The sequence below is a fragment of the Vigna radiata genome, chromosome 10 (genome assembly GCF_000741045.1).
Source record: "Vigna radiata var. radiata cultivar VC1973A chromosome 10, Vradiata_ver6, whole genome shotgun sequence".
Taxonomy (NCBI): domain Eukaryota; kingdom Viridiplantae; phylum Streptophyta; class Magnoliopsida; order Fabales; family Fabaceae; genus Vigna; species Vigna radiata.
The window spans coordinates 12295955-12365090 of record NC_028360.1 but is presented as its reverse complement, the minus strand read 5'-3'; the positions used below and the strand labels follow the sequence as shown (position 1 = coordinate 12365090).

The window sequence follows — 69136 nt, the reverse complement described above, 5'->3', positions numbered from 1 at the left end:
GACGTTCCGGCGTTCCTCCCGATCGGTAGGATAAGGAAGGGAGACGCTCCGGCGTGCTAATGAAGAAGTCAGGAAAATGACTTCCTCCAACTTAGGAAAATTTGGGAAAGTCAGGATAGTGACTTCCCGTTCGGCGGATAAGGTGCGGGTTACCCTCGATCGGTAGGCTTGGAAGGGGGGACACTCCGGCGTTTCAATGATGNAATCGCGCGCAGATGTGGGGGCGTTCGGGAGTAAGTAAATGCATCGGTCGGAAAATTACAGATTGCAGAAGTACGATAATCACAAGTTATAGGTGCGGAATGAGAAGTTGTAAATGCGAAATGAGTAAAGATACATGACAAGTTCGGTACAAACGGAAAGTGGATCAAAATTACAAAAAAAAGCAACACAACAAAAAAGAGAAGAATATCTAGTCCTTGGCGACTTCATTGGAGGGGGGGGCAGGATGGGAGCCGGTCGGGTCCGCCTGATCGGTCACGCCAGCAGGTTCGGCCGGGAGCTGGGAAGAAAGGTCAACGAGTTGGCCATCCACTAAAATCTTCATGATGTCGAAACCTTCATGTTCTAAAGGTGTCTGGAAGAAATAGTGGCATTGAGCAATTCCCTGCTCAAAACCCCGTTGGCGTTCCTCACAGAATTCGTCCTCCAAGGCGGCGTACTCGGCCAATGACCTGTCCCGATCGGCAATGGCGGTGGCTTTTTCGGAGGTTAACTGCTTAATCTGATCGGAAGATTGTTGAAGATTGACAGTGAGAGAGTCCACTGATTGCCGAAGACGCTTCACCTCATTTTGGGACTCTAGGAGAGAGGCAGCAGCTTTCAACCGATCATCCTCTGCCTGCTTGTTCGCCGTCTCGAACCGTTCGGTGAGTAGAGCGAAGTCCTTCTGGGCCTTCTCCAACTTGGAGTTGGAAATTTCAAGTTCTGACACTAGAAGGGGCTTGGTGGTCCCTACGGCGTAGTTCAGGCAGACACCGGCTCGGGAGAGCAGCTCATAGGCCATGTCATAGGCCTCCGAGGTCGTTAGCTTCTTGAAGGGCTCTCGTTCTTCTGGAGACAGATTAAATGTAAGACGGTCGGATATGTGGAGGTTTGGGTCAAAAGGACCGGACGGGAGGGGGCCGAAGTTTCTTTTCCTTTTTGTTGGAGAGGGTGTTTTCTCTTGAGAAGACCGCTTTCGGCTCTTGCCCTTCGGGCCAGAGGAGATCACGATCGGTTTGGACTCATCAGCCTTCGGGACGGTGAGAGTTGCGGGGGAAGCAGAGCTGGAAGGGGCAGCAGTTGAAGAGGAGGGAACGGTAACGTGGCCGCTGCGCTGGTTCTTGCGGGCCAAGGCTCGGGCAAAGGCTTGATGTTTCTCCATGCCTCCAAAGAAATCTGCAAGGAAAGCGCAAACTTAGCAAGTTAATAGTGACNGGTCAATAGTCCCAAAATACAAAAGAACTTACCGAACACTCTAGTACGTAGAGTGTCAGAATCGGATCCGATGAGTTCAATGAGTTTGCGAGAAGAGGTCTTGCGAGNTAGCTGATCGATTTGGCGTATCACCTCTAACTCATCGTCGGTCNTATCGGATTTCTTCCAGGAGATGACTTGTTTTGGGTGTTCGGTCCAGTAGAGGGGAAATTTAGGCCGGCCCTCAGAAAAATATTTGGGCCGGCCGGGTTCGCGGATCGCGACCTTGAAGAAGTTTGATTTGAAATCTTTATATGAGGAATTGAAGGGGGCGAATAGCTGTTTATCCTTGACAGGATTGAGAGAAACCCAACTCTTGTTGGGGTGCGGCAAGGCACGGAAGAAGAAAAGAAAAGACGCTGGAGTAGGGGTTAACAGCAACCCAGTGCATAAGACAGAGAAGGCCTGCATACACGCCCAACCGTTCGGGTGGAGTTGAGCAGGGCAGATGTTCAGTTCGCGAAGCACGCCACACTGNAAGTCCGAAAAAGGAAGCCTCACCCCCAAATCCCGAAAAAGGGTTAGATATGCGTAAAAGAAATCTAGGGCATATCCCTCCCGACCGTGACACACCCGCTCGTTCGAACGACATACCACCAGGGATATGTCAGCCGCATCCCGGCGGAGGTTGGACATTAGATCCACCGATTCAAGCAAGCGAATGATGGAGGAGGTAGAAATGAAGTAGGAGGGGTGACCCCGAACCTCATGGGGAGCCCATTCGTAACCGGNAATGGTAGGAGGAGGAGCCACCCCGGTCCACTCTAGGGAATTATCGACGTTGAATTCAACGTCGTCAGTGGGGACCTCTTCCCGGACGGGGCAACCGGACAGGGTGGACGATGAAGAGGGAGAGGAGGTTGACGCAGCCGCATCATCCGCATACCCTCGACCTTCGTTCTCGAACTCATCGGAGGACCACGATGATGTAGACATTTACCTGATCAACCAGAGAAAGGAAAGGAAGGACGGGAAGAGCGTAGAGTAGGAACGGGAACCCGGGGACGGATGGGAGAGAATGGTGAAAATGGGGAGGGGGCCCTCCACCTTTTATAGCCGAAAAAGGGGCTCCAAGGGAACATCTCAACCGTCCATTAATGGCAGATCTGACGGAGGAAAATTTGTGACTCTTCGGTGAACAATTATGATTGATGGGAGGGAAAATCGTAGCCATTGCTGGGTACGAGATCGAATGGCTAGGGTAACACGACGTTCCATTACCCAAAAGCGTTCTGAGAGCTTAAACCCCTTCGCTAACCTGAGACGCTCGGGGCTTGGGGGGCTTGTGTAGTGGGGAAGGGTCGGCTGGGTCGACCGGATCGAGAACGCAGAGTCAGCCTAGAACCGGCCGGGTTGCCAAAGCCACAAGACGCAATGGTGGCCTAAATACCGGACGGTATGGACTAAGTGGATGTGGGGTCGAGAAGGCATTAAAAGGTTTTGATGAAGATGTAACGGAAGGCATAGCGAATCAATGAAATTAATGGTCAGTTATGGATGCATCGTCTATAAATAGGAACAGCAGGACAGGTAAAGTAATCTCGAATCTAATCCAAAGAATTGATCCCGTTAACTGATCCACTGACTTGGGCGTCGGAGTGTTCTTATTGCAGGACATCCCGGGTGATTCATAAGGGCATCTGGAAGACGACCGGGTTGGGCGATCGGGACAGGGTCAAGGAGCTGGTTCGGTCTCGGGCTCTAAATACCAAAACAGTTTCTAAACCGTTTAATCAGTACGATACCATCTAGTGATAATTTGAAATAGATGCACTCACTAAACCATCTAGTCTCTTAACATCTACTGAGTCATGGATCGCCTAATCGTATAATGATTGTAATTAGAAGCACTCTTCATATATCTTCGGTTATAACGATATTTGTACTATAAGTATGACCTTGTAGCTTCAGTAACTACTGACTGAAAGTTGTAACATTTGAGTTACATTAAGGGAAAGTTTATTGCAAGAGAAACTTCTAAATTATTTATAATGAATTGTTCAAGTGAACGTAGATTGAATTATGTTAATTCTTCGTTTGTACCACATTTCTCAGTTTACATTTTACCATCTAATACTTGCAATTTTCCCTGGAATCATTTCTATGTGTGGGTAAGATATTCTGATCAAATTAAGAGTTATTCATCCGAGAACAATTCTCAAAGACCACTCGCTTCTATCCAATATGAAGATTGTGTAATTATGCTAAACATGCGTTTTCGAAAGGAAAGCAGGGCCTACAATTTTTTTTACGTGGCCAATTAATATAATTTTTTAAAGAATTACTAAATTCGGAAACTTAGTGTACATAATAAATAATAATAAAAGAAGGGTATAAATATAAGCAGATATATTATTTATTTAATAGGATAAGCATTATTGGAGGTGTTTGTTTTTATTAAAATGAAATGTGTTTTTTTTTTTAAGGATAAGGGGAGAAATGGTGAAATTGGTAGGTGAACGAATGGGGGAGGTTGGAAAGGGAATATCCATTCGATCCAACATTTTGTGTTGTTGAAAGCAATGAAACCAAAAGACATAATAAAGTGAGAAAAAAAGAAAGAAACCTGGGTGTAGTGTGGTGTGTCACTCACTGTGGCTAATCTTCTACAAAACAAGGCCCACTTTTCTCATCTTCTTCACTTCTTCAATGGCCTCCTTATCCCTCTCCTCACCTCCTTCTCTCTCCTCCGTGCACCACACCGCCACCACGCGCCTTATCCTGCGCACTCCTACCTCTCTTAAACTGCGCACCCGTCCTCACTGCTTCCCCGCCGTCCGCGCCATCACCCTCACCCAGGACGACCTCAAGAGACTCGCTGCAGACAAGGCCGTCGAGGCCGTCAAGAGCGGCATGGTCCTCGGCCTCGGCACCGGATCCACCGCAGCCTTCGTCGTCGCCAAGCTCGGCGAGCTCCTCGCCTCCGGCGAACTCACTAACATCGTCGGCGTCCCCACCTCCAAGCGCACAGAGGAGCAAGCCCGCTCCCTAGGCATTCCCCTCTCCGTCCTCGACGACAATCCCCGCCTCGATCTCGCCATCGACGGCGCCGACGAGGTCGATCCCGACCTCAATCTCGTCAAAGGCCGCGGCGGCGCCCTCCTCCGCGAGAAGATGGTGGAGGCCGCCTCCGACAAGTTCATAGTCGTCGTCGACGACACGAAGCTCGTCGACGGCCTCGGTGGCAGCGGCCTCGCCATGCCGGTGGAGGTGGTTCAGTTCTGCTGGAAGTACAATCTGGATCGGCTCCAGCAACTGTTCAAGGAAGAAGGATGCGACGCCAAATTGAGATTGGATGAATCTGGCAAACCCTACGTGACCGATAACTCTAATTACATCGTTGATTTGTATTTCAAGACTCCAATTAGGGATTCCCTCGCTGCTGGCGCTGAAATCTCCGCTCTCGAAGGCGTGGTCGAGCATGGACTGTTCTTAAACATGGCCACCTCTGTCATCATTGCCGGCAAATCTGGCGTTGAAGTCAAGACCAAGTGAGAGATACGCTTCGCCGATTCCTAATTTTTTTTTCGTGTATTGTTTTGTTTTCCGAGGAATATTAATAACAATAATAGCCTACATTCGATTGCTCCTATCTCTATTGATTATCCGCAAATGATTTAATTTAACTTGTGCATTGTAAACATTGATTTTGGTTGATAGTTTGAAAATAATTTTTGGTTCGGAAATCCAAAAGGCCGGAGCAAGAAATTCATTGGGCATGAAGAAAAATTGGAGTCTTCACTAAAACAAAATTGTTAGAAGTTTCAGAAAAAAGATTACCAATGTGTGGCTGCTGGGATTCGAGCCCAGGTCTCCACGGCCACAACGTGGAATTCTCACCACTAAACTACAGCCACATTATATCTAAAAAATATTTAATTAATAGATAATATTTTTAAAAAGTTGCTTACAAATAACTGTGACTGCTGGGATTCGAGCCCAGGTCTCCACGGCCACAACGTGGAATTCTCACCACTAAACTACAGCCACTATTGTTGTGAAGGAAATAATAATTAAATTTGAAATTAAGATATACAAAATCGGATGACATTCTCACAAATACTGGAAAATACTAGTTTAACTAAAAAAAAGGCACTTAGTCTAGAATACGTTTTAATAATATAATAACGCATATTAGAATTTTAAATAAATAAAATCTTATCATTTTAAGTTATTAAGTGGATTTTTATTTTCAAAATATTACCAGTCCAAATATTTTCCATTACCAGATCTGATAGGAATGAAGTTATGATGAACCTAATATATCTTAGTTTATTTCCTGTTTGGGCTTTGCTGGACCCATGGTTAACTTGATGGCCTATTCGGCCCATATTGGACCTAAAGTTGTTGTAAGAGAGCATAATATTAAATGTAATTTTTCCTAAAAGAAAACTTCAAGACATTGTAAATAACATAGCTATTAAGTGAGATTTTATTAATTTGAAAAAAAAAAATCGATGTGATTATAAGACGGAAATTCATCACAATATTCAAGCAAGAGGTAATGAAAATTAAGCACTGTTGTGTTCTGTTCTTAAAATACATTTCAGAAAATTGAAAAAAAAAAAGTATATTTAAATTCTCTTTCATCTTAACTCTTAAATCAAGTGTGTATTATTGAAAAGGGCATTTACATATTGAATGCTGAACTGATAGGAAATATATATATTATCTATTATTATTGATGTGCATTTTCGATGGAGAAACAGGATGCAGAAGTAAAATAGCATACTAATTACTAATTTACTGTATATAACTAAATATTAAGTCTATTTCTTATAGTTGGTTGAAGTGAAAGGCCATAAAAATCTTCTTAACTATGTAGATTATTGACTATATCAGAACCCAACCCAAAAGAATACAACAGCATAGAGACAAATTCCAAGTCAACACATATAATCAAGTAAATTATGTTGATTTCTTTTTTTATCTTCGACNCTAACTTCTGATGTTGAGTTGCAGTAAACATTTAGAGACAATGGTTTATCACTTTGTTTATTGTCCAGCACTTGATCATGAATAGTATAAACCTTGTAACAATTTGGTGACATAATTACACCTTTAATAAAATGGGCATTGGGATAACAGTTTTTTTTTGTTTGTCATAAATAGATTTTGAATTTGCATGATTATATATAAAAAAAAAAAAAAAAACTCAGATTGAATGCTCTAATTAAGATTACAATAGATTTTAGAGAAACGATCATATATATATATATCCATGGATAGATATATGGCATTCCAAATTGTTCAGTAATTTTTCCTTGAATAGATTGATATAATAAAGAAATACTATCATATATTAATTGATTTTCTTAAAGACATTTGCAGCCATTACACTTGCGTGCAAGTCATTCATGGCCCTTGAATCCCGGATTAAGCCTCAAAGAAGCTTTAAAATGTTTTAAAACAGTGACTTTTCGACCTTCTTATTTCTGTAGAGAGACACTGTCATTGATTATTGGAATAAAAAAAGAGAGAAAACCCTTTGATTTTTACAGCATGAACCCCTAAATATTACTGAAGTCAGAAAAATTTACAGCTCTTGACGATCAAGCTGAGGCAATGTTGAAGTGGAATGATCCACGAGTGTGGCAAGTGCCAAGTGGCTTTAACAGAGAAAGCTTTGCAGGCCAAAGGCCGCAATATATAGTTAAATAGCAGCACAAACACCCAGAAAGAGTTACAGTGAGCAATTAGTACAGTTGAAAAATGCAGTGTATATATATAATGGATGGATGTGTAACAAGATTAAAACTAACACATGAACTAGAAGACAAGACCCCTTATGTGTATGGACTAATTATGTGGTGTTTCAGGCAATAGGAAGCTCTGTGGCTTGTTCATTTGGCAGGTCTGTTAACTGGTGTTTTGGAAGGTGAGGACAGAAAACAAGAAATGGGAAAAGCCAGCAAATGGATCAGAAACTTCCTTCTGGGGAAAAAAGATGAGAAAATCAAGAAGATCGATGCATTATGCTCTGAGGATATTAAGAGTCCTAACACGGGGAGTCTGATTGTGAGTCCCAAAGTGAAGCGCAGATGGAGCTTTGGAAAACTGACAGGTGGAAGAATAACAAGCAAGATAGTAGGGCATAAACTTTCCAGGTCTTTTGACTCAGGTGAGTCTGCAAAACTGCAAATACAAGCCTTGTTGGAAACAAAGGCTTCAAGGCGTCTTCCAACACCACTGCCAAGAACTTATAAAGATAAAAACAAAGCTGCTACAAAGATTCAGGCTGGTTTTCGCTCATATTTGGTATGAATTTCTTGTAAAAAAAATTATGGCCACATCTAGCTGGGCTTCTCCTTTGATTATGAGAATGTTATATCCTTACTATTTGGTAGTTTTTCTTACATCTTCGAGTAAATTTTCAGGCAAGAAGAGCATTGCATGCTTTAAGGGGATTAGTAAAGTTACAAGCACTAGTGAGGGGTCACCTTGTGAGGAAACAAACAACTGCTACCCTGCGTGGCATGCATGCGCTGATGGCCATACAAGTTAGAGCGCGAATTCACAGAATTCAAATGGCAGAGGAAGTAAACCTCCTTGGAAAACAGCCTCCACAACATAGAGAAGTTGCACACTTCAGAGACCTAATAACAGAAGAAAATAAAGTAAGATTCAGACTCTGCAATGGACCTCAATTTAATCATCTGAAGTTTGACATCATATGATTATTCCAGTAATAAAACTCTTATATTCGATTTAAAACTACATCCTGTTGAAACTTCATCGTAATGATGCTTCTGGCTAATACTCAATTATCTGTTCTGTTATGCTGCATTCTAGATAGATATACCAATAACATGACATTATTTTGTAGGATTCAAAGGATATGAGTGTGGAAGAAATGTTGGAAGCTTTGAAAAGCAGAAGTGGCCCTCTAGATGGTTCATATGTTAAGGCGGCCAGAGAACGTGATTTCATGACATTCTATTCCAACCATGTGCCAGTTGTTTCCAAACGAAAACATCAATACAAGAATACTCAAATAGTGGAACCAAACAGCCCAGAAAACTTCCGGGTCGTGTCTGAATTTAACACAACGGCAATGGCCGCCTTATCGACTTCTCAGCGTCACTCAGTGTCTCACCGTCAGTCACTGTCACCAAATTACATGAACAAGACTGAATCTTCCAGGGCTAAAGCAAGGTCGCAGAGTGAACCCAGACAACGACCCAAAAGGGGAATGAGGAACAAAGGGAAGTCTGTGGAATCCCCATTGAATGGTCCAAGACAAAATCTGTTCTCAAACTCATTACGTTTCGATCATGGAAGCCTGGATCTTTGGTCTATCAATCTTCATGGGGACAGGAAGCGCGATTCCTTTGGCAGCAGCTCGGTCACCACTGATTCCTATTATTGAACTCTCCTGCTTTGTGACAATACTATAAAATGTGTTATAGTTTGGGCAACGCAATTTCATCACCCAACTACCTGTACTTCGCAAGAAAAGCGTGGTATGTGGTAATATGCCAGTACAATAACAAAATCATTTATGAAAGGGAAAACGTAGATATAACAAGTGCACTTTATCCCTAATTTTTGCTATCTTTTACATACGAACAATTATTTTATGGGCTGTCAAAGACAAATAGGAAGTGGAATAAAAGTTTAGAAAATGTTTCTAGATATTTATCATTTTAGGTAATTACTCAGATCGATGTTACCAATTCGTGGAAAGATCTATCGTCTTTTTCATTAATCAGATTGAAAGTGAGTTACATCATTGCAGTAAGTGAAAATGAAAGTGGGTAAATGAAAAAAAGTTGTTACCTATAAAAAATTGCTATCTAAATATGTGAAAGAAACACGGAACTCTACAAACGTGACTATGGGATATTACAGCAGTTTAAGTGGATTGTTCTCGGCTGAAAGTGTTCTCTTTGAAACTCTTGCTCAACCAAATAGCAGTTTCTCTTGGTGAAGCTTTCCCTGGTCCAAACGGTTTTAATAAAACTCCGAGTTCTCCATACCTTTCCTGCTGCAGTAATCTTGCACTAAATTCAAGTAGACCTTCTAATGCCTCCGCCCTTTGTTGGAATGATGATGTATCAAACTGCCGGCAGTGCAAGTCCGAAGAGTTGTGGCTTGACCCTCCAGCTTTTGCATTTTGATCAGATGAGCCACTTTTATCCTCATTGTTTTTCTTGAGCATGCTGCGCTTGATTCCCTGCCAAGCATATGTACACCCTGGCGTAACATAGGATGTGTCACATACCTTGATTGTGCATTTGTCTACCAATGTCGAATCATTGCCACAAGGAGGGGAACCTGAGGAACCCTGTGACGAGTTTGGTGAAGATCTATTGATGGGAAACAATTGGTCTTCATATGATGCTAATGGGAATTCTGCTATCCTATCAATCCGGGGAGAGTTGACTGAAATATTTGGAGAAGTTACATGGCAAAGTAAACCAGTACTGGACCTGCAGGGAGGCAGCTGAATGGCACAACTTCGTGGAAACGGCAATGATGCTCTGCGAGTTGTATGGACAGGTTGTTTCATGTTGTGTGAAACAGGAAGCTACAACCATGGACTTCAGAAAGTCAGGAAAAAGAAATTCTAAATTGAATAATACCATTACACATGCAGGAGCAGTTCCTTGTAAAACAATCCACTCAACAGAGATCACATGCTTAAGTTTGTTCATGATCGACCATAAGGCAAACATTAAAAATAGATTGACTCTGGCTTGCCTTACCGTCTTATAATTCTTTGAGGATAGCATTGATTTCTTGGGGCTGGCAGAAGCTTTTGATGCAGTTAACCGAGGAGTCCTGACATTACTAGAAGTTCTCGAAACAGCCGACTTATGCTGTGACTTCAAATCGTGATTGTCTCCAATAGAAAGTTTAGCAAATCTTTGATTTATATTATCAGGAGTACAGTCTATTTCTAGCGTAGAGCATAGAGACTCTACCTCCGCTCCTGATACATTGGGATTTAAGGTCCTATCATTGCTAATAGAATGCCACTTATTCCCAGAGACAGAAACACGATCATCTTCTGACTTCGGAAATCTAGCTTTCTTCATGTAGTTGGATTCTTGCCAAAGACCTGGCAAAGTACTTCGCCTTGGGCCATTGATTTTGAGATGGACCTTAAGAACATAAGGTTGAAGATGTTGGTTCCCGAGTAGCTCTGCAGCCTGTATCCAAAAATACATGAAGGAAAATAAGCAAGAAAGGTGCTACCTGATTCACAATTCACTAGTCTCCTCTAGTTAAAGCATAGTTAAGTATATATTTTTACAATTATATAATGAGCAAAATAATACAATATAGAAAAACTAGTTTTTGTTTTAATAATAGGAAAAACCAAGTTAGTAAATCAAATTTAAATAAAAATCAGTAACAACTATATCTGTGCTGACCTCGTTTGAGACTAAATAACAACATCAATACGTCATTTGTGACCCTTTATGTTGATAAAAACGTAATTTTAATTAAAATACTTTTAAGATACAAAATAATAAATATTCTTTACTGGTTTTAGATCAATATGACCAGTTCTATGACCATTTGACCTTTCAAGTTGAATGCACTGAAAACCTGACAAATATTTTCACAATTTACTCACTAAATCTGATTCTGGTAATGCAGAATCACATACTTCGAAGTTTAGATTTCTGCAGACATATTTAAAATTTTACAAACGTTTAAGCACTTCCTTACTCATCAAGATACCTATCTGCACATGTAAGTGATAAGTTTATTATTGATTTAATAAAGAAATAAAAAATTATTCTTCTGCACAATGCAAGATATGTTAACATGAATGGAGGATAGGTAATATCCTAGTTATTATATAAAAGAAAATTATCATTAAAGTTTGAATGTGGAAGCCATCATCAGCCCAACCTATCTCCAAAATGATACAAGGCACTAAATCTGCACCATTAAATTGCATAGAATTATTCCATTGTCAGAGGAGAACTCTTATACGTACACTAGGTCTAAGCTCTGGATTTTTCCGCAGCATGCTTTTGACAAGACCACGACTGCCAAAAGTGAAATAAAATATTTGTTAGAACAATCGTACAGTTCATAATATAACTGATTGATTGCAATAAATTTACAAGAAACGTCACTTTCGGTGAGCTTTTCCTTGCCTAAAGCTATTAGTTATGACAATTTTAGGCATTAGGTCAACAATAGTTCCACATTTAACAGCATTAAGACATGGTAGAGCAATTTAATAACTAAAAGTATAAGCCATAGCAACTAAATGACAAAAGAACAAAGACTTACAATGCACCAGAATATTTTGTTGGCAATGGAGCCACTATGGACTTGTTAATTTTGTTAATCAGGGCCTGTATATCCTGTTTGAAACAAATGAAAGACAATTATATATATATATATATATATATATATATATATATATATATATTTAAAAAGGAGCAATGTTTGCCAAAAATATATAAAATCAGTAAATGCAAGTAGTTTTCGAGCTTTTGGAGAGATATATGTAATTATTATGGATAGCCATGCAACTGATAATCAATTAAGAAAGTCATGACAAAATACAAAGAGACAAGTTCAAACTGGGTGAATCATTCAGATTTGAATGTATTAACCAATCCATAGAACACAAAAAGCATGTTGAAACTAGGTAACATAACAGGATTTGGCTGCCTAAAGAGTAGAGCATATTTTAGAGAATAAAATGCAGAGGTATAACCGTTGACTGAAAAATTAATAGAGTACATTTTAACAACTCGATAGTTATAATGTGTATGTATACATGCACATGCATAACAAAACTAATTGTTTATTTAAGTCATCGGTTATAACTCCACAATTTTTCCTATATTTTAGGGTGCACGCCTCACTTTAGGGGATTCAAATTCAATTCAATATCAATCAGATTGCTATCCAGACATTGGCATCTTATTATAGCAAACAGAAAATTGGTCATGTGACACGAAAAAATATAAAGTATTAAATATCTTCAAAGACAATGTACATAAAGAAAATAAAAAAAAAAAAAAAAAAAAAAAAAAAAAAAAAAACTTGTGATTATAGAAGAAAACTTACAAATGCTTTGAATGCAGGCTTAAGCGAGGTCATTTCATATATACAACATCCTGAATAACCGAATTCAGATATCATGAATACACAATGAACTAGATAGTAAAAAAAACTTATCAAATGAGTACGTACCAAGGGACCAAATATCTGATTTAGAGCCATAAGGTATATCAGCAAGGAGTTCAGGACACATATAGCTAGGAGTTCCGACGACCTAAATTACAAGACATTATTTATGATGATCATACAAAAGTTGCAATCAGGAAGGCTAACTCGTTCTTAGATTAATTTTTTCTTACAGAGGAAGTTAGATCATCGGAAGTCAACATTTTGGCAAGTCCAAAATCACCTGATTCATCATTGACCACTTGTAAGCAAACTTTAAACCATCTATGCAATTATGCTGTATTTAAAGAAACAACAGAATAACTTACCAAGGCGTATGTCATGATCTTTTGTCAAAAATATATTTGAACACTGATAGAAATACATAATTCTCATTAATATATTCCTTAAAGGAATTTAGATGGAAACTGGAATATTCTCACTAAGCAAAGAGGATTGTTTAGCTAACCTTGACATCACGATGAAGAATATGGTTCGCATGCAAGTAATCAAGCGCCATAAGAAGTTGAACAAGCCACTTACACAGTTTCTGCATATAGAAGACTGTTTTAGGTTCTAATTGTCCAAATATAAATATTATCTTGTTTACTCAAACATTAATATTCATGTCTAAAGGAAAAGACACAAAAATTCATAATTTCCGCAATAAAAGAAAAAATAATCAGACATAACCTCCTCAGGGAACATAACACCACCAGCTTTCTTTATAGCTTCCGCCCTATGTTTTATCAATAGTATATTTAAAACAATATTAACAACCCAATGTATTAAATAATAACCAAGGGAAAGAAAACATAACCATAACTTGTAAGCTATTAAAAATGAGAAAAGAAACTTACATGTCTCCACCCTCACAATAACCTATAATAATGCATACATAGCAACCCTGAGAAGGAAGTTAGATTACTAAGTCATCCATGAACAATTAACAATAAAGATAAGCAGTGATAATAAAAGAAAATAGCTGAAGTGATTATCCAAACAAGAGAATAAACTTAAATCTTAACTACATAACATAGCTATGTAACCTAGAATTTTAGCCAACATTACCGTTTTTCTTTGAAGATGCAAACTAACCCGTCAATGGTGACACCAATATATTATCAAGGCAAATGAAATAGTATATTATTGTCAGCAATAAGAACCACGTACCTTTTCTACCCATGAATCTTTATACTCCACAATAAATGGGTTTCTTAATTTGGAGAGGAGATCCATCTAAACAGAGCAAAAGAAGGAAAAAAAAATTACTAATATACTGAATCCTATTCACAATAATATACTGACTCATAGTCACATCAAATGTTTGAAGATAATAGGTTGTTAAGTCTACAGCCAAATTCATATAAAAGTTTGAAATTTCTTTCAACCTGATAGAAAATGAAATTCGCCAGAGCAGACACCCTAAAAAAAATCACATCAGGAAGGCAAGAACGATGTAGTAGAACACAGGCACAGAAAGCGAGATTACAGAAAACAGCACATGATGTTAAGTTAGTCCATTTTTCGAAATTCAATTTAAGAACAAACCTCCAGGTGAGCAGACCTACGAGAGCGTTCAGTTTGGCGGGCAAGGCGAATCTTCTTCAGCACATATCTACATAATCGAAAAGACAAACTTGAAATGCACAAATAAATAGATATAGACGCTTAAAGGGAAAAATGAAGATAACATAAGTTCAATTCTCACTTTTTCTTCTCATGCTTATGCTTGACAAGAAGAGCAGAACCGAAAGCGCCTTTTCCAATTTGTTCAAGCACTTCATACTGCTCCATGTTATCAGTTAGCAACAGATTTCCCTCTCCTAGATACAAGCAAAACCGATTCCTTGAAAAAAATTAAAAAGAAAAAAGGGCTAATAGTAAAACAAAACCACAAATCAAATTTCAAAGTCCATCACTGAAATCTAGCATACTCCGGAAGGAATTTAACCAAAATGCCAGAGGAAGTTCCTTAAAAAGCACATAAGCTTGAAGGCAAAACTTTCTCCCTTTCTCATTGTACATGCAATAAGGATACAACATTGTAATACTGTACACAATACCATCCAATAAGTACCGATTACTTTAACTTACGTATGAAGGTTAAACACGTAGTAATTCATAGGGACAAACCTAGAGAAACAGAAATTGTAGAAGGACTAAGACAACTCTGAACCTCTTTTCACTATTAAATTATTTTTATTATTATTATTATTATTATTATTATTATTATTTATTATTATTATTATTATTTTGTATACAGAATTACATTCACGAACTCCGCAGTGAAAAGCGGTTACAGACCAAGAATTTCTCGGAGCGGACTCCAGAAATAACAATACAGAAGTAAGTAAGCTCTGAAAACGCAAACGCAAACGCGGAAAATGGAGAGAAATCCAAAAAATTACGGAAAAAAAAACTGAGAAAACGAAATGAAACATTTGCGGCAAAAATAAAAGGAAAAGGAGAAAAATAAAAGGCAAAGTACCTGAAACGGGATGAGGAGAAGTTGAGAACGGCTATAGAAGGGATTCAAAAGGTAGAGGGAAGAGACGAATCTGAGAATGCGAAGTTCAACATTGGAAAAGGAAGTTCAAAACGACACCGTTGTTGGAGCTGCTGCAGAGGAAGCTGCAGAAGCTCTTTCGTCATCGTGGTTGGTTTGGAAGAAAGAAAATGACGTTTTACATTGCAAATTATGAAAGCTGATTAATTCAAGGGAGGTTTAAGCTCATGATTGTTGATATGAGAGAAGCGAAAATGATAGATGGGTCAACGTTTCAGTGATTAATTAATTAATTAATTAATTGATAAATAACAATTCATTATTAATACAGCTTCATATTTCTCCAGCACTAGTAATTAAAGCTGGTTCATGAAAGCAACAAACAAATTAAAACCTCAGTCAACAACTTTTACTAGTTAATAAAATTTCAAACGTGATTTAAGTTCTAATCAAGGATTTACATCTTAAGAATTATGATGGAGAATATTTTTTTAAAAAATATGTGGAAAGAAAAAAATAAAATAAAGAACAAGATATAACAACATGTCATTATGTTACTCGGATTTATAATCGGTCAACAATGACATTGAAAGAATCGAGTGGTTGTAGTGTAAGAAAGAGTATCACAAATGCTCGGTTTCGACAATGAACAAAATTAATATTATAATCATTAAGATTTGTATTAATAATTATTAAGAAGTAAATTAATCAGTCATATTCTTATAAAATCTATAAATAAAAGTTTAATTTCGAAGTAAACTCATTTTTATTCATAGTTAAATTATTTTAGACTTATGGAAACAAATTCTATTCTTATTTAAACGTAGAAGTGTATTCTAAAAGTCATCTCATACATTGATACAAAACAAGGAACCGAATGAATGTTTGAGGGAGACAAAAATATTACGTAGACATCATCTTCGTCCTATTACAGCATAAATACATTACATTAATGAAAAATTAAAAAATAATATTTAATTGAAAATATAGAAAATATCAAGTATGCAATAAACATAAAAGATTTAATATTAAAAGTATAAAAATAATTATGAATTTGAAATTGCAATAAAGTGATAGAGAAAGGTTAGTAAGAGAAAGATTATTGTAATAAAGTAGTGGAAAAAAGAAATAGGGTAGAGGCTTAGGTGTTATGGTGTGAAAGTATTAAATAATAAGGAATATTGTAGGGTTTGAACATCGAAAGAAAGCATAAGCAATTGAAGAGAATGAATATAATAATGATGAAATTTGATGGCATACTTATTTCTTAACAACCTCTTCTCCTTCTCAATTACCCACCTTATCATCCGCCGCATAACTTCACGTCAATTTATTCTCACATTCAAATTCAAATTATCAGATGCAGATTTACCACTGCCGTGACTCCCGACTAAAAGTTTTACACTTCATTGCTTCTGTTCGAATTCTCACATGCAGTTTTCTTTCAAGCTCAAAACATTGATTCAAAATTAAAACGTCAGTTTAAATTTTACATTAAATAAATATATAAAATTGAACATCTTTATAAAAAAAACATCTATAAAGTTTATGGATAAAAATACTTAGACAATATTTTCTTAACAACATTTGAACATCATCATATGTGTCATTGTGTGATTGGTGCATATCATGAATATAATTATAATTGAGAATAATTTAAAAAAATTAAATGAATTGTAATATTATTTTAATTTTACATAATGTTACTTGGCGAGCCATTTTTTGTTTGTTGGGAAGCGAATCTTGTTAAGCAAAAATCTGTTGATAATTTTTGCTTTATGTTATTTTTATGTGTTTTGGGTTTTGTGTTTAATTTCAGGATTTATAAGTTTTTTAAACTTATATATAGAGATATCAAAAGTTGATATAAACACTTTTGATTCATGTTATATGTATTTACATTATTTGATAGATGATTTTCTTGTTTGATTATAAATCTCATTTTCATCAAAGATTAAATATTTATGATCAATCTTCACTTGTCTTATAGATTGTGGTGTCTTCAAATATTGAACTCAATTCTAACAATGTCTAATGTGAGTATTTGCTTTAAATTAATATTTTTTTGTCCAAATATGTTTCCTTCAATCTTAACTTATTTTTCTCAGTGACAAATACTTCTTATTGGGTTATTTAACACATTCAAAATAGATATTTAAAATAAAACCATGATAAAATAACTAAAACATAAAATAATACAAAAACACAAAAGATTAAACAACATAAAAATTAGGAAAAGTTTATTTTATTCACGAATACCAACACACCACATATAAAAATTAATGTTAAAGTTAGAAATAATGAAAATCTCGTATGTAGGTGTCTTATTTGATATTATGTTTCTTTTTTTTTTCTTCTTTGTTCTTAGCTTAAGGTTTCTTCTTGTTAATTTTGATTATCGTTTCTTTTTTATGATCTCATTTTATTGATTTCGGTTTCAGTTATCAACTTTTTGAAAAATATATTCGCAAAATCTTTTAATGTTTAAATTAATATTTAATTATGAATTCGTGCTTAAGGAAATAAATTTAGTATATAAAAGTTTAAATTTAGTGTTCACTTATTTATATAATATTTTTTTAGTAAGTCAGTAGACGTGTCATTATTCATAAAATCAAGCAAGGCTAAATCCCACTTAATTATGATTTAGACTAAGTAAAAAATATATTAACCTTAATTTTACAATCATTAAGTTGTCGCCTATTTAGGTTTTTTTGTATCTTATAAATCCATTTTATCAAATGAAATGACATTAAACTTGTAATTTAAAATCGAGAATGAGTTACTCAACTTACCAACCTAATGCAATGCTTCCACCTTGATAGTAGAATTTCTCACGATGAATTTATTCTCTTAAATCTAGAAGTATAATTCTGTGAATTTATTTTAAGTCAATCTCTTTATTAATAGGTAAATTGATTTATTTTTTTATGCTTAAAATAAATGAACACATCACAAAAATGTTAATAAAGAGACACAAATCTAACCAGATGATAAAAATAAAAGAAAGTAAAAGGAAAGATGGAACAGATAACGAATCCATGTCTGATCGAAAAAAAGTAATATATTAGCCATTAAATAAAATAATAGTAATAATAATAATAATAATAATAATATATTTTACAGCAAACAAAAGATAGTGGACACATTACCTACTTCAATAAAATAAATAATGATTAATCGTAATGCCTGTCTTATTCAGGCATTCCATCGAGTCAACATCTTTACTATAAGAATGCAACAAACAATTTGCTTCTCTTCAATTAATTTGCACATATATTTTACGAGATTTGAGGTGGAATAAAAAAAATATATAAATGTTTTATATATAACAATATGGCCTCTACAACGATCAAGTCTCTAGCTTCTATAATTTCTGTCCTTTTCCTTTTCCATTACAATAAAATATTTATATTATCAACAATTGCGAATTTAATTTTTTTTTCCTCTGCAATAGCAAAAAATAATTTATAAAGTATCTATGAAATATGAACATAATTAAGACAAAGATTAAAGGATGTTAAAAAAATGCAACAATTTTTTATTATAATATGGTAAGGTTGAACCGCAACACTGTAGTGTGAGAATAGACATATGCCAAGCAAAAGGGAAGTTCAAGGAAAGAAGAAACAATTAGGAAGATTCCGAAACAAAATAAAACAAAATCCAAAGACGGTGAACAACGATCTACGCGACCAAGTATCAACCTAAACGTGTTTTCCATAATCGGATATCATAAATTATTTATTTATTTTTATTTTTTAAGTACGATTGATTACTCGCTTGGTAACGCATTTCTACATTTATGTGTTTATACATGTATGTTAGCAACAATCTATAATCGGAATTGATTAGTCAACAAAATTATATATGTTTTGATTAGGCTTACTAAAACACAAAAATTCACAAAAGATACTATAATAAAAAGTTTAAATAAAATAACATTTATTACAACCTAATTTAAACAGATAATTAACATAAGGATCAAAGTAGTATATGTAGGTAGACTCTGAAGAGACCAATAACACAAAAAATCGACAGAAAGAACTAAGGAATGACAAATTACTCCTTGCATAAAACTTGTTTCATGTAAATGGTGGGTGGTTTTATGTATCTCACTTTGACTCATCCATATTTGATGTTTGTTGTAAGTCTTTTGAGAAGGTATATGGAAAACCTCACTAAACTCCATTTACAACTAGAATCGAGCCTAAATATATAAGAAATTATTGAATTTGAATTTTTTTACAAGAAAGGAGAAAGTGATAAACTCGTAGCATATAATGATAGTGATTATGTTAGGATATAGATGATAAAAAAGGTAAAATTGGAAATACATTTCTGCTTGGATATCAAACTGTAGCATGGTGTTTAAAGAAAGAATGAATTGTCAATTTGTCAACCATAAAAGTAGAATTTACCGCAAGTATCATGTTCCTGTCAATTTATTTGGCTAAAGACACTTGATCAAACTGAGCAAGATTCCATAGTTATTCAGTGAGACAATAGTTCTGCTATCAAACTATCAAGAAACCTAGTAACGCATAGACTAGTAAGCATATAAATGTTCATTTTCATTTTCTTCGGAAACTTGTATAACCAGGAATGGTAGAACTGATTTATTGTAACACTTCGGAAAAGATTGTTGATAAGATGACAAAACCTCTTAAACTATATGTTTTTCTAAAGTTCTGTGCAATGCTTGGAATCTGTAAAGAGAGTCATGTAAACTAACCTTTTTATATTAAAAGAATTTAGATTAAGGGAGGATTTGCTAAGAATCAGTCAAACAAAATCCTAATTTATTTGGGATTCTTTCTTTGTAAGTTAAAAGTCTAGTAGTGACTCCTAATTCATATTTCCGATTTTTCCTTGTGATTTATTGACTATTTAATAGCCTAGTGTTTTCCACTCAGTGACAGAACAATTTCCTTTCAAAATATCTTTCTCTCATACAATCACTTTATTGTTAAAGTTATCACGAACCAAACACATTTTTACATTCATATATATCAATGTGTTTGTACATGTATGTTAGCAACAATTGATGATCCAAATTGACAAGATACCATGATTATAGTAAAAATCTTGATCTGTCCTCATAATGAAGATTATTAGATTATTAAGTCACGATTAGACTTACCAAAACCTAAAAACTCAAAAAAGATACTATAAATAAAGAGTCCAGGTAAGATAATTAGAATGTTTTAATCAAGATTTATTACAATCTTTAGATCTATAATTATATTAAACGTCAGATTATTATGTAAGGTATGCTCTAAAAAGACCAATAACATAAAAGAACAATTAAGAAAACTAGAAAGAACTAAGGAATAAAAAACTACTTATTGCGTAAGTCTATTCTTTGAACTAACCTAACTTAATTTTTTTGTTCCAATAATTTCATCCTGAAATACTTGTTCCAAAATTTATGTCAAGTGTTTCAAAAGTTCTACTATGGAAATTACATTACGGAAATCTTGTTTTGAAGATTTTGTTTCAAAAATCTCGCCTAAAAAGGTTGGTTTAAAAAATTCTGGAGATCTTGTTCCGGAATAGCCAGGATAAAACATTTTGAAAATTTGAGAAGGTGCGTGAATAAAATTGTGGAAGTGCAGGAAGTAAAAGTGAAAATATTTTTATGAAAAGATTTCTTGGAGTACGTGGGCCTTTCAGGCTAAATATTATGGGCCGAATATTTAGAATAAGGCCCAAGTGTTTATTCGGATGGGGGGACCTGATTCTCTGATTTAAGAAAAAAAATTAAGAGGGCTTAATTACGTTGACTGTGTGGTTAAAAGTCAAATAAAGAAGTGGTGTTGGTAATAAGAGAGCACGGGACGCACGTGTGAGCGTTCACTGAAAGTGAAGAGAAGAGATGCAGAGGAGCACATGGGCATGCATGATGCATGATGCAGGTGGCAGTGTGTGACAGTGAAAAATGAATGAGTGTGTTTGTGTCTATGTGTCATGCAGAAAAGTGTGGGGCCAGAATCACTCTCATATAATCACTCCAATCCAACAATTTATTTATTTTTATATATATTTTTTAAGTTTTGATGAATTTTAGTCTTCAATAATTACAATAATAATAACATTAATAATAAAGAATTTTTTTATTACCAATGTTTTTATAACTCTTATGAGTGATTTACATTAGTTACTGTGTTTAAGAATATAAATAAGAAATGATCCTTTCACATACATTAATTTTTTATATTATTTGATATTGTCTTTTTTATTTTATTTTTTTATCATTACTCTAAATGAAATATCTAGAATAAAAATGATTAAAAATTTATTTATATATAAAGAGAAATAATCCTTGGATACATTTGAAATTATTATTTTTTTTATTTTTATTTTTTTAAATATAAAAATTAATTTTTTATAACAATCTTATCAAGTAAATGTGTCACTTTACCATAATTTATCTATAAAACCTGACAAATATAAACAAGGTATTGCCAAAGTGCATCTTTCTTCTACAGTGATTATCTTCCAGCTACTATAACTGGTTGTGACAAATCAACACTGTCACAAATACTGAAATAGGGTGTTGGAGACAAATTATTTTTGTTAGGAACCAAAGGACAACGTTAACAAAAAAACAATGAGGACTTCTCGTGTTCCTTACATTTTTTTTAATATTTTAATTAAACACAAAAGTTTTAAAATTAATATTCAATTAAATTAGTGATCCAAATTGATTATGTTAAATGTTAACACCATGTTTTTTCTAAAGCCAATTCAACATCAAGTTAATACAAGGTTTTATTGAAATATTGAAATAATAACAAAAGTTCAAATACTAATTAAAAAATAAAATGCAATTTTATGGTGTCTGTTTACTAAAAGGTAAAAGTTTAGCATAGTTGGGTTCCCTTTTCAATTATAAAATATATCCAAAATTCAAAAATATTGAGTGTGCTTATGAGCAAAGAAATAATTAAGAACAATGGTTAAGCTCCAGATTAAAGTAGGTTAACACCACGATTACCTTCCTAAAACCTAGCAATAATGAATTAATGATTGTAGATTAAAGCAAAGAAAGGGATGATTTTGAAGATGTGAACCATTAATAATGATTAATCAAAATGTACGGCGTGGATGCTTGTAGCATTTGAATGCTATGTGATGAATTGACAAAACATTACCTACAAGTTTTGTTACAGATTTTATATATATATATATATATATATATATATATATATNATATATATATATATATATATATATATATATATATATATATATATATATATATATATATATTTAAAAAAAAAATTACAAGCAGAAAGGAATTATGTAATTTGGTTTATTATAATAGAATAAAAAGAAAATAAATAATTAATCTGTAATATATTATAAGTTTATATATATGGAAGGAATTTTAAGAATTTTATATTTATGACTATATTTTAGATCTGTCATATTGATAATCTCAATTATATGGTTGAAAGTGACGATAAATAGTAAAAAATTTAATAATTTATTTCATATTCAAGTGATATAATAAAAATTCAGAGTATGATCATTTAATTAAATATAAATAGAACATTACCACTTGTATTAAAACAAAATGTTAGTCCATCTTTATATTCTAGAAACCCCTCTCCCATATTGAATATTTGTTTATTAAGTTGTTTACTTTTTCGCATGATATAAAAATTGTTTAAATTTGACATTTTTAATTTAAAAAAAGACGGCAATTTTATAGCCAAAAGTATTACAAAAATATACACATATTGTCCTCTCCAAAGTAGGGAATGACAACATAATTTATTTTTTTTCTTCAAATCAAGAATATATGACTTTTTTATATATACCTCACTCGACTAAGGAGTTAAATCAGTGATTCTCCTCTTTAAATAAATTTAATTTTACTATTATAATTTATTCTAATTTTAATTTCATTTTAAATTTTGAACATCATCGACTAAAGATGATGAATCATAAGTTAATTTTTCATAAGAGCCTCAAAATTAAAGGCATTATCTTTGGAAAGAGAAAATTCAATAGTATTTAAGAGCACACGAACTGAAATATCCAAATTCACCTAGCAAAATATTCTCCTATTAATAAGATCTTATTGCACATACCAAGTTGGATAACTTAAGAAAAAAAGAAATAGTCCTAATAATTTTTTTTTTATTTCACATATTTACGAAGATAATATCATTAGTAACGCAAAATTCACCATCATGCAAGCCAGCAATATTATAATTTATAACTTTTCCCCTATATATTGGCATGACAAAACTTATAATTCCTTTCGCTCTTTTATAATTCAACATTAAATCTGGAAAACAGCATCATACATTTTTTATCTTATTTATTTTTATAATATAAATTTTAAATAAAAGGTAATAATAAAGGTGTTGTACTAAATAAAATTTTATATATATTCCTAAGAATGTCTGATACGTAAGCCTCTCTTTTGCTGGGGTCAGTGTGTTCCCAATTAATAGGGATTGGTGAATTAATACATGCATGAAACATCAATCTCATGAAAAGAAGGTGTAAATAAATTGAAGGGCCATTCCACAGAAGACAAACATTGTTCTACTTCCTCAAGCTGTCGGTGCTAACCAAAATGCAAAATATATATATATATATATATATATATATATATATATATATATATATATATATATATATTCAATTCCCACCAACACAAAACAAAACCAAAAGAAAAGAAGGAAAATAGTGGAAGTTATTATGAAATTGGCAAATTAATGAATTTGAAAGTAATCACAATCGAAAGAAGGTATTAATATTACTTAATAATTTCAAAGTATTTTCTGACCTGCATGAGATGATCAATTAACATGCATAATGATCCAAACCACCAGACCCCACATGAGAAGACTCATCTTCATCATCAACATCCGGTGGCACTTGGCCGGAATTCGCGGTTGGACTCATGTAGTTTCCTTCTCTTTCCGACTGTGCTGCCACAATTTTTCCCTGACCATACAAGCAACTCAGTTGATGGAAATAAGGACAGGTCCTAGAATTAAGGGACCTTTTCTTGTTAACATCCTTAGTTTTTCTGAAGTACTTGTTTATGTTCTCCCATTTCTCTTTGCATCTCTTTGCGCTTCTCTTGTATCCCACCTCTGACATCCCTTGCGAGATTCTCTCCCACAGAGGACCCTTGTTATTTCCTTCTTTTTCTTCACTGTTACTTACACTCGTGCACCTCAGGTTTATCAGTGCTAGCACTTCATCCCTTGGCCATCTTCTCCCAACATCATCTTTCGAATTCTCAGTTCTGCCTGGTGGGGTTGTTGAGGTTGTCTTGTACGTCGAAACTGAATTTGACTCTAATGGGATAGTATTGTTTTGGCTATTGAGGGAAGAACTAGGGTTGTGGGGAGTTGGGGAAGAGTTGGAGGAAGAAGGAACTTGTAATAATGTCTCACTTGAACTAGGGTTTTCTGCTCTTAATAACTTAGTTTGATCATGATTCAGAAGCGTTGGTGTTGGATCGAGGTTGTTATCTTCATTGGAAGGACTATTAGGGTTTAGTGAGTGCAATAGTGAACGATTTGGAAGACTGGAACCGTTGGCATTTTGGCTTGTTGTTGACGTTGTTGTTGCACATTTCTTTAAGAATTCAATTATGGTAGCATGTCTGTCTCCGGCGATAGCTTGCTCCTGTGCCATGATGTCAAGCTCCTTGTTCATCCTCTCCATCTCTTGCTTCTTCCATGCTTCCTCTCTGGCAAACTTCTCTTGGTCCCTTTTCACCATGTCCTCCAGGAGCCTGTTGTGAATCTCTTCCTGTTGAGCCATCATCTTGTTCACAAAACTCTCGCAAAAACCCTTGAACATTTCGAACCTGTCACGTCTCTTCCTCTTTCGCTCCTTTGACTTCTCCACCACAACCTTGTCATCTGTTCCATCACATTGTCGATGGCCCATGTTGTCTGCTCCAAGGTGGAGGAGGGTCTTTTCACTCCTCACGATTCCATCATCACCGTCACAATCGCCACCGCCACCACCAGCCGAATCAGGGTTTTGACAAAGCTCCTCCAGCTCGCTAAGGAACCGGTAATTGTTCTTGCCGTAGTTACTAACGTTGTCGAAATATCCACTCTCATCTTCGAACTTCTCCTTGCACTTCTCAGCACTCTTCTTAAACCCAAGCTCTCCCAGCTTCCTGCACACATCATAAATACAAAAAAATCCAAAACCCACAACATAAGCATTTCTGTTACTTCACAAAAACTGTAAGCACGTAATGGTTTTCATTTCTTCAACTTAATTTCTTTCCTCCACGGCCGGCGGAGCCTTATATATAAATATCTTTCTCTCGGGCTCTGTGTCTTGCCGTGTTGTGTCAGCGTTGGAGCTAAAGTACTATAGCTGGTTGCTGGTAGCCGGTTGGTGCACGTGTGCGTTAATTTGTCTACCACATGTGTGTAATTAACATGTGATGAGTATCTAAGTCATTAATTTCTGATTCCCCCCAGATCATTAATCTCAGCTCAAAGGAACAGTGAGTGAATTAAAAGATAACAAGAGTGTAATAATACCTGGAGACATGGTCCCATGTGTGCTCCGGGAAGCAATTTTCCATGGTAGATCTGATTCTGAAAAGTGCAAGGAGTTCATCGTTGGACCAGGAATCATCGGTTAGGTGGATTGAAGGAAGCTTGTGTTTGTGGGTAGGAGGAGAAGGAGGGTGCAATGGGTGGAAGAGATTGGTTTGGAGTGGGAAATGGTGTTGTTGAGATTGAGAAGTAGGGTTATAGGGATCAAAGGGTAAGAAGGTAGTTGGGGAAGTTGAAGAGGCATGAAGAGGGAAAGACAAGTGAAGAGGAAGAGTGGTCCTTGGTGCTATGAATTGGTGGAACTGGTCTGATATTCCATCGAACATGTTGCTGTTTGTGTTGGAAAATGCTCTTTCTTTCTTTCTTTCTTTCTCCTTCTCCTCTTCCTCCTTCTCGCGCTGCTCACTGTAAATCAATCACCAGCACATTGCTACAACAAAATCCTTTCTTTCTTTTTCTATCAAGGAGATTGTCCTTGCATGAAAAGGAATTAAATAATGTGTGACCTTGGACAAGTCAATGAGGATGTGGACGCGCGGGGGAATGAGAGTGGGAGAGAGTAGGAGTGGGTGACGGTGACGATGGTGTAATTAACGGCATAGGGATGGCAGGACACGTGAAAAGAAGCAGAGAGTGGGACCGATGATTTAAGGATGGGAATCTTGAGTTGGTACAAAGGAATACAGTGGCGTCGTACAGGAACAGCAGCCAGCACGTGCAAGCGCTTACTGTGGAGTGGACGCTTGCACACAGTCACTGAACACGGCCAAGAGCACATGGGATGGCCAACAAATTCTTTCTTTTGCATCTTCTGCCATGCAACAAATTATCAATATTTATATTTATATAATTTAATGTTAAAAGGAAAATATATATGTGTGTGGGGAAATCGATGCAGACATGACATTATTGTAAGAATTAAATAAATAAATAAATAAAATGTAAAAATGCGTGGTGGAACAGGGGCCCCCCAAAGGAGGCTGATATAGAAAAAGACAACGTGGGACCCTCTCTCCTTACATAAACATTGCACAATATGCAACTCCCGTGTTGTCACTATATATTGTGTTGTTCTGAATCAGTTTTTAAGTTGGAAAAATAAATTTCATGAATGCTGTTATCATCTTTTTCTTTCTTTCTTATTTTTCTATTTTTAGTTTAATTGTGTGGTGAATTAGGAGTTAAATTGGAGGGGTTAACTGAAGTAACCTTCCAAATTTGGTAAAATGAGTTTGGTTTTGTAACCTGGGAGCATGCTTAACTTGGTCCACTCAATCCAACAACATCCAAAGGATATCAGAATAGGATGGGCTCAACCTGACACTTTTTTTTTTTAATAATTTTTTTGACAACTTTTTGACAATGTGACAGTATGTGATTCGTCCGTTTCAAATATTTTTTTAGAATAAATTCAAACAGACCAATAGAATTGTGACACGTATCCTGTTGTAAAAAAATTGTTAAAAAAAAGTTGTTAAAATATCATTGTCCAATTTTAATTACTGTTTTCCAATTTTTTGTTTAGGTATTCAATTTTATAAAGTGAAAATGAAACCAACCAACAAACCTTCTTACTAAATCTATGAAAATGGTAAGATTTCTATAACTCAAAACAATTCTTGGAATGGGTTCAAAGATAAATCTGAATTAAAGGAATGTGTCAAGTTAGTAAAATTAATTCAAATACTTTCTTATACATAACTTTTTTCTTATTTCTTCTTTTACTCTTCTCTCTTATTACTCTTTGTTCTACAATCTATGCATAGTTGACACTTTTAGTATGTTTAACGGTCTCGGTATGATTAATAACGTTAACATATACTCCTCTTAATTCAACATATAAGAAACTTAAGTATATAATTAAACTTTAATTTTCTTAAACTTGTTTGATGTCATTATTGCAAAAGTACTTTCATCTTTCAATCTAAATACACTCTTAATAAATATAAGATTTTGAGGTTTTTCTTTTTACAAAAATGGTATATTGCTTTATCCCCATATCTCTTTCTGTTTTGATATATATATAAACTTTTGGGAGTCGTACAGTTAACATAAGACTACGACATCCTTCTTTTTTTTTTTTTTTTTTCTATTTCTTATAATTTCTTTTTCTTTTTAAATTTCTACCTCTTATGTTTTCTTTTAACTTTTATATAAACTTATCTTAATTTTAAACTATTTCTCAATGTTAAGTTTAATGGATTTTTAAATTTTTTACGTTTTCTAAATTATTTATACAATCATATAGTTTTTATATATTTTTTACTTTGAGATATTTTTTAATAATTTAATTAATGAATTAAAAATAATGTTTTAATATTTTTCTCCTTAAATTTTTTTATTCAGTTATATATATATATATATATATATATTATTTTTAAATTTATAGATGATTTTATTATTAAATTTATCTATATAATTTTAATATTAAAAGTGTATATGTAAATATTGTGTAAGAAAATATAAAAAGGTTTTATATCTCAAAATATATTTAAAAAAACCAAATTTATAAATATAATTTTTGATAAAAAGATTATCTAAAAATATTAAAACAAAAAATATTTTTTTATAAAGTTGAAAAAAACTTAGCAAATTTTCAGGAGTAATGAAAATAAAAGATTTTTTTTGGTTCACTAATTAAATTATTAATAAATATCTCAAAAATAAAGAATATATAAAAAATATTTGTATAAAAATTTAAGAGAACATAAAAATATTTAAAAATTTCATTAACCATAATATGAAAAAATAGTTTAAAATTAAGATAAGCTTATATAAAAATTTAAAAAGAAAACATAAAAAGTAAAATCTTTAAATGTAAAAGAAATAATAATGAATAAAAAAAGAAAAGGATGTCCGATACTAACCGTGAGACTTCCATAAGTTAATAGAAAATACATATATATAATTATAAACGTGGTAGTAGAGAAAAATCGTTATTGAGAACATCGACTATCATAAAATTAAAAGTCGCATGTACAGAACACAATTTCATATATTTAATAATTAAAAGTCGTATTTATAGAACACGATTTCATATTTTTAATAATTAAAAGACGTATGCATAGAACACGATTTCATATTTTTAACGAGGGTAATGATTAATCCATAGTGCTGTTTATGATTATTATTATTGATTATGGTGTAATTTTAGATCAATCACAGAATGACACGTAGATAATGTTCAAATGTTGTCAAAAAAATGTTGTCTAAGTATCATTATCTTTTTAATAATTTGAAGTCGTTAACACGATTTTATTAATTTTTTAAAAATGTGTCTATATCAGTAAATTTAATGGAAAACTAAATTACTTTTGTACTTTTTTTAGCTTAAAAATTGATCTTTGAATTTTAAATGAAATTAGTTTAATATTAAATATCTTCCACAGCCAGCACGTGACAAGAATTTTAATATTTTTATTCACGTTGACAACTCGTGTAACAATTTTATATGTGGCATGTTATTCTGTATAGTATGTCAAGTGATACTCTTTAGTATTATTTATTTTTTGTTTAAAATATATTTAGATTATAACTTCATGTATTTTATCTGTATTTTAATATTACTCTTTTACAACTTTCTTGTCTTTCTTTATACACATGAAAAAATGTCGTTCAATGAATAGCATTTAATGAAAAGTTAAAAATTTATGCTATGTCAATAAAAACAAAGAATTATTTAGTTAATAAAAAAAATCAACTCGATAATTATATAACACCTAAAATTGTTTAAAAAATGTGTAGTACTTCTATCCAACTTAACCTTTAGAACAAAATCATTATTTATTTCTTGAAGTAATATAGATTATTCTGTATAATAGTTAAGTATAAATTAAAAATATAAAATTATAACTTGTCTGAAGTTTATTAAAAAAATTTAAGTTCAAACAAAATTTAGATTAAATTTCTCAATAATAAATTAACATAGGGAGAATAAAAAAATTATTATAGTTATCAAATTCTCAAATTAACTCATTAATTAATTTAGACAAATTTATATTCAAGACCTAACTTTCAAATTAATTGGAAGTAAACTTATTTTTTAAGTAATCTCGATAAAATCAATTATAAAATTGGTAAGATTTTGTAAAATTGTGAGTTTAAAACGATTTTACAAGCTTTTATAAAAAAAACTTATATCATTATCAAAATTAATTATACTAATCAAAGAATTTATGTTTTACAATATTTTTATGAAAAATATATTTATAATTTTTTTATTTCAAATTATATATTTATAGACTTATTTAAATTAGAATATTATTTTTACATTTTTTTTACCTGAAATAAATTCTTATGAGTTTATGAGTTGAGTTTGCAAATCCAATTTATTCAATTCTCACAAATTTACATAAACTTTCAAATTTGACAACCTTGAAAATTACCAAAAATCCCATGATTTCTATTACATATTTCTATTACATAATTTAGAGTAAACCTTCTTTCTGCGTGCTCTCGCCCACTTCACAAGTATAAGAGAATAAGACATCAAAATGGACAAAGGAGTATTGTACCATTGAAAAGGAGAGAAGATGTTCCATTTCCTAATAATGGTACAAAATATCCATTACCCTACACCTTAGTCAAACTCATCACTACATCATGTGCCTGGGAAGCTACACCAAGAAAGCTACACATGCAAATCATCTCATACAAAAACGAAGATTTAAATTTAAACATTCGGCATAACTGACAAAAACAGTTAAATTTCTCAGTTCAACTACATACAAAGAGTACCTGACAGAGGGTTTTGCTCTATCTCATCTAACAAGATATTATAGCAACATAAAATTAGTAAAACTTCTCTCCACCCTGTTGTCTCTGTTCTATAAGTCACTTTCTCCTCCAGAAAATATTGCTAAATGGGCATCTTTGTGCATACTATTGGTTTAATGTCTTGTGATAGGCAACCTGCAAGAACATTCAAATAAAAGAATTTATATGCACATACAACTGGGAGATTAACTGATCCCCTTTACCCAGCCAGTTTCAACCATGCTGAGATAGTTCAGTATATTTTAAAGATTATAGTGTATTTGGATAACACACAAGAATCAATTTTAATCCACAAATCATAGTGATAAAAAAGTAGAAGCAACTAGCCTATTGTTTTTATCTTCACCATTAAAATTTAATTGATTTGTTCTCACCATAAAGTTATCCACTTTCTGCCATTTTATGTTTTTACAACTCTATTATTTGTGTAAATATTCCCAATGCCAAAAGTTTTTCCCAATCATGATTAATTTGTAACCTCGCATTAACAGACACAGGATTTTCAAATAGGGTTCTTACAGATGTTGAAGTTTTCAGCAGCTCCCTTATGGCCATTGTTGCATAACATGAAGCAGGAAGCGTAAAGCTCAGTTTCAGAGCAATATGGGAATGTTGAGAGCTGGAATCACCAAGAGATTCGCCATGAGGTAATTTTACCTCCTCACCCGCAATCTCCTTAAAATTCTCATCCTTTGGAAAGTCGTCACAACTCTCTAACTCTCGGATGCAATCAAAGGCTTCATCAGTTTTCCCATTTCCTACGTCAATTGGTTTGACAGTATTCTTAGGTGCAGACTTATTAATTTTGTCTAAATCTGTCTCTACCAATTGTTTATTACTGTCGGAGTATTCAAGCAATTCCCTGGAATTGCAGACATCGAAAAAATGAATCAGAGGGAACTACACAAAAAAAAAAAAAAAATTGTACTCAAAATACGAGTCTGTGCAAATCTGGAGGGTTAACTAAGCAAAATACCATTCAAAGTTAATTGGCTTTTGAAAAACCCTCCGGTAACATCCAGTGATACTGGTTATTGAGAATTCCCTGAAAAATTGTACGATTAAATCAGGGTTAGAGAACTGGCAGGGGAGAAAAAGAATGAATGTAGAATAGGACTCTTCACGATTTAAGTTGAGATTTTTTACATACTCTACTTTGTGCACGCTTTCGGTTAAACTGATTCCATCCTGACCAAGTACGATAAAACAGATGAATGTATTATAAGGGGGAATAACAAACAACCCATGGAACAATAACAGTACAGAAGGTTACAAAAAAGCAAGGATAGCAACCCAAACAAAAATGTAAGAGGGGGTCGTCATGCTTAATATATCTCCATTAAATTGCAGTTCCAAATCAATATCCATTGTCAACTACAGAGTATTAATATTAATCTTATTAACATAAATACAGCAGGCTTTACAGGCTAGTGTTCTACAGCATGAACCGGAGGAGCGACCTTATGAGTTACCCCGTCATCAAATAAAGTCATTTTCTCAAGTACTGTCAAATGCATAGCAATTAATATAACCTTGAAGTATTTTTTACAAGTAAATAGATAGATCTACTCCTACATCTTCTTTACGATAATTCTTACGTGTAAGAGATAGGAAGAGTAGGAAAAGGTGGGTAATTTCTTAGTGAGATAGTAAGAAAAAATTAATTACAAATATTTGACCCAGTCTGAACTTCTCAGATCTCACTTCTAATTAAATGCATAAAATTCAGGATATTGAAACTTGAAAGTACGAGGGTCAAAATTGATACTTACTTTTTTTGTTAAATCTTCATAAACATTGGCAATATTATTGGTTGGATATTTTACCCGTGAACTGCAAGATAACAAATACAGAAATTTCAGAATGATCACTCCCCCAAAAATAAACAAATAAATAAATAAAAAAGAAGAAAGACAATGGAAAAGCATTGGATGAGTATTTGAGTTGTCAGAATCAGAGAACCTGAGCACTATTAGCCAATCATGCTTACCCTGGCATAGGAAGGATGACATCATCAATTGTGTAGCATCCAGAATTAAGATCTTCATCATCAACAACCTGTCACACGAAGTAAACCCACTTTAGAACAGCATTCACACAACTTCTGTTGTTCCTTGTTGAGTAATTCTTGTTTGTTCCAATTAATAAATTATCCTTCCCTTAGTTGTACTTCATCTCATTTTTCCCAAATGAAAATCTTCAATTTTAAAAAATAGATTTTACACTTTACCGCCTGCTAATGAAGGTGGAAACCATGTTCCTCGACATAGAATTATGCCCATATGGAATTAATCCCTTCATTTGAGAAAAAAATGGTTCGCTATAATTTTCACTGAAGAAATTTCTCAATAATTATTGATTTCCTTAAATGCTCAGGGTCACTTCCCACGTTGACAGTTAATCTATACAAACATAAACATGATACCAATTTTATAACTGTTTATGAACACATTTTTTATATCATTTTAGATTACTAGGATGACACTATAATAACTACTATTTACTGTGATAACTACTTTTTATTTCAGAAATAACTTCTTGAAGATAAAACACCTAAGAATAAGATACGCATCCTAAAAAGATAAGATAACATAAAATATAATCAAGATAAAATTGGACACTTTTCATATATTCTAACACTTGTAACAATTATATTTTAGAAAAAGAAAAAATATAATATGGTTTCGCCAAACAAGGTGGCCAAAGTGAAAAGGAAACTCCAAGATACTGGTGATAATATGCGACCCCTACGACAGATAAATACAAAAGGGGTAAAGTCATACTGTGAGATTACAAAATGGTAAAGTTATAGACAGATATATGCACAAAAGGCCTGCACCATGTAATTAAGAAGATCCAATTGCTCTTGTGTACTTCATATAGCTGTTTAATAGAACTCTTAGTTAGGAATTTCTGAAGACTGGGGGTGTGATCCGGGATTTAGGCAGAACGGACACAACAGAATTTTGATAGAGTGATCTAAGTCAAATATTAGAAGGCAAAATGTTATCTACCTTACTCCGGTGCATTTTGTCAAAAAGTAAATTCTTGATTCTTTAAAAATTACAATCGGATAAGATTAGAGTTTGGCAACAAGTTACGGTAAAAACAGTTTTCTACACTTATAGACCGACAAATTGGGTAGCTTTACTTCCATAAAAAAATCTTAGTATTTTAATAAAAAAATGAAAGAGAGAATGACAGTTAACAATGTACTATGTAATTGATAGTTTGATGTTTCCTGAAAACCTAATGTACTTATTTATACCACAAAAATAGATCAAGTGCAAGTATTAGTGGCACAAGCCCAAGTCCAAGGCTAACAAGACTAATTCTTAATATCTTCTACCAGCTTCATTGATGTTTTCTTTTTTACATACTTTTTCTTCTTGTTTCTTTCTTTCTCTTTTTTTTCCTTTTTAAGGAGGATTCTTATCCTCCAAACTTTTGTATGAAAAATAATTTATTTCATAAAATATTCCTGAACTTTGATTTCCAGAATAATACAAAGTAATATCATCTGACACCTTCATTGATGTTTTCTTATACCGTACCTTTTTTATTCTTTTCTTTTTCTAAGGCGGATTCTTATCCTCCTAATTCTTTTTATGATAATTTTCAGAATAATTACAAAGAATAAAAAGACCAAATATTTGTACATAATGTGTGTGCATTAGACTCTGAATAGATAGATAAAAATTTTAAGCCATGGCTTATTTCTAAAACTACACTTCGGTTAAGTACTAGCATATCTCTCTGCAAATGGCCAAAATCAAACGACTAACCTTGACACAAGTATTTATGTCTTCATGAATATCTACAGAGATATCATCCTCATTATTGGAAGCATACCCACCAGCACTACAGTCTTCAGCATATTCAGATCCAACAAACTCTGTAACTTTTGCAGTAGAATTTCCTTTACAATATACCAAGTCCCCCAATACTACTTGTTCAGTTCCTGCCAGAGTAGAACATCATTCAATTTAATAAATGAATATTTTGACTTCAGCTATCATATCAATGATAATTCATGGTAAGCATTGCATGGAATGAGTATCAAATGCAGAAAGGAGTCAGGAGATGCGACATTAGAAGTTTATTTCCTGAGAAACAAGGCAAATCTAGAAATTTATTATAAACCACAACTTACCATAGTTTTGCACCCTCTTACTTGCAGCATGGTTCCATAAATAGCTTTGGTAACTATGTATATACCTAAAAAAGGTAATGGAAATATGAAAAGAATATTTATAACATCTTTTATTTGTGTTCAAAGCTGGCTTGTCATTGCAAATGGAACTACATCAAGATGTTTACAGACATAATTTAGAAAAGGAAACGAACTGTGTAGCTGAGTGAATGTTACTTAGAAAGGAGAGATACAAAAAGGTATTTATATACCTGATTAAAACTAGCTTAAGTACCTAGCTAGATACAGCAGTCATGGTGACAGCTGCAAAACTAAAACTCTAACTAACTCTGTAACAGTATAACCAACTGAGACTCGACAACAGTTCTGAGTACAATACTCAGAACAAAAGAAAAATCATCAACAAATAGACAGCATAAACAACCCACTTTAAAGCTAGAAGCTTGTGCAAGAATTTCTTTTGCATCTTCCTAGCTTTCAAATTTTACTCATTTGCATTTGTGTTAACTGTTTTTCTATAAAAAAAATAAAAAATAAAAAAATAAAAAAATCCTCCTTAGCTGTATACGGTGTCAAAGCAGAGATTTAGGACCCGTTTGTTACAGATTAAAACAATTATTCTAATGTAAAATCATCCAGTGATAATTTATGTTTGTTTAGAATCATATAAAACTCACTTTAAGAAAACAAGTGGTTTTTATGAGAAGCCATTAAAAATAGCTTCTCATTTTAATTAAATTTTAGATTACTTTCATTTTCTAATTATTTTGAAAAACCAAAATAATTGCAAGAAAAAAAATTAGAGGTAGTCATTTAAAAAACATAAAATAAAGTGACTGTTTCCTTAAATAAACTAAAAACTGGCCCCTTAGTACTAAAATGACCAATATTATTTCATAATAAAAACCACGTGCACTTGTCAACTCTGTTTCATCAAATAACACTGAATGGCTGATGAGTTGGCATGGAAGTTTAGAACTCACTGGTGTACGAGGAGAGCAAAACAAATGTACACCCCAACATAAAATAGACGTTGGCAATAAACTTCATAGAATTTCCAATAGTAACAACACCATAGCCTTTTTCATCACATTTCTATTGAAAGTAAGGAAATTAGTGTTGCTATGGCATGCCTGCAGCGTGTAGTCTGCAACATGCAAAAACCATGGAGCACGTTTGATTTGTGATCAGTATATGCCCAGAAAAGGCTTTTCAGCCAAATGTTTACCCTTGATAATTTTGATTGCAAGTCTTTCTAGAAACAAAATAAGATAATTCGAAGCTAAAGGGAATATGTGAATTTTCACATAATGTATGTCAAATTCAAAGTTTAGAATAGGTTAAAATTCGAACGTAGAGAAAGAAAAATTAGATCTGCTAAAGAAAACATTTTTTATTCTTCATGCAAGAACAGTTAAAATAGAAGCATACCACTATCACTATACAGTGTCCAAAGAAAAAAAAAGTCATGGAATTCTGTAACACCAGATGATGACACTAAAGAATAAAAATTAACTTTGAAAACGAAGAAAAAATCACTAGCTGTAACAGACAGCGCATCACCACTTCAGCCAGAAAATAACTATCATAAAATAATTATAACTCACAACATTCTCAGAGTCCTTGGAATGCTTTTCAAAGCCTGCAAATAATTTCCAGGAGACGTCTTTAACGATTGCAGCTGCAGAATTTTTGATGACACATTCGTGGTTACGACATATCACACAAGGATAAATACAGTGAGTAAACAAAAAAAAAAAAAAAGATTCAAACTGTCACTTTTATTTGAAGCTTACCACAGCCCTTTCAGCAACTAAATATCGAGGCAACTGCTTAAGTGTCCCAACAACATCGTTACTTTCTTTATAGTACTTACGTGCCTTGGCTATTGCAATTCTCTGTATCTAGATAACATTGTTATGACGAACAACAGTAATCAAAATGCTCTTTTTAACTATCAGCAGCACAATTATTTGATTAATCATCCAGACATTATCCATTATATGTAATAATAGAAACAATGAAAAGGATATCTCCTTCTCTTGGATCAAGAATCATGTCAACAGCAAGTTTCCATTCCCCTCGAAGTAATGCACCTCCAATAAGGTGAGTTGGCAAAGAACCACTTCCAAAACGCTGACAGTGAGCACATTCAGACAAATAAGTTACTTGCAAAGCAAAAATGAAAAATAAAATAAGTCTTACAATAGACAGTTTACAAGAAATGAACTATGCCTAGTTCACTTTCAAAAGTTAACGCAAGGGAAGGATTGCCAAATCTAATGAGGAATGTTATAGCCATGTTATTTCTAGTCCAATTTGGGACATCTTAACACAGTCTAAATCACCATGTTGTTACTTTATGAAATGCTGCAACACTAAGCAAAACCACAGAGACAAATGTAAAATAAGATTTTACATTTTGATGCAAATTTAGACTTACAACAAAAAAATTAAAAGAAATTTTTCTCTTCAAGAAACAGGGAATATGAAGCTGGGTAAATTTTCCAACATGTTTAAGTTTCTTATGTCTTTAATTTATGCATCATAATAATAATCTTTAAGACTATGCATGTATGTCATCCCCAAAGAAATAAAATAAAACATAAGTTTGTATTACAAATACACAAAGCAGGCATATGTTGGACACAACGAAACTTCAAGAGGTTAGAAAAGGAATGTGCTCCCATCCAAGATTTAATTTTTCCTGACTCTTACAGATATAGGAAAATGGGAAAAATGATAAATAGCAGTAACTGATTAATGATGATTTAATCTAATGGGTTCACACAGCATCCTACTTCATATGTCAGTTCTGAATAGTATACAGGTAAGGCCACATGCTATCATAGAACATACCCCCCAGGCTTGTTCCGAAGCTTCAGCTCTAAACTAGCACAAGGTAGTTATCCAAGCGCATGTTATTGAAACAAAATTATGAGAGAACAAATAAGAGAGGAAAAATTAAAGTACCTGTAGACCAAAGTAGTTAATGAAGCCAAGCCTTCCCAAGGCTTCTGCAGATGTTTTTATGATATCTTCAGAATCTGAAACAATACCTCTGAGAAAATATGTCAATGCTGTGATACAAATAAAAGGCCTCAAAACAACTATAAATAACCTTAACTTCAAGGGATACTAATTTAACATGGGGAAAATAAATTTCATGTATAAGTAACACCCTCACCGCAGAGTAATTGTAAATCGATTTCCCATGAGCTGGCCAAGACAAAGTCCTTCCTTAACATAACTGGACAATAGTACATTTATAGCTATCATTCCACAAAAACCAGTTAAATAAGAGTGTCAACCGTTCAAAATTCAATAACCATACCAGAAATCACCCAATTTAATACCAAACAAGCGCTTGTTAAGTGAAGCAAGCCGACTGGCTCGCTGCTTGTAAACAGTAACCTAGAAACAAAACAAGTAAGAAACCAGGTTTACTATTTATCTATAGATGAACACGGGTACTAATTCTGGAAAGTGAAGAAATGGAAGAATGCTTGATGTAAAGTAAAAAAGAATGAAACAACTTATCACCCTTTGTGTTGTGACAGCGCGCTTGTCCTTCGTACCAGCAAATCCAAATGATTTTGGCTGTCAATTAATCATCAATCAGTTAAAACAGAAAGGTTATTCATAAATCAGTAGTAATATTAACACACTCCATTTATTTAATGTTCCTAAATCTCCAGGTTGAAAAGAAAAAGGTTGTACAGAGGCATGATACATTTATAAACAATTATAAATATACCAAGCAAATAATTCACAAATAAAAATATGGTAAACAGATTTATTTATCATATCATATCAAACACGCAGACATGAATGTATATTAATAATTGGTTAAAAGGGAATCAATGTCATCACATACAGAATTGAATGAACCATCAGCCAAAAACCTTCAAGTTCAAAAATCAATCAAAAAGCCAGCAGAGTGTATCCAACGAAGAACCATACGCACCTGGATACCAAGCATATTTCCAATAACCCCCAAGGCTTCATGGGTATCTTTGTTTTCTTTGTAAATATGGAACCTAGAAATTGCATTGGTAGAAACATTCAGTTGACAAACAAATACAATGTAAAAACAAGGAAACGGCAAGTGCAAATAAGAAATGCAACAATAAGCGGCTATCACTTTCTGACAATTTGTGAATAACATAATTTAATACAGCCGAGAGTCTTTATTAAGTTTAATGGTTTTGGATATTCGATAATTAGTTCCTTATTGGACACACTACTATAGATAATTAACAAAACGCTCTTGCATACTACACTAGAAATGGAAGACAGCAAGCATTGCTTAATTTGTACTTTATTAAACAAAATCGCTGAGCAATCTTACCTGAGGAACTTGCCAACATTTTCAGGCCAATTTTCTGAACCTCGGCTGTCAAAGGGTTTACCACCCCTTTCTTTCCGTTTCTTGGAGTTTTTGCCTTTGTTGTTCGGTTCAGCAGAATTGAATCTCACGCGGATACATTTCAAGGAAGGGTCGGGTCCGTCAACCACATCGGTGACGAGGAACTTAAAGTTTTCCTTAAAGAAGTTATGCACTGCCTGAGACATTTGAAAAGCAAAAACAATTATGATATTTTGAAAGGGCAACGAAACTACAAAATGATTTTATTTTGCATGCCACATAAGCAGAATCAGATCAGTCACTCCTTTCTAAATTCAATTAAATGTACTAAAAAAAGGTTTAGTAAATTAATGAAATGCAATTCAAAAGCATTCGATTTTACACTTGGTTTCTTAATCCAAAAATCATGTAAATTCATCAAAAATGTCTGCCCATTGTAATGAGACGAGACACCCGCTTCGAGTAAATACCCAAGTGCTCCCAATTATGATAATCCGTAGACGTCTTCAGAATTTAACAGGGCAAAATAAGCCACGAAACTCATACTAACCTTTCGATGAGACTTATCAGAATCCGGAGAAAGAACAATGGGAGAAAAACTATCTTCTCCACCAGCATTAATTTTATTAATAAATTCTTCCAAAAGAACTGCATCAGGCTCCCCAGCAAGAGACTTAAAAGATTCAATTCGAGAGGCATAACTTACAACAGCGTCACATGTGTTGATTCCATTTTCCTGAACACTCTGAAATAAGCATAAAAAGGTCAGATACCAAAAGCAAAGCAAAAATTAATTTATCAATGATCACAGATAATTAGACCTCAGGCTCCTCTTCAGGGGCATCGAGCGAGGTCAATTTAACAACAGTTCCATCTCTGTCCACTTCATTCACAATAAAATCAGAATACCTGAATAAAATTCAACTGAAATCAACATTTACAAGACATTGTTGAATAATGCACTTCAGCACACATACATCACTGTCAAGGAGGTGCAATGAGGAAGGTAGTAATGAATTATGCAGAAAATGAAAAGACCTTTGCTTTAAAACTCCACGGAAGCCAGGAAGGTCGGAAATAAAGCATGAGATACCCACTTCGTCTTCTTCAACGGTTTTCATCGCCATGGTTTTTACGCAAATGGTGATCAACGACCTCTGGATAGGGTTTTAGTTTAGATTAGGGTTTAGAGCAACAGAGCGGGAAGTTGCATTGCAACCGCCACTGCATATCTTGCATCCCTAAACGCATCGTTTAATTTCTCAGCAACTTCCAGCTTAAGAAATTAAAAAAAAAAAAAAAAATCATTTTTCATGTTATAGAGACAGTAGTTATTATATCAAAAAGTATATATAAAAGAAGTTAAGACAAATATTTATCTTATTCTTGTGTGTCCAATTTTTTTATTAAGTCATTGTTTTTACTCTGTACTTTTCACGTGTAACTAACTTATTCTGTATATATAACTATTCTTAGTGTCATTTATTTCATCTTTTATTAAAAAAATAGTTTTATTATTTAAGAAAAATATAAATTGATAATCATATTATTTCTCACCATCACGTAATTTCTTCATACAACAATAACTATCAGAATAATATTGTTTATATATATAAAATTCTAAATACATAAACACTGCGTAACACTCGAGATATGTTTTGTTAATTTTATTCTTAGTGATGTTTTTATACAACATTCATACAAATATCAATATATACAAATAAAAGTATAGTATATATCAAAAAAATAAAAAATAGTGGAAAGAGACTCCCACGTATATTGCACAAGATAAACACTTATACTTTATTTGCAAATATATATATATATATATATATATATATATATATATATATATATATATGGGTTTGTTAACACGCATACGCTTGTCAGTTGGTACCTTTTAACAATGTGTACCGAATTATAGTAGACAAAAATACACTCATTTATCATGGATTCTAAGTTTTAAGGTCAAAGATATTTAAATGATTTTCATTCTTAAAATTAAGAAAAAAAAAAAGAAACCCCCAAACCCTTACTCACCTCCCTCGTTCCTCTCAACCCTTTCTCTTCCATCTCTCTCACTTCAACATTTTCTCTGTCATCTCTCTCACTCCAACATTTTCTCTATCATCCCTACTCTTGCCCCAGATGAAAAAAAAAATCAGAAACCCTTTGTCATCAGAGATATTTTCTCTCTCATCTCAACATTTTCTCTGTCATCACTCCAACATTTTTTCTCTCATCTCAACCCCAATTGAAGATGGTGGTGCTAATTTGAATCAGAAATACTTTTTAAAAATTGAAAAAGTTTACTTTTTTTATAATCATTTTATATTTATTAATGTGTGTAAAATGAATATAAACTTTGTCATTTTATGTTACTCTTTCCAAATCTCAAAGATAAAAAATGTTTTTACTGGTTTTTATCTTGCACAGTGGTTAAAGTATATTCTAAACGCATGTAGAAGTTGATTCAGTGATAAAAAAGGGACGTAAGAAAATTAAAGAAATAGGTATAGAAGAGCTCCCTATGATTACAATTCTTTCAATTCTAAGTTTTGGGGATGACAGAGAAAATGTTAAAGTGAGAGAGATGAAAGAGAAAGGGGGTTGAGAGGGATGAGGGAGGTGAGTAAGGGTTTGGGGTTTTTTTTTTTTTTAGTTTTGAGAATGAAAATTATTTAAATATAAAACTTAGAATCCATGAGGAAGGTGAAGGATATTTAAATAATTTTCATTCTCAAAACTAAAAAAACCCGCAAAACCTTACTCACCTCCCTCATTCCTGTCAACAGTTTCTCTTTCATCTCTCTCACTCCAACATTTTCTTTGTCATCCCTACTCTTGTCCCAGTTGAAAAAAAAATAAGAAACCCTTCCCTAACCCTAATTCACCTTCCTCACTAATCCAATTTGTTTATCTCTCGTCTCCATACTCTCCCTCAACCACACACAACAACTCGTGACATCGTAATTTGTTGTTTTTGCTCTGTTCGTTCATTTGGAGGATGTGTTATATATTTTCCTTTTTTATTATTATTAAATTTCATTTTTAAATTAAAGCATTTAAATAAAACCTTCATAAATCAATTAAATTTTCATACAACATTTCATTATATTTTTAAATAACAAGATATTTCCCTCTATTGTCCTTTTCCCTTTACACAAAGTGTTTCTTTTTCCTTTCTCTATTGATATGGGATACATGATATAAGATTACAACCTAGAATTGAAAGACTTGTACTCCTAGGGAACTCTTTTATACCTATTTTTTTAATTTTCTTATGTCTCTTTTTTATCACTGAATCAACTTTTCCAAACGTTTAGAATAAACTTTAACCAATGTGCAAGATAAAAAAAACTGTAAAAATGATTTGTTACCTTTGAGATTTGGAAAGAATAACATAAAGTGACAAAGTTTATATTCATTTTACACACATTAATAAATATAAAATGATTATAAAAAAGTAAACTTTTTCAATTTTAAAAAAATATCTCTGATTCAAATTACCACCACCATCTTCAATTGGATTCAGATGAGAGAGAAAATGTTGGAGTGATGACAAAGAAAATGTTGAAATGAGAGAGAAAATATCTCTGATGACAAAGGGTTTCTGATTTTTTTTTCAACTGGAACAAGAGTAGGATGACAGAGAAAATGTTGGAGTGACAAAGATGAAAGAGAAAATGTTGGAGTGAGAAAGATGAAAGAGAAAAAGTTGAGAGGAATGAGGGAGGTGAATAAGGGTTTGGGTTTTTTTTTAGCTTTGAGAATAAAAATTATTTAAATATCCTTGACTTAAAACTTATAAATGAGAGTATTTTTGTCTACTATACTTAAAACTTACCAATTGAAAAACAGGCGTACACGTATTAACAAACCCTTATATATATATATATATATATATATATATATATATATATATATAATATATGAATCATGTATTAAATCATTTCTATGAGAACATTTTATTAAAATTGAGCGTGTAAAGCTGAAACTACCATTCAATAAAATTAAATGCATAAACGCAAACTCAATTCAATGTAATAAACAACATTTAAGTTTCTACTTATATAAATCTACCATTTATTTTTCATAATATGAATCTAAATATTCAAATTTTGTTTCTTTATTTTTAAACATGTATCCAGTTTTAAAAAATCACTAAAAAAGAATTTGAGAAAAATTAAAATTTTAGAACTCTTAATTAAAATTGGTTCGGATGAGAATAATTCTTAAAAATAATCTATTGAGATGTGAGATTATATATATATATATGTGTGTGTTAAAGTTTCTAATTGGATTAAATTAAAAAGAATATTAGAATTTTAAATGTGAGATAAATTAAATTTGGTTTAATACACAAGTTTAAGTTAAATTAAATATGAGTTAATCAGTTATCTATAAACAAGAATCCTATATTATTCTTTCATTATTTCTCTTTCGAGTTTTTTATTGCAATTATTTACCATTTTTAATTGTTTTGTAGATTAACATTTTAAAAAAATAAAATGTATTTAATAATATTTAAATAAATTATATATGTCAGCCTCGAAAATGACATTTAGAAGGGAAAGACAGATGTCTCAAAACAAGGAAGCCGTATGTTTTATATAAATAGAAAAGTCTATGAGCTGTCTCGTTTTTTTTAGAATATATATCTCTCTAAAACACCAACTTCTATCTTTTCTTCTCCTTTTCTCTAAAATTCTATTTCTTCTTTCTACAAACTCTCATCTTATTCTTCATCTGATCAACAATCAGATTGGGTGTAAGTTATTATGGAGTCATGAACTTCCATTATCACCGATCAAACTTGTGTTTTATGGGTAAGTTCAAATTCTTGAGTTTTGGTTAAAATCTGGAAAACTCTGTCACATGCAAGTAGCCCTGCTGGTTGAATGTGTTCTTCAACCTTCTTTTCTTCTTTCTAATTTCATCTTTTATCCATTCGGTGGTCTTTTCTCACCAATCGGTGAACTTTAGGTGTTTCTAGGACTTTTTGGTGTTAAAGCAATTTGTGGAAAAGATAAACGTTGTTCGATTCGGTCAAAGAGGTAAAGGAAGCTAGCTAATTTAATTAATTTGTTTTGATGTATGAATATGTTGATTTATGATGTTGCATGTATGTAAAATTGAATGATTTAGTGTTCGGTAATGTCAGTGTGGAATATTGATGTTGTATCTATGATGATTGTGTTTTTGCATAATTTTGGGTTCATGACCGAGAGAACTGTGAGGAAGTGAAATGGTGGAAATGGTAAAAATGTGGTTGTTTGGGTTTTGGTTTGTAGGAAAAATATAGACAAGTTGTTTAGAACTGATTAGAGCCTTTGAGTTACTCCAAACGTATCAAAACTGGTAAATCTGATTCTCGGTCATTGAGTTCATGATTTTGCAAAATCAACTCTCAAATTTGTGAATGAAACTCACTCAATAATGTTAGAAAGACTTGGATTCTCTTAATCCATGTGTAGGAACGTATATGATATAAGTTTGGAGGATTAGAATTTGGAAGAATGTAGTAAAATTGATAAGATAGGGTGTTGATCATCATTCTGCAGAATTATGCAGTTTCGCTGAGGATCTTTTATTGATTGATCGACTTGTTCAGTACTCAATCATGTATTGTATTGATGGTGCCCGGTCATGTACTATCACGATAATACTCAGTCATGTACTGTGTTGATGGTGCTCGGTCATGTATTATCTCGAGAGTACTCGGTCATGTACTGTCTTGATAATACTTGGTCATGTACTGTCTTGATAGTACTCAGCCATGTACCATATTGATGGTGCTTGACATGTATTATCTTGACAGTACTCGATCATATATTATCTTGGTAGTACTCGGTCATGTACTGATGTGATAGTGCTCGGTTCTAGAAGTGCTCGGTCGTGGACTAGCACTCAGTCTTAAAAATGCTCGGTTTTGTACTAGCACTCAGTCTTTTCGTAATGATTAGACTTGTGGTTGTATTGATTTTAATAGTGTTCGCCCTAAGACAAGAGTGTTTGGCCTAAGCGAATAGTGTTTGGCTTAAACTCATAATAATGTTCAACCTAAACCAATAGCGTTCGACCAAACCCATAGAGTTCGACCTAAATCATGAGTGTTCGATATAAGATTCAAGTTCTCAGCTCATGAGTAAGTTTTACTTATCAAATGACCATTCGGTCATATTCATACATATAAAAGTTTGTCATTATGTTCTAGTTAGATTAAATTGAAAAAATATTAGATTTTCAAAACGTGAGATAAATTGAATTTGGTTTAATACACAAGTTTAAGTTACATTAAATATGAGTTAATCCGTTATCTATCAACAACAATCCTATATTATTCTTACATTATTTCTCTTTCAAGGTTTTTATTACAATTATTTACATTTTTAATTGTCATGAAGATTAACATTTAAAAAAAAATTAAAATGTATTTAATAATATTTAAACAACTTAGATAATTAATTTAGTTACTTATTATCGATATTATAATTTTCAACTATTAACCTTATAATTTTATTTATAAATTTGTAAATAATTTTATTGTATTGATGTTTAAAAAAAAGACAAGTTAAATTAATATATTTTAATTATATTGTAATAAATGTATGAAATAAAATGCAATAATAGACATAGAAGTTAATTTATTTAAGTTACTTATCCACCGTGAGTTAAAGTAAATTAGATTAACATGATTCAATTTTAATTTAATTTGAGTCAACTTGTATTAATGTGTATTTTAAATCTAATTCAATATTAAAAAAACTAGTTTAATAATTTTAAACACACTTATCCCATATCAAAATACATTAAAAATAAACATTAATAAATATTTGAATAATAAATAAAACACCAAATCTAAAAAATAATAATTTTTACATAATTCTCATTAAAATGTGATTTTTACATTTAATTTAACTTTATAAAATAAAATTTACACTTATTTATATATATATATATATATATATATATTATTTATATATTATAAAATCACTTTATTTTTAATCAAACGTCACGGATCACGGAATTACATTGAATTAGTTTGATATCAATAATTTTTGTTCTGAAATGAAATCGGTTAGAATAAGAATGATGAAATCATCTCATATTTCAAAGTGAAATGTGATTTAATAATAGTGAAAATTGAAATGAGGGTTTATCTTTATTTTTAAATATTTGAATATTTTTTAAAATGGACAATAATTAAAAAATTAGATTATAATCTAATAATATACTAACATTTTTAATATATTCAAAACTAAAACTAACATAGACATTAAATTTGCGGTGCAGGCGTTCTTCCAAGTAGAAAATATAATGTTTAATGTCAATTAAACAAAATAACAATTGAAATAAATAATGGTTAAAATAAATAAAATAAAGTAATCATGTGATATTATTCTAAAATTGAATTTTTGTTGAAGCATAAAATTTTGTTAATTAAATTCTGATAATATCTTGTTTGATTCGTTTAACTATTTTTTATTTTGATATATTTCTGAGGCGGAACCTGGAGTGAAAGTGCGATCCCACTGTATTTCCTCTCGACTCACTCCGGGTGTGTATTTTCAACGACGGAGAGACAGCGATCGATCTTTGCAGCAACAGATCGAAAATCTGTTTATCGATTTGTTGGATCTGCGTTTGTGAATTGTGGGAAAGAAGATGGTTACCAAAACAGAGGAGACTCAATTGAACAGGCTTGAAAATCAGGTCGACAACGGCGGCGGCGGCGCCTGGGACTACCTCTGCCTTGTCAGAAAGCTCAAGGTTCGCCGTTCACAGAAGGTTCTGAAGCATGGCCTCTCCATCTTGAATGACCCCAAACAACGATCCTCTCTAGGCGCCGATGGTCACTCCTCCTTCGCTACTAACCTAATTTTTGTATCTATGATTCTATTGCGTGATTCTTTTATTTATGGTTTTATGCGGTGATTTTTGGAGCTTCGAATTTCACTGTCTTGTAAAATCTTGTTTTTTCAGCTATGCTTTACTTGCAGGTATATATCTTTCAGTGAATTTGACTTTTGACTAATGTTTGGGTATCTGTGTGTGCAGAATGGACCTTGTACGAACAGGTTGCAGTTGCTGCTATGGATTGTCAATGTCTCGACGTTGCTAAGGTCTCGATCTAATTCGGTCGTGTTTCTTGTATTGGTCTCTTTCGTGAATTGTAAATCATTTTGGGCACTATTCTACAAATTGCAAAATCATGGTCTCCTTTCCGTGAAACAATGCTGTTGGAGTGAATTTCTTATGTAGTGTAATGATTACTCAATCAGGAATCTTATGCACGGATTGAATATTACTTATTTGAAATAGTTGGAACTTGCCCTTTACTCTCTTGTCACTTGTGTTGTGGAGGTTCTGATTATGCACCAGAGACGGTTGCTTGTGAGTTTTACAAGGAGTTATAATCTTGCTTGATGTTTTTTTTTTTTTGGTGCTGCGTAATGATTGATTTTCAATACGTACCTTGTAAGGTTATAGTCCACTGCATTTGATTGCTGTTCAATTTCTGGGTAGTTTTTATTTGAAGTTTGAGTCCCTTTAGGCCCTTTATTCTCTGTTGATGATGGATGGAGGAAATATTCGTTTTCTGATATTGCTACACCATTATTTTTTCACTGTGCTGTATCATTGTCTTTAAAGTTCTTGGCAAGATGTTTGATCTTGTTTGCTTTGTAAGTTCCGAGCATGCAAATTAATATGCTGCGGAACTTGTATGCTGTTCATTATGTTGTCCTCTTCGTATGATAAGGGAAACCATCATGTTTGAGATTTTATGTCTTGAAGTTGATAATATTTTTCTTCTTCTTTATCAGGACTGTACAAAAGTTCTTCGGAAGAGATTCCCAGATAGTAAAAGAGTTGGTAAGTTGATATTATCTATACCTTTTAACCATGTTTTGATTTTGAGTTAGTTATAGGACTATCTACACAACTCTTGACGTAGATCTGATTCTCTATAAGCTTTTGCGATCAGGGGGAGTTAAGTTGTATGTATCACCTGAACTCAGAGCTCACCTTGTACAGTTCTAATCTTAGATGCAGATTTAACAGTTGTGCAGGCAGCATTACTAATGCTGCTGACATATGCCTTATAATTGGCCAGTCTACATATTGGCCCTGCTAGGCTAAGAAACTGTTTCTAGTGACATTGCAATGATTGAGCTGTCTAATTTATATCTTGAGCCCTATGATAATTTTCCCAAAACACGAACTGTATTGTTTAGTTGTCCCAGATCAGGTTCTTGAAACAAACTTTTAGACCGGTGGATAATTTAGATAATTTGTATTCAATTCTTTGAAGAGGAATGTTAGGGCTATGTTTGGTAAAATTAGCTCAAGATAGTTGAAAAGAAATCTGAAAAAACTAGACAAAAAAGTGTTTTAATAAAAGTAGCTGCCTGAAAGCAAGGACAAACGATGACACGATTAATTGTTGAATCAAATTTTTATATTAGGTAATTACGTATTTTCAATAATTATAAATTTATATTATTGTAATTTAATTTATTTTATTTGTATAAATTAAGTTCCAAGGAATATTTGTGTAAATATTTATTGTTAATTATAATTTAAAATACCTATTATTGCTCAATAAAAGACATTTTATTAAAAATGAAAATACATAATTTAATAATTAAAATAATAATAAACAAGTGTTGCATTAAATCAATAATCCAAAAAAGTGTACAAGTAAAACAATAATCCAAAATTGTAGTCATAAACATGTGGTTTTCTATTATTATTTTAAGGGATAAGATGGTAAATTATAGGTTTCATCTAGATAGATTATTTCGAAAGCTAATGGAGTATCTTATTGAAATAACCTAAAAGCTAAATATTTTTTCAAAATTTCATTTACTAATTTCATCTATAATCTAGATGAAATGCTTTACAAACCACACTCTGTAACATAACTACACACAATCCAAATATGTGTGTGCATATGCAAGCTCCTGTTCTCTCTTAAGAAAAAATTGATTTAAGCTTCGAAATTGTTACAGGTAGGCTGGAGGCAATGTTGTTTGAAGCAAAAGGATCCTGGGAGTTAGCAGAAAAGGCTTACGCAAGCCTTTTGGAGGACAATCCTCTTGACCAAGTAAACTCACGTAACCTTATGGGGATACCAAAAGGGGAACTGTTGGTTGTTCAGTTACTCTATGTGATGAAACAAAAATCATATAATTGTGGTTTTTTTTTGTGTTTTGTTATTTCCACTTGATTTTAATATTTCTGTTTTACATTAAACAGGCTAGGCGTCTTGTGTAAAGAAAGTCAAAAAGCTAAAGTGTTTAATCTTTTTGGTTTTGAGTTTGTGCAGGTCATCCATAAGAGGAGGGTGGCAATGGCAAAGGCCCAAGGCAACATTTCTGTGGCTATTGACTGGCTTAATAAATATCTAGAAACGTGAGACTAATGTTAAAAGTTTTATTTTCTTCCATAACTAAAAAAAAAATAGTTTCTGATTTACATAAGAAAATATTGCATGTATCTGAATTATTCTCGTTATAACAGATTCATGGCAGATCATGATGCATGGAGAGAACTGGCTGAAATATACGTCTCCCTGCAAATGTTAGTTTTATTTTACCATTTATCTTCCCGCTGCAAGGGTAACATTGATATTGCTAATTATTTATCCGCCTTTTGTTTCTTTTGGCTTTCTGTCTACGTAATAGGTATAAACAAGCAGCATTTTGTTACGAGGAGTTGATATTATCTCAACCTACTGTTCCACTATACCATTTAGCCTATGCTGATGTGAGTAACTTCTTTATGAAATGTGATTACTTTTTTTTTGGGTCAAATAAATTCTTCTCCCCTTCTTATTTCTTTGCTCCGGTAGTAACAAACAAGGCACATAAAACACTGCATGCTAAAGCTATAGTAGCATAGCAAGAATCTTACTTTTATTGCATAAGGACGTTTTCTTGATTTGTGACATTGTCAGGTACTTTATACGCTTGGTGGATTAGAAAACCTCCAAACTGCCAAGAAATACTATGCGTCTACTATTGATTTGACTGGAGGCAAAAACACCAGAGCGCTCTTTGGGATATGCTTGGTAAGATCTTCCATGAGTATTAATTTTGTGTGGTCCTCTGCAACTGCAAGTTATCGTCTGTGTGAACTGACTATAGTTGTTTTAATTTGGAATTTAATTGAACCTAGGTTTTGTTGGTTGCTATGAAAGTCATCATTTAGTTTTTACTTCAGAAGATTTCAGTTTTCCTTCGTAGATTCTTGATTTTCTCCTTAATAAGGATCTCTGGATTCTTCTTTCCGAAACTATTACTTGATATATGCCTGAAATTTTAGTTTTGTTCCTGTTCTCCAGTGCGCTTCTGCTATTACGCAGCTTACGAAAGGGAAAAGCAAGGAGGAGAAAGAAGGGTCACAGTTACAATCTCTAGCGGCCAAAGTATTGGAGAAAGATTACAAACAGAGAGCTCCGGACAAGCTTCCTCAACTTACAACTGCCTTAAAGAGTTTAACATTGTCATCATGATGCAGCGTCTCTTAAAGATTATTATTTGATCACTTTTTGAAATTTTCTAAGATTGTTGCCAGCTTGAATTAACGCACTTAGATTTTCTGAGTCATTTTCTTCTCAATATTAAAATGAAAATTCTTAATTTTCTGCAGTTTACCTTAGATAATGACTATTTATTGAAAGACATTTAAAGTTTCAGATGGCTTGGATCCAAAGGTATTGTCATAGCTTTGATGATGCATAAGATGGGGGCATGATTTGTTTTTGACATCCTTTTGCCACTTATTATTTTCGGTGGCTATACAAATTGAAGTTAAAATATTAATCTCCCTCCTTGTTTAATCATTTACGTTAGTGTTCCATTTATAACACAAATAGTAACATTATGATTTGATGATGTAGCTCTTTGTACTGTTAATGGATCCCAGTCACACAGTTTGGGGCAGCAGAATTTTGCACTACTCTGGCATTGGAGAAAGTGACAACTCAATCCTATTTTTGGTATCAAATATTTGTTCCTTCGTGGTCGTGCTCGCTTGGATTAATTTATTTTGAAGATTTATTTCGTAAATTTTATATTTAAATCTTGAAAAAAAAAGGTTCTTGCAATGGTCTCTTTTAGAGGAATATCATGTCACTTTTATGAATTTAATTCAAGTTTATTCGTCAAATTAAGTTTCATATGGTAAAATATATTATGTATAGGTTCTTGCAATGGTCTCTTTTATCAACAGTTTTCTAAGATACTGGTTTTGAAAGAAAAACTCGATTAGTCGAATTTAACCAGTATTTTTTTATATAATATCATCCTTCCATGATTAGAACAGAAATTAGTGTAGAAGGGGCTAGTCTCTTAAATTGAATTGAAAGAAAAAGCTTAATTATAATATTATCGGCGATTTTAGTTTTTTGGTCCGTAGATATTGAATTATCTTGAGATTCGTAGCTATCAAAATCATATATAGGAGAAATTTTGTATCAATTATTCGATAACCAATTTATATAAGAGATTAGAATATTATTTTCAATTTAAAATTTTAAGATCCTCTTCTCAATCATTAATAGAATAGAGGTTAGTGATGACTTTTTTTTTTTATAGTTGTTTTACAGCAAAAAAAAAAACTGCGTTTTTTCTGAAAAGGAATATCTTTGATGAAAAAAAAATAGAACTTTTTATTTATTTTATACCATATTCATTTGAGTCATTATAAGGATGAGTCATCCACTCTTACATTATTATTATCTTTCTTGATTGGTTGGACAAATTCAATACAAATGAATCATAAATAAAATTATATAAAAAATTAAGACATTACTTTGATAAAAAAAAGTCTTTAAAATAATATTTTAAGAGTTCTTTCAATTGTGTATGATTTATCTTGTTTATTTTTACACACTTATACCATTTTTTATTCACGTTAAATTTCTAATTTAAAACACGTAAAAAAAACTACTTCCTTAATAAAACCGATATATATATATATATATATATATATATATATATATATATATATATATATATATATATATATATATATATATATAGAGGCTATGTTCAGCTTCAATTTTGAAGACTGCTTACTTACTAATTCCATAGCAGACGCTGTGATTTTTGTGTTAACACAGCACAGACCCACCACCTCCTTTTATATATATATATATATATATATATATATATATATATATATATATATATATATATTTCAAAAATTATATTTTGATATACAAATTTTTATATTTATTTGATATATTGTAATTAGTAGGATAAACAATGTGTTTATTATAATAAATATTGATATATTTTAGTTTTAATACAATAGTAAAATAAATTTAATTAAAAATAATAATTTTATACAACTTATATTAATAGTTAAAGTAATTATACATATTTCATTTTTTATAATAAACACGTGTATTTATTAATATATATTATCGTTAATATATAAATCTTGAAAGGGATTCCTTACTAATATAATATTCTCAGTAGTTTTTCTTTTATAATAAATATGTATAACAATTATTAAAAAGTGAAATATATTCAAATATCTCAACTATTTATATAATCTAAATAAAATTAATAAATTAAAATTTCTTATTAAAAAGTAAATTTTTATTATATTAAAAATGAAACATGTCAATATTTATTGTACTAATTCAATTATTTATTTGAAATATTAAAATAGTGTTTTTGTGAAATTATTAAGTTAAAAATTTAAATTAAACATAATACCTTAATATTTTATGTAGTTTTGTTTATGATTTATTGATATTAATTCTCCTATTTAAAAATCCAACATTATATCATTTAATTAGAGTAAATTTTGTTTTTTAGGTTAAATAATTATATTAATTTAAAATTAAAAGGGGATAATGTTTGAATTGTTTCTTTTTTTATTTGATTGGTTTTGGTTTTGACATGGTTGTGGGTGGCACTGCTCATTATTTGTGTGGTTCACGTGAACTTCATGTTGTTCTAAATTCAGATATTATATTTTAATTACTTTATATATTATTAGTATGATATCCAATCAAATTTTAATCTATTCAATAAAACAAACTTTAACATTTTTCTTATTAGACGCCAAAGTGAAAGAAAAAATTACATTGAATTTGTATTAGATTCAGTTGATAACATTAATCTTTTAAATCTTTTCCTTCTATATTTTGTTATATTAAAAATTATGATTGATTTTAGAAAATGCAGACAAATATCCAACATCTCCCAAAATATTTGCAAAATTTAGGTAATGAGGGAAAATCACATCAAAATATTAATAAATATAATATTAGCTAGTAATATTTTTCGTTTAATTTCAATTTAAAAAATATTTTATATAAAACCAATTTTAATTGAAATGTTTTTTTGTAATTATTAGACTAAATAAAAACTATACGAACTTTTATTTACTCGGGTTTATTTTCTTCTGCTGGAAATTCGAAGTGAATGGACAAATTGATTTATAGCTCTCGAATTAAAATGAGTAAAGTTCCCTTTTTATTGGTAAAAGAAATAATTGTTTTTATATAATTAACAGGATTAAATTTTTAATTATAGTAGCAAAAATTCATTTTTTTTATGACCAGATTATCTCTATTATGGGTTGTGAATTTGTGATCCAGCTATTTTAAAATAAATGAGTATAAAAAAAGATTAATTTTTTATTGTAATATGTAAGTTGCTTTCAAAGGATGAAAACATGAGGTTGCCATTTATTCAAATGGGTCCTGGACAAAAAAAAAAAAAAAAAAACCTGAAAAACATCTTTTTTATCAGACAAATTTGTTGTGGCTATTTTACATGCTACATCTCACCAACATCCTTCATAGTTGTGCATTCTTTACGCAACATGATTGTGAAATCACTTCATGCCAAATGAACTATTAAAGAAAAGAAATAACTAAATTAATTTACATTCCAATTCACCAACAACTTATCTATTAAGAACAAATTGATAAGAAATTATCCATGATTTAAGGAATAAGGTAGTCAGAATAAAATATCCACATGCTAAGATTAAGAACAATATAAAAAAGGACTCTGCATAGTTTTTTTTTTTAGCTTGCATAGTTCAAAAACCTTTTGTTTCTGAGAGTTGCAAATGAAATAGCAGAATGAAGGTTTTAAATAGAAATTACCATTGTTAAACTTGTAATCAAGTTTAGTTCTGCTGCAGAATTGGGATTAAAGGGTCATGCAACAGACTAAATGGTCATAAAAATAAATTTATTTAACATCTGAGGCCTTAATGAGCTGGCAAGAGAGGTTCAACAATGGAAAGATTTAAAATATGCAATAATGATTCACTAGCCAGCACATGAATATAGTTATATCAAATTTGCTAATGATTATCAGACATCAGAGTATGCAATCCTACAAAGGCAAAAATATATTCATATTCATGCCCCATCACAGCACATAAAACAACTATAAATCCTCCAGGCTGATGACAGCTTCATCAGCATCTCAGTTCCCTAAGGTACATTAAAAATTCAGATGGTTGCTAAAGGGAGTTTTGATATTTTGGAGATCTTGGCACTATCTTCATCTTCATCCTCAGCTCTGCTAAGTTTACCAGTCATTCAATGTTATGGCCTTCTTAGTACCTGGGTGTTAGCAATATAATGCAAAAGCCTTGCGTTGCTTCATGGAATGAATCATCAATTGTAAGTAAAATACTAAAGTCAAAACATATGAAGACCCAGAACAGGGAAAAGTAGGTAATACTTACTGATTTAAACAGAATAGAGATGTAATTGAATAAACATACTGTAAAGTTTGTATTCTTAGTAATATGAACCATAAAGTTGCCAATTGAAGACAAATGTACAGCCATTTCAGAGGGAAAAAAAGTTTCTGATCTGTTCAAATAGCTCAGCTCAACTAAACAGGATATGAATTTGACAAGGGAATGAGAGAAACAAAAGCACTCATTTTTACTCAACAATGTTTCGATCACACGGTTGAAAAACCAAATATCACTGAGAGGTCTGTTAGTACTCTATATGTGATGGATTTCTGCATATCTATTGGCTCTTCCAAGCATACAAGTTAAGCGAGAAACCAGGACCCTGCAATTTGGTCTCAGGAAATCTCTCAGAGAAAGACCACGGCAAATCAGAAGGCGGTTGGCTAGCCAACAACTTGTCCAAAGCGGACAGGCTTGTCCTGAACATAAAGACAGCATTTCCAAGGGATGTACCAAAGAGCCAATTATGAACATCCCAGAAAACTTCCACTGCAAGGCCATCTACCAGAATAGTGTGATTCCCCCTGAACTTCCATCTCAACCGATTCACTTGCATCACTGTTTTGCTGTCTATGCGAATTACAAGGCTCGGATCACTAACACTTACAGTGTCACACTCAATCACAACATCATGAATTTGGCCATTGTCACAAAATACAGCTCTGGTACCATACAACTTCTTACCAAAAACATGTTCTTTCTTGGCAATCAAAAATGCATTGTGGGGTAATGGGCTGGCATTGGTCTTCTTGAAAGCTTCTCTCTTCAAATCCCCCAGAAGAAGAACCATTTGTCCATCTACTACAGCTGCAACATAGAATCCCCCCAAAGGTTCCGGGCTGGAACCAAATTTAGCCGAAGAAAGATCCCAATACACGTCAACTCCACAAGAACGAAACTCTAGACTCTTACATCCTCTCCTCTTGGAAAATCCCCACGGTTTGATATCCACCTTACAAAGACTCTGGCTTGAGGAATCGTCGATCGCTACACCAAGACCTTGCCCCATCAAATTCTTACTCCATGTGACAGTAATCAGGCAGGAACTTCCGCCAACCCTGCATTGATAAACACAAGTAACCACGTTCTGGGCACTTTTATTAGCGCTTGAAGAGGAAGAATCCGCAACTTGAACCCCGTTCTCACCAAAACAGGATGGAAAATCCTTCATTCTTTGCCTCAACTCGATTCACCTACGAAAACCTTTTTCCCTTTGGGGTTTTTCAACAAACAGATGGAACCCAGATTTGAAATGGACAAAAATACTCACTCAGAAACAAGGTGAAAGTCTCAAAAAACAAGTTCGGACAGACTCTTACCCTAACATGATCCTAAAAACCCATCAAGGAAAGATTTTTTTTGAATATGGAAGTAGAACCCATGAATCCCACAAGAGAGAATACCGCGTGTTACTTCAAGACAAATAAAGAGAATGTGGCGAGAAAAATAGCTCAGACCCCAGATAGAAGCAGACAAAAAAACATACTTCTTTCACTTTCAATGTCCATGCGTTACCAAGGATTGAAATTTTTCACAACGGAATATAACATAAAATGAAAAGAACCTTAAGATGGCGACTGAAAGAAGCAAAATAACGGGTGTAAGAGAATGAAGAAAAACGGAAACTGAGTATTGTTGGGACTGGTGAAAACAGAAAAAGGTTGTATTTTTATACTGTGTCTGTATCTCTCTCTTTTTCCCTTTTGCAGTGAGACCAAGCTTTTACTGACACGAAAAATAGAGGAAAAGAACGTGAAACTTGAATCCCAGAAATTGCGTCTTTCGTCAAAAGATTCAATCAGACACCTGTTCATGTTCATGTGTACTAATCAATCTATTTCCATGTCCTTCTCTTTCGCATATATAACAGTTTTTTCAGTTTAATATTAACGTTAAATAAACATTATTTATCATAAACAATATACATTTTTTCTATTTTTTCTGTGCAATAATATTTGAGGTGTTTTCAGATTCTATTATAATAAAGTGAGAATTGGATAAAAATATAAAATAATTTTTACAAAAACTAATAAATTTATTATATATAATAACATGCCATTTGTGGGTGATATTGCACAAAATTTAATCTGTTTATTTTATTTAGATTCTATTTGAATACCATTTTTTAAAATACTTTGATTCTCTAATATAATGTATTATAATTTTTATAAAAAAAGATGGAAGTTAAAATTGATTGTGAGGAACTGTTCTTAGGACGTGGGCCCCACAAGGTGGTGTTATTGGAAGCGCCATCTCACCCACGAATTAGAACAAGGATTACGTGCTTAACATGCTTTGATTAGGAATCAACATATTAATTATTTTAAAGTTTTATTAATACTTTTACTGTTGAATATTACATTATTCTTTTCTTTTGTTAAAAAAATACACTGGATTGTTTTATTTATGTTAGCAGCAGCCATGACATGAATAATAAATAAATGTAAAATTATAAATTATAATATAAAACTTTTAAATGAAGGAATAAATTGTTTCTTTTTTTAATTTAACTTTCAAAAAGTGATACAATTCATCGCAAATGTGTTATTTATTAAAAATGATAATTTATCATTCAATAAAAAATAATATTTATTTATACTATTAGTATACTTGATTAAATTAAATATATTTTTGTTAAGAAATTTTAGATTGATAACTTTTTTGTGAATTTTTCTCTTCCACTCGCTTTTTTTTCTCTGTTTATAACTCTAAACATTGTTTAAATTACAAGCACTGCTCAGAGTAGTGGCTTCTTGGTACAATTCAAAATCAAATTTAAATTTAATTAAAAATTATTTATTACTTAATTTGTTTGTATAAATTTAATGATGTAACTGTGATATTTTAATCACCAACCTTTTTAATTGGAATTTAAATTTATTTTAGTCAAAATAGTTATTATTTTATGAAATTGATATTGACATTTACGAAAAAATTAATAGGAGATAAAATTTGAATGATATTGAGATTAAAGATAAGAAAAATAAATTATGTATTTTGATGCATAATGGTTTTCTAATAATTATCGTAATAGTCATATTAAATATAAATTTAATTAGATGATAATATAATACTTTTTACATTATTTTGCACATCATTAAAATCTAAATCTAAATATATTCTGTATTAAAACAATACACTAATAGTGTATCTTAAATATATTACTTCTATTCTTCTATCCAAAATGATAATAGTAAAAAAGTAACAAAATGATTAGACAATATTATACGTATTATTATTTTTTATTTGATCTGTATAATTAATAAAAAGATCATTAATTTCTAATGATAAGTAAATCATTATGGAGAATAATATAACATATTATTAAGAAGTGAACTCGTGTAAGAAGTAGTAATTTTTTTGAGTGTGACATATTTTACCGTGTGTGTTGAAGATGTTTTTAACTTTCTCGTCTTTCTCCTCTAGTGTCATGTTTTTCTCTTCGTGTAATATCTATGATAGATGACTTCACTAGTTTATGTGTTTCTTGAGTTTGGGGTACCAAGACACGCAGAAGGCGAGTGGTCAATGTTTCTATGGAGGAGATCTCGTGACTAGTCAAAAGTTGATTTCTAAGATGATCAAAATCGGAATGTAGGGCACGAAGGATCAACACCATGTAAAATTTGTCTAGTTTCTTTTTTATATCCTCTAATGAGTCCCCTTCCAAAAACATCTTGAGTTCTTCGACAGTAGATTGGGTTTCAACCATAAAGGACACCATATCATAGTCTACATTTTAAGAGATGCAAGTTTGTTTGCAATGTCATAGAGACATTGAATATCATTGGTATAAATGCTTTGAGTTTTCTTTCAAAAGGAATGATAACTTTTGAATGCTCTCAGAGATATAAGAAGTTTGGGTTCCATTGATTGTCACAACAGGGCACACAACTGGAAATCTGCTTGTTTCCACTAATAAGTTTATTCAACAGGCACATGGCTTCCATCTCGCTCAAGGTGGTCATAATGTCCTTGGCCAAGGAACCACGTTTCAACAGCAGCAGATCATAATAGATAATTTTTTCCATTTAGCTTTTTGGAGGTAACTGATGGACTTTTGGAGAAGGAAAGAGTATTGTTAAACCCCATCTTTGAAGAAGACGAATTGTACCGGCAAGGAATAAGAAAACCCTTAGATAGAAACCAAAGCACCATACCAAGTTGAATATAGTGAAAACTATATATATGAGATTAATCTCTCTGGTATTAAATCTACACATAAGATCCTTAATTTATAATAGAAGAAATATGAGCTAAGTCTAAAATACAAATAAGAAATAATAACAAACAAACTAAAGATAAAATATAAAATAAAAATACTATATCTAACCGTTTATAAGGTGAGATTTGCCTCACTCAATCCTACAAAACCAGTATGTAAAATGAGGTTTGCATTAACTCATGTATTATAAATTTGTCTTATTTTTAGTTGATGTAAGACTTCTAACATTAATAGAATTTTGAAAAATGTATTTTTATGTGGGTCAAGATAAGGATCATTTCTCCACATAAAAATGCATGCCTACTTCAAATAAGATATTTTTAGTCTTGTTTTTAAATCAATGTTTGTTTAGGAGAAAGAAAAAAGGATCGAAATATATTCATAATTTTTTAAACATTTTATGTCTTCTCGTTAATCATATTTAATATTTTATTAGGTTAAATTTTAATAATTTTTTAAAATTATCAATTATATTAAAATATATAAATTATACATCTCACATATAACCCATCTTAAAATAGAATAAATTTATTACAATATAATTCACTGATTAACTCAAATCAGTGATCGAATATTGTGGTTGAATGTTTTTCAAATGTTTTTTCTATATTTTTTTTTATGAAATTTCTGATGTGTATTTACTCCTTTATACCCTTAATATGATTAAAGTTTCACCCATTCTTAATTTTTACAATTGTTAAACATATTAGTAGTAACTCACCTCATATTTTTAACATCACAATATAAATTATTTCAATAATTACAATACTTAATAAATTTTTATCCTAGGTTATGAATTCATTTATACTTTAGAAATAATTTATATTATTTAATAATTCTATTTATGATATATTCAATAACAAAAGTTGTAAACATATTGAACTCTCAAAAACACAAAGAAAATTCAATAAAAGATAAAAACAATATAGTATCTAAGAAAATAACATTTATCAAAAAACATAAAGATGAAAACCATATTGTAAAAAAAACTCATAGTTAAGAGGATATAAGAAAAAATCTAAAAGAAAAAGGAAACTTAAAGAAGAAGATTTTCCTAAATTGAATAGTACAAAGTTGATATGTTTCCACTCTCTCGCGAAATAAAATATTCTCTCCCCACACGTCAAGGTTATATATTAATATAGATTTTCATTTAAAACATCAAGTTATAACATAGTGTAGAATTTAATCAGAAACATAAACACCTTTTTTCTTTATTTATTTTTTTCTTTACATTGAGAGAGTTTAAAAAAAAAGTGTAAAGAAAAAGAACAATTTATCTTAATTCTAATTCCATTAGAAGTACACACATATTGAGTTGTGATGTTGAATAATAATACTATGATATATTTTTACATTTATTTGATACAGAATATAAAAATAAAATAATTATAAATATGTAATTTTTTGTATCTTTTAAGTTAAATAAATGTAAAAGATTTATCTGTCAAAAAAATCATTAATGTTCTTATGCTATCTTGGTTTGTTAACTTAATGGTGGATTTGGATATGGTACAATTAGGAAGAATAGTGCAACATTGAAATCAGAAAAATGTGAACAGTCAGATCTTCATCTAACAGCCGAGATTGAATTGGCACCAAGAATGGTGTGTTATCGGTTGACCGTTGTTTGATGGACCCCAACAATGGAACGTTCAAAATCTGCATAGTCACGATCAACATTAGACTGCAAGAAGTAGGAGATCACTTAATGCAATTTTTTTTTTTGTTTCTTTTACTTAAAACTTGGTAGACTTACCTGCCGCAGTTAACCTTAAGCGGTTGCGAACGGTTTTCTTTTTCTTATTTTTTATTTTTTATTTTCATCTAGATAATTTGCTTTTAGAATTACGAAAATTATACAACTCATTAAAAAAATTAAGTTGGACTAAGTTGTGTCATTTCATAAAAAAAATATCGTGTGAGTCTAAAATGATTTCACAAAATAAAGAAATCCGTGTTATAGTATTCAACTCAAATAACAGAATGGTTTCAGGTAGAGTTTTCTCATATAAAACCGTGTCAAACACAACTTTTCTAACTTCATTTTTTCTTTTTAAAGTTACACCATTTTATAATTTCTAACTGTTTCAGGTGCTTGGCCGAACTTGAGCTTGGTGAAGCATTGTTGCATATTGGTCGAGTTAAGTGGTAGAACTAGCAGAAGAGTTGTTGTAAAATGTTTACATTGGGTGAGCTCTATTGAAGACTGGTGTTCATGACTGGCGCTAAGGAAAGGGTTGTTGTGGAGTGACCGAACTCTATAACGGTCCTCCTTCGTTCTCTAGAGTTTTTTACTCATTTAGAATTGTTTGGAGGAAATGTATTTTGATTTCAAAGTCACTAAATGGCTTTTTGGATGACAATTAATGCATATATAATATGCATGATGATCTCTGAATCTTTCTTAAGACTTATATATATATATATATATATATATATATATATATATATATATATATATATGAGTTATGATGGATCTTTATTTTTTGTTAATCTAATGACAATCTAATTATATTTTAATTTTAATTAAGAGGTTAATCCATCATCAAAATTGTTAATTTCACTATACTATAATAAGTCGATCATGCTATATATGTCTGATCGGTCAAAAGTGAGCGATCTCAGAAGGTTGACCTGAGGTGGATGGCCTAGAGCTTGACCTGGATAGAGGACGACCAGGATGGAGGACGACTTGGGTGGTCGACCTGGATGAGGGACGACTAGGGTGGTCGGCCTAGAACTCGACCCAAATGAAAGATAACCTAGTGCTCGCCCTTGATGAAGGATGACCTGGAGCTCAACCCAGATGGAGGATGGTCTGGATGGTTAGTCTAGATTGAGGAGGGATAAGTTGGTCTGCCTAGAGCTCGACCTAGAAAGAGATGGCTAAAACTCGACCCAGATGGAGGGTAGCCTTAAGCTTGGCCTTAGAGCTCGACCTGGAAGCTCGGCCAAGTTGGGCAAACGGTACACTAACAAATTAAATAGACGGATAAAAATTCCTTTGAAAACATTGGGAGAAAACAAATAAATGGCATACATTATTACTACCATATATAATAATCACATGTCACTTAGGAGGCGAGGGTTAAAACAATTTCAATACTCATTTTTCTTTTTTCTATTCGAAACGTCTTTTAAGAACAAAACCATGATGAACAAGGCTCTAAAGCGAACAATACCATGTATGGTGATTGACTTTAACCATGTCATTCCACGAACTTGAGAGTTGAGACCAAACAAAGTTTAAATACTCCTTCCACTCACTTGGATGTCTTTTAAGGACAAAATTGTGACAAACAATACCTTATATGTATGGTGATTGACTCTAACAATGTCACTTGAAAAACTTGGAAGTCGAGGTCAAACACAATTTATATAATCATTCCACATGCCGAGATGTCTTTTTAAAGATAAAATTGTGACAATCAAACCTTCAAAACTAACAATACCTCATATGTATAGTGATTACCATTAACAATGTCACTCAATGAAATTGGAATCTAAATATTAACGACCACCGTAGAACGATAATGTAACATTTAACTATTAAGCCCTCATTAAAAATATTCAATCATTCTCTTTAAATCTCAACTGAAGAATTTATATTCATACCATTCCTAATTCTTCTCAAAAGTCTTTTAAAAATAAAACTGTAAGAAAAAATTAAAACGAATCATGGGATGATTTATAATAATGTGAATAATTGATCAAAACACATTATATAACTTCACTTAAAAAATATAGGTAAGATTTACGTTGCTTAAAAGAAAGTTCAAATTATACAATTAACATTGAAAGTATAAAAACTAATATAAGCATGCATTAAAATGGTGAAATTGGCCAAAGAATTTGGATTCTCTATTTTATATATATAGTTATGTTTTGTCTTGAAAAATATATAAATGGACATCATTAATTTAATGTTTTAAAATATATTAAATTTTGTAAAGTACTGGTATCGGAATATTTTAAAACACAGCAAAAGACAGTAAAAAAAATCAATAAAAAATCTGAAATCTTGGTAAATGGTGTGAGAATGTAATGATTAAAGATACGTTGCACACATTATAATAATGAGTAGCTTTTGGGATGATTGACACAATATATGAATGGAGAAAAGGGGAACTTGTGATGTAAGTAAATGAGAAAGTAAATATTCTTTCTCACACCTAAAATTTTTTATATACAGTCTTAATTACTTTTTATTATTTTTTTCTTCAAAAAAATATAAAAGTTTATATTTTTTTATTTCTTTTTCTTGAAAATAAAAAATATGTCATGATATATATTTTTTATTTTTGGTTTAATAGTTTCGGAGGTCCTATATTTGAGGATTTGTTTCAATTGGGTCCTCTAATTTTGAAAGTGATCAATTAGGTCCCTAATTTTGTGAATTTGAATCAATAAAAGTCTTTCCGTTAAATGCAGTTAACAATCCCGTGAAGTTTTTGAACATGTGGCACGCTGACGCTTCCAGGTGGCACCGTTTCAAGTGCATAGATGGATTATAAAAGGGTGAAATCCCTTTTAATTTAGAGATTTCACCTTTAAATACACTCTTTTAATTTAGGAATTTCACCCTTTTATAATCCACCTATGGACTTGAAAAGATGTAATCTGACAGCGTCAGCGTGTCACATGTTCAAAAACTTCACTTCACGACGTTAATTGTATTTAACAGAAAGACTTTTATTGATTCAAATTGACAAAATTAAAAATCTAATTAATCACTTCAAAAATTAGAGAACCCAATTGAAACAAACCTCCAAATATAAGAACCTCCAATCCTATTAAACCTTTATTTTTTTTTATATAAATAGAAAGTAAGTTTAACGAGTTGGAAAAAGTGAGTGCAACCCAGCTCAGTGGCACATGATAAAGAACCCACTGTTCCAATGGCTTGCCCTGTCAAAGGCGCAAATCAAGGAAAAAAAAAAACATGACCAAATCAAAAGTCACTGCAAACTGACCTTCATCATTCTAACCAAACAACCCTTCTGTTCTCATCATTAAAACCATGTTATGCACCACACTTTTTTCAACATCCTTCTAATTAAACTTCTATTAATACATCCTCTCCATCTTTCATTCACATACAAAGAAAAAGCACGCACCTTTATGGCTATGGTTATGGTTGGAGCGTAGAAGAAATCGAACAACATGATCGCAGGTTGTTTCAGTTTCAGACAACCCAACACAACTTCTTCTTCTTCTTCTTCAAGCAGCAGTTACTGTTCCCAAGTTCCTCAGAATGTGGTAACATGCATATACCAAACTCAACTATGCAACTCACCCACTTATCTCACTCTCAGTTGGTCCAAAGCCCTTTTCTCTCACTCTCTAACGGTTTCCGCCGCAGATGCCTTTTCCGTCACAATTTCTCTCAACTCTTCAACAACGCTCTCTTTCTTCACACGCCACGGTTCGAAATCCATACGCCACCGCAAAATCAAGCTCCACTGGAACTTCACGCGCGCCGAGTTCGCACAAAACTCCGCCGAACCCGACTCGCGGTTCTACCTCGCGATCACCCACAATGGCAAGCTTCAATTTTTCCTCGGCGATCTTCTCCGCGATTTAACTCGGCGACGAAAGAAGCTCGAGGGCAGGGGCGAAAGCGACAACCTCGTTGAGCCGGTTCTGCTGTCGAGGAGGGAACACGTGTTCGGAAGCAGATGCTACGTGTCGCGTGCGGTGTTCATGGGGTCCAAGCACGTGATAGAGATCGAGTGCGGCGGCGGCGGGGGTGCGATGCGCGTGAAAGTGGACGGCGAGACGCGGCTGGTGGTGAAACGGTTGGCGTGGAAGTTCCGAGGGTTCGAGAAAATATTGATCGACGGAATCGAAGTGGAGTTTTATTGGGACGTGTTGAGTTGGGTGGTTAACGACGACGGTGAGAAGAACGGTCACGGTGTTTTTGTGTTTCAAGTGGGAGACGGAGCGGTTTGGCCGGAAATGGCGGTGGCTGAAAAAAAGTTAATAAAGAAAAGCGTTTCGGGTTCAAGCGTGTTGCAGTGGGCAGAGGAAAGTAGTGAGTGTGGGAGGTCTTCGTGTTCTTCATCTACCAAATCTTGCGCCAGCAATGCCACTGCTTTCTCTCTGTTGCTTTATGCTTGGACCGTAAATTGATTCTTTTTCTGCTCATTCTTTCAAGGGATTGGATTGCCATTATTTTGTTCCTATATATGTATATATACTCATCTTCTTCCTCTTCCTCTCTTGTACATTGTTGCTGCTTTTCATTACTGTATTTTATTTTATCCATTTTCAGCAATAAACCTTGATAAAATGCTTATGATTTTCGGATGGTTATTTCACACCTTACGATTAAAAAATAAAATCATAATAAAATGTTAATTTTTTTATCGCTGAAGAAGAAGAAAGAGATTAAAAATTAAATAAAATGTAATAATATTATAAGAAAAATAATATTAAATGAATGTAAAAAGTGTAGACATGTAAAAGAATATATTTTTTTTAAATAAACATATATTAGGAAAATGAGAAAGACGTTACGGGTTCTATTCTTTTGTTATTTGAGAAATATAAAGTAAGTTTGGAAAGAAAACTAAAAAATGTTATAAGTTTAAGTTCACTTTCATGCAATTAAACTGCATTAAATTGGCGCCATTTGATCGACGAGTGAATGACATATAATTAAATAACAATATTTTAATTTTTATTTTTGCATCATGGATATCAGAATTAAAAACGTATTCCCTAACTTCAAAACATTTATTGTATGTTTTTTTATAATAGAGTGTGATTAATATGACGGCCGTTGATTATTAATCGAAACAGTGTATTAAATGATTGTGATTGAATATGTATTGATGTTGTGAATTGCTTAGGTTACCCGTTGGAAGGGGTTGGACCTATGACTTATCAGACACTTCATTAATATTCAAAAGTCATACTACGAATTATGGCTCACATATGGCTCCCACAACTAGAAAACCTTCCTTTATTTTATACCAATCCAGCTAGTTGCTGCACTCTCATATTTATGGAGTTTTGTTTAGTGTTCACATTAAAAATATATTTTGAGGTCAATGTTCAAAATATAATAAGTTGTTTAAGGTTTAAATATGTCTTAAATTCAAAGTTTGTTGTAATTGTTTGTTCAAATTGTTCCAAATTTTGTTGTAATTGTTTGTTCAAATTGTAAGTATGTATAGAAGATACTCTGATGTTAAAATTTAATAGTTAAATAATCTTACCATTTTACTTCAACTTTTATTTATAGGTTTTTGAGTGAATTTTAATTAACATTGGTTTAATTACGATCAAATTGTAAATAATTATATTTTATTCTTGATTTAGTTAGTTAATTGTTTTTATTTATGATATTAATTTTCATAATTGTTCATTGTTAAAGATGTTGTTAAAAAACCAATATATATTATAAAAGTCTAACAAAAAAAAGTAATATTGTTGGAGAAAAACTATTAATAAATTCGAACTAATATTTCTCAAAACGTGTAAGAAATTTTCTCTTTTCTTTCTTTCTTGACCTTTGCAATTTCTTTCTTGACCTTAGTAATATGTGGAAGATTGTTGTTAAAAGTACCTATATGTATTACAAAACTTTTTTAATGTTGCATGATCAAACCAGAAGGCTTAGGATTTTTTCCCAAGTCATGTGTCTTGAAGACGGTTCCAAACTCTATAAATATAACACCTTATTCACTCAAAAAACACACAAAAAACAACTCTTTCATCCTCTCATTTTCTTATTTTTATTCTTTCCTTTTTAGAAAATTCCAAATTTATCTTTTTACTCTCTTTAGAATTTCTTATTAGTTTTGAAATTCTCAAAAAAATTTGAAAAACGCTTTCGAGAAATCTTAATTTGTATTTATTATCAACTTTTCTACAACATAAAATGACTCTTAGGGATTAAAACAAAAACTTACAATCCGATTGTAATTGATCAAACGATAATATGATGTTATAAATTTTAAATATGATATTGTAAAATATCTATTTTAAATATTATTAAAAATAATAATATTTTAAAAGATATTTTAGATAATGAACCTGATCCACTTACTCCATTACAAAATATTAAGTTAACTCTTTCTCATCAGTTTTTTTTTTTAGTTTCATTCTCTCCTCTCTTTTTTATTTCTTTCTTCCTCTCTTCTAAAAATTATCCTGGGTATAAACTGTATCAGACTAGTTCTGTGATCCTCGAATATTTTCGAGAAGTTCTTATTATATTCTGAGGGACTTGCGCAATATACCGCAGATAAGTCACAGTGATTTAAAAGCCTCAAGAAATTGCGGTATGAGATTTTGTATACATTTTTACTACATATGATACATATATTTATATTAATATTAATATTTTACAAAATTAATATATTGTATAATATCAAAATCTGTTGATCTTGTTTTGATTTGAAGACCACACAATAGGAAGAAAAACAAACAAATTTAAGAGTATTCAAATTAGTTAAAAACCCATTCCCCTTACACACAAGACACAGAGGTAACCCTTTCTTTCTCATAACATGATATAAGCTTGGGATGATTATGTGCAACATCACTGTTTCTAACAATAAAGCAAGCTCACCTTTTTATCAACATATAAAAAACACTTTTCAATCAAAGTTTTACCTTTAATCTTGTTGTGTAATCAATTGCTACAATTTCTACATTTTGGTACCTGAAAATTCACAATTCAATTGAAAACCTTCACCCGCTAGAGTGAGATAACGTCTTGTGTACAATAATAACACGCCTACCACTTTAGACCATTCAGCAACGACAATCAGATAATCAATTTAAATGCATTATTCGAGTAAAATTCATGCGAGCATTCTTAAATATTGCAAATTTCACTTCTGATCATAACTTTCTCTCAAACCATTCCAAAGATGTGCTTGAAATTATATGAAGTTTGAAATAAATTATTCCTTTTGTTTATCTCTTAGCTTCTTCTTATTTGTTTTTATTTATTTTATTATACTCTTAAACTTGATAATAAATTTTTAAAAAATCGCAAATATATATATATATATATATGGGGTTTGCTAACTTGCGTACGCCTGTTTTTCAATTGGTACATTTTAGCAATGTGTACCGGGTTTCAGTAGACAAAAATACCCTTATATATCATGAATTCTAAGTTTTAAAGTTAAGGGTATTTTAAAAAATTTCATTCTCAAAATTAAAAAAATAAAAAAAGAAACCCCCCAAACACTTACCCACCTCTCTCATTCCTCTCAACCCTTCCCCTTTCATCTCTTTCACTCCAACATTTTCTCTCTGTCATCCATACTCTAGCCCAAATTGAAAAAAATCAGAAACACTTGCTTTATTTTAATAATTTTCATTCTCAAGATTAAAAAAANAAACCCCAAACTCTTACTCACCTCCTTCATTCCTCTTAANCCTTTCTCCTTCATCTNTNTCACTCAAANATACATTTTTTCTGTCGTCTCTCCACTAGCCCCAACTAAAAAAACACTCATTATTAAATAAAATGGTTAGAGAAAAAAAATACTCACAAATAAAAAATTAAAGCACCTAATTTTTTTCTTTATATAATTTTAAATAAAATTTCAAGATTTACAATTTTTATTGTTTGATTTTATCGTTGAGAATTTTATTGTATTTTGATTTGTTTTTTCTTTATTAAAGAAAAACAAGTTAATGAATTTCTACCAAAGAAAAATTAAATGACCACGGAGCAAATGTTACGTAGTAGTCTCAGAATGTAAAGGAAGGATGCTCATAAGTCTTGGTGCAAGTTGAGCCCGTCGGCTGTAATATATATATAGTCAAGATAATGAAATTAAAGAGATTTTGAATGAACTTTTTTCGGAAGATGAATATGTCAATGACTCAACTCTTTACAAAAGTAAATCGTTTAATAATGAGTGTTTTTTTTAGTTGGGGCTAGTGTAGAGACGACAGGGAAAATGTTTGAGTAAGAGAGATGAAAGAGAAATGGTTGAGAGGAATGAAGGAGGTGAGTAAGGGTTTGAGTTTTTTTTTGTTAGTTTTGAGAATAAAAATTATTAAAATAAGACAAGTGTTTCTGATTTTTTTTTTTCAATTGGAGATATAGTAGGGATAACAGAGAAAAGGTTGGTTGGAGTGAAAGAGATGAGAGAGAAAGAGTTGAGAGGGATGAGAGATGTGGGTAAGGGTTTAGGGGTTTCTTTTTTAT

At 32.0% G+C, this 69136-nt stretch overlaps 9 protein-coding genes and 2 non-coding genes across 16 annotated transcripts; 5 read left to right on the top strand and 6 right to left on the bottom strand.

Moving 5' to 3' along the window:
- Positions 1-3973: 3973 nt before the first annotated feature.
- Positions 3974-5050, top strand: LOC106775103 (probable ribose-5-phosphate isomerase 3, chloroplastic). Its single transcript, XM_014662149.2, has one exon. The coding sequence runs from the start codon at positions 4108-4110 to the stop codon at positions 4951-4953; it is 846 nt and encodes a 281-aa protein (XP_014517635.1). The 5' UTR covers positions 3974-4107; the 3' UTR covers positions 4954-5050.
- Positions 5051-5243: 193 nt separating this feature from the next.
- TRNAH-GUG lies at positions 5244-5315 on the bottom strand. Its single transcript has one exon. It is a non-coding gene; the product is annotated as a tRNA-His (tRNA).
- A 61-nt stretch (positions 5316-5376) lies between these two features.
- On the bottom strand, positions 5377-5448 carry TRNAH-GUG. Its single transcript has one exon. It is a non-coding gene; the product is annotated as a tRNA-His (tRNA).
- Positions 5449-6834: 1386 nt separating this feature from the next.
- Positions 6835-8162, top strand: LOC106774838 (protein IQ-DOMAIN 31). Its single transcript, XM_022786759.1, has 2 exons — positions 6835-7716; positions 7836-8162. The coding sequence occupies exons 1-2, from the start codon at positions 7357-7359 to the stop codon at positions 8133-8135; spliced, it is 660 nt and encodes a 219-aa protein (XP_022642480.1). The 5' UTR covers positions 6835-7356; the 3' UTR covers positions 8136-8162.
- A 113-nt stretch (positions 8163-8275) lies between these two features.
- Positions 8276-8854, top strand: LOC111240530. Its single transcript, XM_022786760.1, has one exon. It carries the CDS (start codon positions 8297-8299, stop codon positions 8825-8827), a length of 531 nt encoding a protein of 176 aa, XP_022642481.1. The 5' UTR covers positions 8276-8296; the 3' UTR covers positions 8828-8854.
- Positions 8353-15341, bottom strand: LOC106774464 (serine/threonine-protein kinase Nek2). Of its 4 annotated transcripts, none has more exons than XM_022786757.1 (15): positions 15095-15341; positions 14315-14452; positions 14155-14221; positions 13777-13842; positions 13464-13510; positions 13297-13342; positions 13073-13153; positions 12933-12975; positions 12798-12847; positions 12631-12712; positions 12505-12554; positions 11716-11789; positions 11414-11465; positions 10167-10613; positions 8353-9988 (listed from the first exon to the last, which is right to left on the bottom strand). In XM_022786757.1, the coding sequence occupies exons 2-15, from the start codon at positions 14398-14400 to the stop codon at positions 9314-9316; spliced, it is 1866 nt and encodes a 621-aa protein (XP_022642478.1). In that variant the 5' UTR covers positions 14401-14452; positions 15095-15341; the 3' UTR covers positions 8353-9313. The 4 variants fall into 4 exon arrangements, with proteins under 4 accessions (XP_022642478.1, XP_014516953.1, XP_022642477.1 ...); XM_014661467.2 differs by having other exon boundaries at positions 14315-14429; positions 15095-15340; XM_022786756.1 differs by lacking the exon at positions 15095-15341 and adding an exon at positions 14541-14664 and having other exon boundaries at positions 14315-14429.
- An 8478-nt stretch (positions 15342-23819) lies between these two features.
- Positions 23820-26175, bottom strand: LOC106774627 (trihelix transcription factor GTL2). Its single transcript, XM_014661672.2, has 2 exons — positions 25657-26175; positions 23820-25280 (listed from the first exon to the last, which is right to left on the bottom strand). Exons 1-2 carry the CDS (start codon positions 25998-26000, stop codon positions 23939-23941), a joined length of 1686 nt encoding a protein of 561 aa, XP_014517158.1. The 5' UTR covers positions 26001-26175; the 3' UTR covers positions 23820-23938.
- A 3993-nt stretch (positions 26176-30168) lies between these two features.
- LOC106774401 (multisubstrate pseudouridine synthase 7) lies at positions 30169-40232 on the bottom strand. Of its 2 annotated transcripts, XM_014661382.2 has the most exons (20): positions 40011-40231; positions 39794-39881; positions 39523-39717; positions 38955-39169; positions 38571-38643; positions 38147-38203; positions 37938-38017; positions 37791-37853; positions 37577-37664; positions 36637-36739; positions 36400-36503; positions 36211-36284; positions 34604-34668; positions 34236-34411; positions 32441-32508; positions 32223-32283; positions 31601-31638; positions 31427-31495; positions 30970-31312; positions 30169-30585 (listed from the first exon to the last, which is right to left on the bottom strand). In XM_014661382.2, the coding sequence occupies exons 1-20, from the start codon at positions 40097-40099 to the stop codon at positions 30556-30558; spliced, it is 2079 nt and encodes a 692-aa protein (XP_014516868.1). In that variant the 5' UTR covers positions 40100-40231; the 3' UTR covers positions 30169-30555. The 2 variants fall into 2 exon arrangements, with proteins under 2 accessions (XP_014516868.1, XP_022642412.1); XM_022786691.1 differs by lacking the exon at positions 30169-30585 and having other exon boundaries at positions 31170-31312; positions 31597-31638; positions 40011-40232.
- A 6218-nt stretch (positions 40233-46450) lies between these two features.
- LOC106774424 (ER membrane protein complex subunit 2) lies at positions 46451-50719 on the top strand. Of its 2 annotated transcripts, none has more exons than XM_022786842.1 (9): positions 46451-46827; positions 47034-47098; positions 47801-47849; positions 48989-49083; positions 49297-49391; positions 49500-49559; positions 49664-49745; positions 49936-50049; positions 50323-50719. In XM_022786842.1, the coding sequence occupies exons 1-9, from the start codon at positions 46641-46643 to the stop codon at positions 50491-50493; spliced, it is 918 nt and encodes a 305-aa protein (XP_022642563.1). In that variant the 5' UTR covers positions 46451-46640; the 3' UTR covers positions 50494-50719. The 2 variants fall into 2 exon arrangements, with proteins under 2 accessions (XP_022642563.1, XP_014516903.1); XM_014661417.2 differs by having other exon boundaries at positions 46452-46827; positions 49306-49391.
- A 3512-nt stretch (positions 50720-54231) lies between these two features.
- Positions 54232-56543, bottom strand: LOC106775256. The gene has a single exon (XM_022787092.1). The coding sequence runs from the start codon at positions 55894-55896 to the stop codon at positions 55003-55005; it is 894 nt and encodes a 297-aa protein (XP_022642813.1). The 5' UTR covers positions 55897-56543; the 3' UTR covers positions 54232-55002.
- Positions 56544-63780: 7237 nt separating this feature from the next.
- Positions 63781-65248, top strand: LOC106775344. The gene has a single exon (XM_014662455.2). It carries the CDS (start codon positions 64117-64119, stop codon positions 65083-65085), a length of 969 nt encoding a protein of 322 aa, XP_014517941.1. The 5' UTR covers positions 63781-64116; the 3' UTR covers positions 65086-65248.
- Positions 65249-69136: the final 3888 nt, after the last annotated feature.

Bases quoted from the DNA above. Each gene is read 5' to 3' on its own strand.
- LOC106775103 (XM_014662149.2), top strand. From the start codon at position 4,108: ATGGCCTCCTTATCCCTCTCCTCACCTCCTTCTCTCTCCTCCGTGCAC.
- LOC106774838 (XM_022786759.1), top strand. From the start codon at position 7,357: ATGGGAAAAGCCAGCAAATGGATCAGAAACTTCCTTCTGGGGAAAAAA. The intron at 7,717-7,835 runs GTATGAATTTCT...GTAAATTTTCAG, and splicing joins CTGGTTTTCGCTCATATTTG to GCAAGAAGAGCATTGCATGC.
- LOC111240530 (XM_022786760.1), top strand. From the start codon at position 8,297: ATGAGTGTGGAAGAAATGTTGGAAGCTTTGAAAAGCAGAAGTGGCCCT.
- LOC106774464 (XM_022786756.1), bottom strand. From the start codon at position 14,649: ATGTTGTATCCTTATTGCATGTACAATGAGAAAGGGAGAAAGTTTTGC. The intron at 12,976-13,072 runs GTTAGCTAAACA...TATTTCTATCAG, and splicing joins TTCTTCATCGTGATGTCAAG to TGTTCAAATATATTTTTGAC. The intron at 11,466-11,715 runs GTAAGTCTTTGT...CACTTTTGGCAG, and splicing joins ACAAAATATTCTGGTGCATT to TCGTGGTCTTGTCAAAAGCA.
- LOC106774627 (XM_014661672.2), bottom strand. From the start codon at position 26,000: ATGTTCGATGGAATATCAGACCAGTTCCACCAATTCATAGCACCAAGG. The intron at 25,281-25,656 runs GTATTATTACAC...TGATGTGTGCAG, and splicing joins ACATGGGACCATGTCTCCAG to GAAGCTGGGAGAGCTTGGGT.
- LOC106774401 (XM_014661382.2), bottom strand. From the start codon at position 40,099: ATGGCGATGAAAACCGTTGAAGAAGACGAAGTGGGTATCTCATGCTTT. The intron at 38,018-38,146 runs GTGATAAGTTGT...TTTTGTTTCTAG, and splicing joins GCGCTGTCACAACACAAAGG to GTTACTGTTTACAAGCAGCG. The intron at 34,669-36,210 runs GTGAGTTATAAT...TACCTTTTTTAG, and splicing joins CCAAGGACTCTGAGAATGTT to GTATATACATAGTTACCAAA.
- LOC106774424 (XM_022786842.1), top strand. From the start codon at position 46,641: ATGGTTACCAAAACAGAGGAGACTCAATTGAACAGGCTTGAAAATCAG. The intron at 46,828-47,033 runs GTCACTCCTCCT...CTGTGTGTGCAG, and splicing joins ATCCTCTCTAGGCGCCGATG to AATGGACCTTGTACGAACAG. The intron at 49,084-49,296 runs GTAAACTCACGT...TTTGGTTTTGAG, and splicing joins AGGACAATCCTCTTGACCAA to TTTGTGCAGGTCATCCATAA.
- LOC106775256 (XM_022787092.1), bottom strand. From the start codon at position 55,896: ATGAAGGATTTTCCATCCTGTTTTGGTGAGAACGGGGTTCAAGTTGCG.
- LOC106775344 (XM_014662455.2), top strand. From the start codon at position 64,117: ATGATCGCAGGTTGTTTCAGTTTCAGACAACCCAACACAACTTCTTCT.